Here is a 60948-nt window from a genome sequence, read left to right on the forward strand (position 1 = left end):
TGTTCGATATTGTTGTTGTATTTTATAGTTTATTGATTATTTCATGTACATGTATGTAATGGTATTGTAAAAGTGGCGATTGCCGTGGAAATAAATAAATGAAAATGAAATATAAAGAATCATCATCACTGTTTTGTAGAGTTATATATACAGTTTGAAAAAAAGTAAATAGATGGTAATAATGCAATAATTTACCGAGTGAATGTAGTATGTAAATGATGAATACATAGGGATGAGATATACAATAAGTTCAGTTTAACCACGGGAAGTGCCCTCAGCCGAAACCGCCAGTTCACCACAAGCCGGAAGGCTCTGGTAGTTTTTTCCCCACATCCGTGATAGGCGTGCTGCTCTAACCATATGAGAAATTATGTGTAGCATGCCTTTATCCATTTTTTGGGGTTTTAGATATATATATAAAACATTATCAAATTCATTAATCAACAGAGGATACCCTGCAAAATTAATTAACAGTGAAATAACTAAGCCTAAAAACACAAACCATGAAAATTATGACAATAAAGATTACACAAAATTATTACTAAGAAGATATGAACAAGCAAATATAATGGCTCTTCAATCAAAATCACCAGTTGGATTAAATTTGAGACACAGCTAATTTAAATTTATTATAAAAGTAACGAAATATTAAGCTTTTCAAGTTGAAGAAACATGTTTTGTTTTCTTTTATACCTATATATATATATATATATATATATATATATATATATATATATAATGCATGTCTTATATTATTTCTTATATCCTCCATGAAATTAGTTCAATGAAGAAAGCAAAGGAACATATGATCCTAAATTCTTTGGTTTCTGTCCAACTGTACGGGTATTATAGAAAAATAATGTTTACCTTGAACCACAGCTGTGAGGTTTAGTATATATATATACACACATATATATATACACACACACACACATATATATATATATATATATATATGTATATATATATATGTATATACACTATGTATATATATATAGTGACAGTCCTTACATCTACAAGTAAAAAATTAAAATTAATTTTTTTTAGTATCGTAATGGGAAAGGTTTTCTAATTTCGTAGAAATTTTTCTCTGAAACTGAAGTTTGTAACTGGTAAAATAAGTGCAATGTAATGAAAAAAACCAATCATATGTTTTCCAAACCTTTTATTGATTTAATGAGTTATTATCTGAATATAAACTGTCTTACTAATATATCTCAACATATAAATATGTATTTGAAAGTTTTTTAATGTTTTAATAATATCATGCAATGCTACTATCCTATAATATCACCAGCAAATTTGCTTTATGTTTTACGGCCAATTCCTTTCAAAATAAAGTTTTGTTGAAATATTATTGTATATCATTCTATTATTTTACAAGATAAAAATATTTACCTCTCACCAAGATATGAAGCTTATTCTTCTTTACTCCATCTTTTAGTTTTATTTTAAAATTCTGTGTTACTTTTGCACCGCTCTTTCTAATGACCTTTCTTTAAAGCTTCATAAATTCTTGTTATATCCTGAAGTTTGGGTTCCACATCATACTTCACACTATACTTAAAAAATGCATTTTTTCCTTTGACTTTCCTAATACACGAATTCCTAATAAACCATAAAAACCACTATTTTCTATAATTTTCAAACTTAAAAAGTCAAAAACATAAAAACTTAAAAATACAACAAAACGTAAATATTAGGTTATAAATTAATTTACAGTTAAAAAGCCATAAAATCATATTTGAGGTTATTAGTGCTGTGATGTTAACATCTTATACTGTTTGAGCGTAATTCTGTAGAAGATACTCTTGTAAAAGCCAGGAGCAACAAATAACTGGTAACTCTCACCTACGACATGTCTGGCGCTCTCGGTTTGTGCAAGCGTATCCTTAAAGTGGACGTGATCGCTTATGCCTTGACAGATTCCGTTGAAACTCGTACCGTTGGAATGGCAATATAATTCTGCAAATAGTTGCTCTCTAGCTTTTAAACATGAGGAACAACTCATGAGGTTATAATTACTGTAACATATAGGGTAGGCATATAGCCTTTAATTGGTAATAGCACTAATAGAATTATTTCTAACCTACTGGCGAGCATTTAGCTACTTTCGAAATTTGCTTCTATGGCATTTATCAAAAAGCTGAATTGTTTCAAAACGTGATGGTGGATGCGCGGAGGACTAAAAAAATCGTGCAGGACGTGGTTTATATCATTTGCGACGGTAGACTATTAAAACATACCCATTTAATTTAAACTTCAATTTTAATTAGTTTGTTGGATACCATAACCTCAAAGGGCGCAGTTTACCCAGAATTAAATGAATTAAAATTAAGATTCAATATTTGGCGATCAATATAGAAAACAAATATTGAATGCCTAGTTTCAATAATAATAAAACCTTATCCTTCTTCCCATACAAGGATAGCTTGTAGTACAACTACGAAATGTGATTGCCTCTTTGGCAAAGGCCCCTTGTTTTAGGGGGGAGGGGGCCTAAAGATAAAATCAAATCAAAATAGTGAGATATAAAAAGAGGAGTTAACATATAAATAGAGTATATTACAAATCGATAACAAGATTAGCGTACTGCTACACTATTAACTCTAATTTTAAATCTATCTGTTTAATGTTTAACATGAACTATGAAGTTAAAAACGTATCATTTTTATTTATTATTAAAAATATAGTAATATCGTCATAGTTTCGTCCATTTAATTTCTTTTATTATTCGCTTCAAAGGTAAAAAGGATCGGAGAGGTTTCAAAAACAAAAACTTCTTTCAGTATTATCTGATATATTCTTCAGCTTTACTCTGATTTATGAAAAAAATGTCGGGGATTCTTCATAGTTACTTTATATGTAATGTATCACAATGAACTAATTTATGTATGTAAGTGACTCTTTTGGACACAATTTAGATGATTATTTTTGTAAATATAGGTCTACGTACAACGATTGTTAACGTAATTGCATATTATTGAGACAATTATGAAGATTTACAAGGAGACTTAAGCCGTCAACAACTCGGAGTACGTAAACTAAGATTTACTGCAGCGCGGCGAGTGTTCTTGAATAGCAAGTTGAATCATTGAATATATTAATGAGTTACGAACTGGTTATAACCTTTGAAACAGCGAAAATTTAAATATGAGACAGATTCGACAGATTTTGATCGTGTATAGAATAATAACAAAATAGACACATACACGAGGTTGTATACTTTGTCTTTTGAAAATCATACTAGTATTACCGTTTGACGAGCTATATTAGGATTGTATCATTGCCAACTTACTATTCAATAAAGTTTCTATATAAATTTAAAAGGAATTCCAAGAGTTGGTAAATCACGCTGTATGTCTTGAATGAAAGTATTTAAAATATTTATTAAAAAACTATAGTGGTAATCGTAAGTAACCAATAACCAGCAAATATAAATATCGTAGTTTTCAGTTACATAAGTATGGAAATATTCAATCGAAAAAAAAAACCATAACGGTAATGGTTTTGAATCAATGTATATTCACTGTTTAATACTAATATGCCCAATTAATTTGATTCCTCGTTTAGGATATATGTACGAAATTATTTTAATAGAAGAATAAGTACATTTTATGTTGAGCAGTATGTAATAATGTGTATCGGTATATAAGTACCTACTGTAATATGCAGTTTTGTATGGCGGATATGAAACTTTTTGGTTTTGATACGAGCTGATATTTATACGTTTGATATTCCTTGTAATCTATATGTACTGTAGTTCAAGTTTAAGTGGTTAAAATTAATTATTTTTAATGTTTTAAGTCACGACTATTTAGTATTATTAAACTACGTCTAAGTGTGTTGTAAAAATAGCATTCTGATTATAATCTACAGTATTTCATAATAACCCATAATAGTGCGACAGTTTAACTGTCAATATTAGGCCTACTGAATTCAGAAGGTACTGGGCCCATTGGCAATAATTTATGAGGTATATGGATCTTTAAAGAATGTAACACAAAGATACTAAGACGCACTGTATTGAGCCGGGACGTTTAGGTAGTGGTACAGCCAGCTTTGAAGAAATCGGAGGAAGGTCTCTGTCCACGCTATATTATTCTGCAACTATTCACACTATCGAAGCCTAAGTCGGGAGAGAGTGATAAACCCCATTTCAGAAAAACTATAAAACGGAATACTTATTTGTTTCTACTTAGAAACAGGTCGAAACTACAGACAATGATCACAACAGACCAATAAACTAAAAGAAAAAAACAGTCGACTACTTCCGATCTTTCATTAGAATGGACTAATATTAAACAAATATTTATAACAATACAAATTTATTATCAACAAATATTATAACAAATTTATTTCACGAATCAACCACATTTTAAACTGTGGTTCTCCACTATAAAATACCAGTACACTGTGGAATACCAATACATAGGTGACATTTTACAATTATTATTTTTTACTACAGTAATCATTATACTCTCAATTACAGTTAACTTACACTACGACGTATTGTAATATTTTCGCTGTTTTAGTAGTTACTACCTGAATATATTCATTGTACAATTCCAATTCCAAATGTCCAATTTCAGGAATTTATAGAAGAGGTTTAGCTATAACCGATAATTGAGAGGATGGCAGCGTATCGTGACTCTGATCTAATGACATTCTCTGCCGTTATTGGATTCCGCTACGTCAGTGTCGGGCGCGGGCTATTGACTGTGATATATGGTCAACAACACCGGGACCCGTAACTAACACCAGAGGAAATATTGTCAGACCCCATAAACATGAAGGAGGTCCGAATTCCATGAAAATATTTTTTCCTACAATAAATCGTTAAAAAACCTATTTTTAATCTATTTTAACTAAATAACATGTATTTCAATAGTTTTTCAATGTATGTATCTCAATCGTAATTTATTTCCACCACACCGACGTGGTGTATAGTTGAGAACCATACACTTAAATAATTTTGCTACTGCCCACCCCTTCTTTCAATAGTTGCTAAATAGCTCTTCACTTAGAAATTAAGGAAGTCAACTCCAGTATTAATGAAAATAAACCCGACCACACAGCGACCATATGGTTGTATATAGCAAAATTGTATGGCCTTAGGGCCTACCATTGGAACCTTTAGTTTTAATTTTCTCAATGAAGATATAAAAATATATGTCTATTTGTCCTATGTGAAATACTACAATATTGCAGTAAAAACTTAGGGAAGTTCCTGAGAACGATTTTTTTGCATAGTATATCGAATTTACGAGTTATCGTCTGCACAAATTAGTTTTTATTTTCACTTCTTTAAAAACTTTTGTATTGATTGTAAATAATGACATTTACGAAGTGTATGATACAAATATAAATATTATAAGAAATTACGCTAACGATTATAGTAGTATCATTACAGCCTAATACAATACATAAATCGGCAATAATTAAATATAATTGAACGCATATATTTTTTAAGGAACCTAAACAATAACGCTTCAGTTAATGAGCAGTACAAATTATTGTCAACAGTAACAATTCATTCCGCGCGTGGAACGTGGAACCGTTTTTGTCATGATTTTTATCGATGGAAAGGGAATCATTCGAGAATGCAATGTTTTATACAGGTGGGCGGTACGCACTAATCTGAGGCTTACTGCTTTTTGTAATCGTTCCGTGATGCTGGTTATGGTGACAGTCTCCATCCAAGTAGACGAAAAATTATTATTATTATCATTATTACTAATTAAAAGTTGTGAACTTAAAATCTAAAAATGGACAAAATGATAGTAAATGATTGCTTTCTATATATTCAAAAGAGCTTATTCTAGAATCGACTTTACCATACAAAAACATTATCAACGTATGTTTTTACTAAGCATGTGCAAGTAAAAGTCATACAAGGTTCAAAATGACAGTTTCAGCAGTACAATTATTACCGATTTTCAAAGTAAAGGGCAAATTTTATAATTTGCATGGGCCACTCCTAACAATGCCCAATTCATATCACCCGTTGCTTAATATTTATTTCATGGGCGTTACTGATTAAAAGTTTGTTCAATAATCAAGAATAAAATTCTTCTTTAAAAATAATTGTTTTATGCTATTCACAAAGACATGAGAAGGCCAATGGGATAATTACTGCTTTTGTTATAACTATTCGTATAAATGTATTGTGAATTGTACGGATGCAATCAATCAAATTCGAAATATCGGTATTTTATCATTAATAAAGCGTCGAAAGCAAAAAAGAAGACCAATCTACTGTACTTAAAATAAAACAAACGTTAACCCATAAGAATATATTTTAGTTGTTGCTGATGGCAATTACAATGGAATGGAAAATATCTTCATACTGCCACGGAAATTCTCAGGATGTTTTACGTTCAAGCATACGGTCTGAAAATGTTAACATTACTTGCAATCCTAAGAAAAACTAAATTATAGAAACTCGGTTGTGTGGACAAAACAATTAATCGTTTTCGGATGGTGTACATGACATCATCGTGCATGTGCACACGCTAAACTAGGCTATACAATAATCTATTTCACCATATTTATACTTTTTATTACAAACCCAGACGAAATTTTAATTTATAATGACAAATAAAAATACTTTTATCAATACAGATATCTCACTATAAATGAAGTTGTAGCCTAAAGTGTTTCCTTGGTTTAATTTTTATTCATAAATCGCAGTGAAGTGCGAATAGTGAGCTTATTTATTTAGGGGATCGTTTGTCGAAAATATTTAAAGTAATGAAAACTATTAAAATTTATATTTACTAAACTTACTTCTAGATATACTTGAATATAGTAGGAACGAAAATCATTAATTTTAAAGTAAATAGAAGAAATATTGCCGCCAATTTATTAAAAGTAAAACAAAATTAAGAAATAAGAATCAAGAATCATTGCATGGAGTAGGACTGTGTTAAGTTAAATTTTTTAGAGAATAGCTACCAGTATAAATAAAAGAACTTATAGTTGCAAGGTAATATTTTCGTATTATAATAAAGAGGGGTTCGTTTCCTCTTGAAGGATGTGATTTCTGTCATTAAAATACACGATAAAATTTAATTTTTAAGATACGATTTTTAATTTTTCACTACTATTCTTATATATATTGTACACTAACTATTTATGAAACATTACACCATATGCAAAGGGTAATCCAATTTAAATGTCCTATATTAGCAACACTGACAATGAAAAAGCTGCAATTTGTTCCGTATTTGTAATACATAAAATGTCAGTTTAAGAGGACAACATTTATTAAATGTATAGTACTATACCGTAAATTCAGTAACAAAAATTAACTAAACTGTATAATCACCGTTTAAACCGTTCTACGTGTTAGAATCTAAAAGTTTTTCTTCGTAAATAGCAATTTTTTTCCAAAACATGTATACAAATATACAACAAGATTACGGTCGATTCCACAGTCCTACTGAGAAATTAATTGGTAAAATAACGTAGAAAAGTAAAGAAATTGACAGTTGAAAATTTGTGAATGCTGTCCTGCACGACTCTCTGGAATACAACTTTGCGATAATACGAATCGCTTATTTTACAATTTGAACAATAGTTATGCTGACAACAAACAATTGATTACAAATGAGTATTTTCAGTCCTTCAACATGAATTAAAACGGATATTATGTCAAGTTTTGTACTTATGAAAAGCAATTATTTGAAGTTGTAATAAATTAGTTATGCTGACAACAAACAGTTTATTACAAATAAGTATATTCTACCCCGTAATATGAAACAAACCTTTTCTATGTTACTTTTTATACTTGTGAAAAGCAATTCTTTGAAACAGTTATAAATTTGTTATTCCTACAACAAATAATCGATTACAAATGAGTATATGTAGCCCTGTAACACGGAGTAAACATACATTTTATCACCTTTAATACTTGTGACACGGCCATGTTAAACACTGCTGGAAACGCCAGCGGCAAGTTGTGCTCTCATATTCGGACTCCCATGAATCATTAATAGATCTGCATTCTGCACTTTACCCGTGCTGTTTGATATTTCGATAAAATGAACAAACTCTACGTCAGTATATATATTTTTTTAACTGTCCATAATTTTTAGAATATTTTGTAAAATATATTGTTGCTCGCATCCACACACACGCGCGCGCACACACGTACACACGAGCACAAACTCTCTCAAGCATATGTTTTACCATAGATATTTCAACAATATGAAGCTGAGTAAATAAATAAATTCCGTCTTGTCCTTTAAACAATATTGTTGGTAGCAATGTTACGAACACATGTCTTATTTTAAGTTCTGTTATAGTTAATTATATATTATATTAATGTAAAAGTTAAAAGTATGTCCTAGAGAAGTTTTAATTACTTTTTAATTTACTTGTTGATTAAGTAAAAATAATATCAACCTTAAGGTCATATATATATATATATATATATATATATATATATATATATATAATTTCATAATCACCCTTAAGTTGATTTGTTAGGAAAAATCCGTTTATAGGAACGCACTTTTAATATTTTTACTCTTGAAGCTGTCAGAAGCTAAATATCTTTACCAGAAAGATTCCCAAGCCTCAATTTAGCAGCGTGTCTGCAGACGAATTACGAGTTTATAGATGTGTATTTCAGGAATGTTCATTATATCTCTCAACCACCAAGCTAGTAATGAAATAATAAACATTCCTCCTTCTAAATGAATTCGTTGAGTGAGTATATGGCCATTTATAAATTAAAGTAAAAGTCAACAATTTCAATACACTTGACATTTTTAGTATATAATATGCAATTATTATTTTTCATATAATATTTCAAAAGCTCATAAGCTTAATAGCTTCTTTTCTATTATAGTTCATACAACTGGATGGCCGTGTTGGTTTATTGATAAATATCGAGTATATGGGTTTATTTACATAGTATTGTCCATATTTAAAGGTTTTTTTTTAAATACGAGAATGAAGCTGCCTAGCCTATACTTATATTTGAGAAACATTATTCATTTAGGAATATATATATATATATATATATATATATATATATAATATATATGCAAAATAAACAATATATAGGATATATAAACTGCGTCTAAAAAATAATCGCTACTCACAACAATAATCGCTACTCATAACCAAATGACATGAGCGAGATCAAACTTGTACTGAAAGTAAACCACTTGTACCTCACCGCCCCTCCAACCATCATCCAAGGCATTGTTGCCAAATAGAACGTGACGTTGGTAGTCTCATTAATTATTAATTTACAAACATCGTATATGTAAAAATATACAGTATGAGTTAAAAGTATGGATACACTGTGTTCATTTTTTTTATGGATAAGGATTGAGGGGAGAACTGGGGACACCTTTCCATGAAATCTCCAATTTGTACTGCATTAAGGTAGAAAGCTCTATTTTCCGCTGGTTTCATCTTTTATCAAGATATTTCAAATGAGGTATCACCTAATGAGTCTTCACACTTAAAAAGTTAGAGCCTCCACTATAAAGTACCATGGGGAATTGAGCATAGTTGTAACGGTAACTAAAACGTTACATGTATTTCCTAAAAAGTGTCCGAGTTCTATTCCTCCATCTTTATCCATCAACAATTAAACAGAGTGTATCAATGCTTTAAACTCGCGTTGTAAATAAACATAAAGAAGATTCCTACGAGGCAATTCCTTTAATATTTCAAAATTTGCCGTTATGAAAAATGATTTGTAATTACATTGTATATCAAGAAAATAACACAATATACATACACATATATACAGGTATATATATATATATATATATATATAAATGTACATAAATTATTTAACAGAAATTTGTTAACGTTTGATTGAAAGCTAAGAGAAATAACTATCATCTTTGTAGAAAGTAGATATATGTAACTTGGGAAAATTTAATAAATTATAAATAAAATCCACTCTCTTTTATGCAGGCTATCTATTTCGCATTGCACCCACAGTCACATAGGGTTGATATATCAGTTTCCTAAGTAGTATCTTAGGAAAATGGAATATCAACCTTAAAGTATTAATAGTTTAACAATTTTACCCAAATGTTTAAATTTACCTTGTATTTTTTAATTCGAAATCTTTAAAAATTAGATGTTCTTTTTAAACCCATATTACACAATGAATAAATAATTATTTTAATACATTATGCCATATACCTGAATTATAAATACAAATTATATGTATATAGTAAATAATTTTTATGGCTGATCTAGGATCTACCTTCATGGTTATTGGTAGTTAAAAAGGCAAATCATCTCTCAGCACAAGAGATTTTCGGGATTACAATAAAGTTATTTCTCAATTAAGGCATCCATTCTAATATGGCTTCATCAGGCTAAAGACTCTCAGGTGTTTGGAAAAGGACCTGCTGTCAGACTTAGTAACATTGCCTATGAGATATGATATTCCAAATTATTCCTAGCGTCTGAAATGAGCATTCAAAAATTCCACATCCATTCATTCTGCATCTACACGACGCGCAGAGACGTTGTCGAGCATGCTTTAACATATGATGAGATGTCCATTGGAATCGGAACGACTGTAAGTATTAACAGAATTACACGTAATTTAATAAAATTATTACTCTAGTGGACAGGCTGAGTCACTTCCATGGGTCTCCTAAATTTGAGTGGCCAAAGATCATTATTAATAATTGAAATACATATACATTTTTATAACCAACATAATCTAGCTGCGTCGGGTTGAAAAGTTTGTGGTCACTAAAAGTTTCGTAACATCTGACTTTAAGAGTTAATAAATTGTTGGTATTATAATTTTTATATTTACATAGATATGTTATCACTAAAGTCGATAAATTATTAACGCACAATATTTTACCTTTAAATCAAATTGCAACCTTCGTTCAGGGAAGCAAGAGTGTAAACATTATTTTCATCTTGTATATTTATTTTGTTGCGAAAAATATTGTAATTAAAAAAAAAAAGACTCCCAAGAAGATGTAAGACACTTTGAAATTAAACATATCTATGGAATTAAAGTAGGTGAGATAGTAGTTAATAATGATCATGAATGCAATAAATTACTTCTTTCATTTCATACATTTTATTGAGGAAATATGCAAAGCTCTTTTTGTTGTATGAATATGCAATTAAGATTAATTTGATTTCAGATAATAATTGATCGTTTATTTGGAATTAAAATTTAATCCTCTTTTTTATTTGTCGTTTTGCTCTCTTTTAATCTGGAATACAAAGCGAGGCTAGTTTACATACATATTTTTTTTCCAGATACCGCACGACTCCATTGTGCGGTAGAATTTATTTCTCTGGTCTTTTGTCCAGAGCACACGTAGGGATGCCAAATGCTGTCAGTAAATCTGTTCCTCCCTTTCTTTCCACTCAAACTAGCTAACAGACTTAATTGTTTACGCGGTATACTGTTTTAAAACCGCATATACTAGTAAATAAACCAATTTAAATGTACCTAGGTATGAAACAGTTTTTAATTTTGTTTCAAGTAGGTGCATAACAGCCTTGGACGACGAATATATTACTTTTTAAAGGATATCTTACACATTGATTAAGGTTTTTGTATGTCCCAACCCCGAATTTCCCCGAACTTACCTCTGATCAAAGATATTAAACCAAAATTAGTCTCAAAGAATAAACATTTACAAAAATCCTAAGTGTAGACACTAACTGCAATACTTGCAGCAACATTTTCAATCAAAACAATCTCATTATTATTATTAGTAACTTTTTTACTCACTCATTATTCCACGTCCATGCATGAATACATAAGCCGTTACATCCAGTATTTTATAAGTGTGGATGTCAGTCAATAAACTGTGATGATGAGAGGCCGACAAAATTAGAGCTACTGAAAATAGAATAATGTGTGTCGAAAAGCGGTGTTGTTGGTCAATTATAAAGAACACGAAGTATCTTATTCTTTGTACGAATTATATACTTTGTTTGTATAAACGATTAGAATGTGGTTTTTTGTATACTTTCAATTCCCTCTTATTGTTTGGATGTATATCATACAGGATACATCATGGACTAAGATTTCTAGTGTATATAAGGAGACTTTTGAATCTGCATTTAATATAAATTACTTGCGAAAAATTATAATTATCCACCAAACATGTCAAAGGAAAACTAAATATAGGGGATCTGTTTACAAGTTTAGGTAATGCAAAAAAATTTCACAATAAGTCAACACATATAATAATTGTATGAGAATGATATAGAATCTTTGTAATCAAAAGCATACACATAGAAAAAAACTATTTATCAAACTTTCCTAAAATAATAATTTAGTTCCATTTTGTTTACAATTTATTACATAGAATTCTAATCTTGGATTTGTACTTTGGTCTTGCACTACTTTTTAATCAGGTTTCTCCATATCATTTACCACAAAATATTTTAAAGCTTTGTTTGACTCATTAAATTGCCCAATCTATAGCTCAAATTTGGATTTGCAGCTTGGAAATAATTCTTTTTCATTGAATCTGAGAGATAATATTTTGGTTTATTAATTTATTTTGTATTGACACCAGATATTACCAAACCAGTATATGGGATACGAGTGTACATCATTGCGACTCCGTGGTCAACATATTAGTAAGCCCATTTTCGGTATTAACTGTCAACATAGCAGGTCAACAATGTTTTCAGAATTAACATGGAAGGAATACTAGTATAAATGGGTGCGACTCCGTGATCCACATATTATATATGGACACACATACACAAACACATTAATACATATATATATACACATACATCTAGTAAAGAATTACATTGGGATGGTTAACTGAGTTGTTTACACCTTTGGTGATAAGCGTATCATAGAAACGTTGTGCTTTTTGAGACAAAGTCGTCTTTAGATCCTAATGATAGTTAAGGGTGGCCTTGTAATTTCTTTACTAAACAAAAACAGATTTAGGATATAGATATACTTTCAGTTAAATGCATTTTTCCTTACAAGTACCTTACAAGAGTTTATCTTTTCTCAAATGAGTGAATATCATAACATTGTACTTATTTCAATAATATTCGAAAGTTAATATTAGCTAGGCTGGGTAAGGGTGATTTTATGATGTAATGCACTTACACAACGAATATAACAATCAGGTGGTATAAAACCAGGGTTGTGAGGGGATAGGTAGATTACAAGTTCAGGTCAGGCCCGCGTCTATGTAAGAAACGTATATGCCATGCGTTTATCATTTCCAACACGGAAACAAAAAGAAAAAAAGCAAGAGGTCAGCAGGTGGACGCCTGTCCTCATAACTAAGCGTTCCCTAAAACACGCGCTTCGGGCTCGAGTTGAGCTCGAAACTAAGGAAAAATGGTGCCAACGTACGTCAAACAATCCATGGACGTCGAAATGAAACGATGAATTAATTAAAATTACACGCGAACGCTAGTTCGTTCTAAATCACGCCTAGCTGGAGTTGAGCTCGAAACTAAGGAACGCTACTGCGTTCAATCGATCCAGTGGGCTCTAAAAAACGACAATTTAAATCAAATGTATTGCGATCACTAGTTCGCTTGAAACCACACATAGCATTAAACTAAGGAACGATAATTCAAACTCACGCCAAGTAAACCACCGGCCTCGAATAGAAACAATAAAGTAATTCAGAATAATATCAAACACTAAGTTCCTGATATTAACGAACGCTGGCGCCAACTTACCCAGCGGTCTCGAAAATTAATGATAAAAATAAATGAAAATTAAACGGAAACTCCTAGTAGGTGGTAAAAGGATGTAACCTTATGAATTAATTCAAATATATTATTTTTCACATGTAATATAATCCACCTAAAAGTGCTGTATGTGCTGTATATAAGTTATTAAACGTATCCTTAGTAACTTGGAAATTTGCTAAATACATTTCAAAAGACAAAAATACAGACTAGTAATAATATGAAATACAGCTAGGACCTACATGTACCTTATCGCGTCCTATTGCAGGGGTGTAGAGAGAGACCGTACTTATATGCCGTTGTACCATAGCCCTCCGCTGTACGGCTCTCGGCCTTTGAAGAGATCGCCAACGGACCAAAGCCAAAACCCGTGCCAATCGTTACCTGGTTGGACTAGAGTCCGCGAACTGACGTCTTCTGTGTTGAAGTTGTGCTGCTATAGGGTAGTTGTATGAGATGGAAATAAAGATAGCTTTTTTCAAAATAAAAAACAACAATTTCCTTATTAAGCTCCCAATAAACTTAACAAGGAGTGTTATCATTTAATACTTCTTTGTTTTATCTCTCAAATATTACTTTTTTAACGTACACAATTAGATACCGACTATAGAAATAGCAAAACTGAAAAATGTTATGTTTTGTTAATGGCATAATATAACAACTTGAGGAGTATAATAATCTGAGTAAAAAATATACCGACATTACTATTTTTACCAGTGATGACTCAGACAGTATCTGACAGGTCCGTGCCCACGCGGAAATCTCGTCGCTTCCCCCCGTTGAGTACTGCGAGGTTGGAACTCTCCTCCTCCACGCTGGCGTGCGAACCTATATAACAACATCCGAGTGGCAAGTCGAGGGAATAAACGCAAACGGTCTAGGTCGACTACTGCGCTCGCTGCTCGTGGGGTGACTGCGCTAGCTGCTGCTACGACTTTTTCTTCTATGGGGTGTCCTGTTGCCAAGCACACCTGTTGTAAGCCTCAAGAGACTTTTGCGCACCCCCGGAAGCACATCGTGAGGCCAATCAATATACGACTTCAGTAGTTTTACTGATCCTTAAAATTGATTATATGATAATAATAATTAGTTTAAAAGTTATATTTGTTTGGAAGTTTAGTGTGGTTAGCTTTCTAGAAGTTTAAAAGATATTTATTTTGGTGAATGTAATGGCAGTGAGGTAGTTACTGGCTTGCGGAATTGGGTATTAGTTCTTTGTTTAGTTTAAGCTTCCTCTAACCAAAGATTTGTGTGTGTAAATCGATAATTTAGATCCTCTAAAGAAAAACATCTTACATCATTTACAAATCTATTTCATTATTATGTTCAGTCACAATTAATTGTATTTGTTTATAAAGAACACTTTTACTTGTGCCATAGTAACCAATTCTCCTGTCAAATATCCATATATTAGCAATAATTATGTAATGGTTAATCCGAACTGACAAATCATACTTGAAGGATGCTTAGAATATTGTGCAGAAAGTTCATTATGCAACACGTAACCTTTATTCATGTTACAGACATATTCCTACACGATTAACCAGTAAAACCGTTTGCTGCAATTGGTTGTTACGCATCTAAAAAATGTTCTTGAAATTCTAATAAACGTAGTGAAGTTTCCAAAGTAGCCACATATGAGCTATATATAATAACAATTTGATTATACAAGAAGTTTTCAATGTTTAACATGTATCTTAATTAATGCTTTTATGAACTAACAAAAGTGACTAAACATAACTAAAGGTGTTGGTTTCAACAAAATAATTTTCATTCAAACCTAATCTTTTTAGAGTATTACTATTATAAATAACGCCTATATAAAATTGCCAACATTTATACACTATTTTATAATCAGTTTGAGGTTTCTGTATATATTTTTAAATATTTTTTGAGACAACTGTCATAACACTTTCGTATTATGTTGATACACTGTTTAAACTTTTATACAGCTGTGTAACAATTAAAACTTTGCCAAAAGATTGTATATTAATCAAAGATTTCATTTGGCATGTTGCAATTACCATTGTCATTTCCAATAAATGTTTTACAATCACATATTAACAAATCTTGATTTTGGCTAAAAATACCTTTTGTAGGAACCAATGTACTTAAAAATGTGTATTAAACTACAATAAATGTCAACAGTAGAAATCCATGAAATGTATGTTGTACCATTTTGTCACAGGTATAAATGTTTTTGGTAAACGCACTTGAGTTTTACGCTCAGCAAAAAGTCAAAGAGAATTTCAATTAAAACTCATTATTAGTTGTAATGAACTTCTGGTCTGGCCTGAGAACGACAAGGGACAGAGAACAATAAGCTGCTAGCACCAGACGGACTCTGCCACTGATAACATTGTGCAAGTCAAGCTTTGGTCCAACATCTTGAGATAATGATCTTTCAGTTCTTCCATAAAGACGTCATTGTTAGAAATGTAGTCCGGTCAGATTAATCATTTAAGGAAATCTCAAACACTCTTTTCATACATGTACTCATTTTTTAAATATTGATATGATCGTCAAGATGAAAAATTATCGTTCTGCAAATTTATACCACAATATTATGCAATTACGGAAATATAACATATAATATATAACTCCAGTGTTACTAAAAATTAAACCTATAGCATTATAGAATCAGTGACCTATTTAAAGTGAATATTAAAAACCATTACAGTTTGCTTATGAAACTATTAAAGTTGTTTTATATACATTGAAAGTTAATGAAATAATAAATATTTTTTTTTACACAAAGTAAACAAATTTACCCGATGCATACTTTAACAATAAACACAGTTGTTTCCGTGATTTGAGTTTGAACAAGTTACGAATTTCTTATCGTACTCCACAGTTATCAGGTAAAACCTGTTCCAGAAGGTTCCCGCCTTGTTATACAGTGTTGAATTAACAATCTCAACTGGCAGGTACTTACGGGCTCGTAGAAATAAACTCATTTTTGTCTGGAGAGCAAATTTGTCGTTACTTAATTACAGTGTTGCCCTTTTTGCTCAAAATTCAAAAGATATGTCACATGGAATCAGATGCAGTCTATAAAGATAAAGGAAAGAGGTATAATATTGTAATTTTGTTTAATTAGTACAATGTAATCATATTAACTTTCAAAAATAAAGTTTAAGTCCTGTAAGGTACTAACAAAAGATATATGCTTGTAACTGAAAGTAATGTCGGTCTTAGCTTTAATAAGGCAATTCCATTTTCAAAGGCAAAGTTTGAGTGTCTGCAAAATCTAAAGAAAGCCTTACCTTGAAAAGCACAACTTTGCTACGATACTATTATCCCCGATGGTGTGAAAAACTCAGATACGATGCAGAGGTAATTCTTTAGTATATGAAAATACTCTACTAAATTTCTAATTATACCTTTCAACAAAACATTTTACCTTATTAATTTTATACATATAATTATTTGGCATGTTCCTACATCACTAATAAGATCTAAACTAGAAACATTTATAAAACAACTTTTATGAAAAATTGTGTTTCAAAAGCAAGTAACTAAAAGAACACATCAGTTGACAGGCTATAAATTTTTCATTTCGTGTATCTATCAGGTAGCAATAATAGCAATGAGAAAATATAAATATCATAAATTTGTAAACAGATTTTAGAAAATAACAATTTTATTCGTGTAGATTATAATAATGTAGTGGAAAGTCAACGATATATATTGGTGACGCAGATAGATTTTTGCACATTGTTGTAAAAGCTCATTAAAAATTTTACTACTAGAACAAATATGTGAATGCATTCATATGGAAATATATCGCAAGAAGATTTAATTTGTTATATTAAGTTTTGCACAAAACTTCATTTTTACATAGGCAAGAATAAATTCTATGATGGAGAATGTCAAACCATGGAATTCAGCTGAGTTAAAGGCAATATCTCATTGTCTGCCAGGTGAAAGTTAGTATATTTATATCCTGTATAAATAACTGTACATCAATCCATTTGATTGCAGGTTATCTCAAGAATGAAATGAGCTATTTATTAGAAATTTCAAAAGCAATTTCAGCAAAGCCTGACCTTGTTATGCCTTTATAGATAATACTCAAATTGTATCTTAAATTAGTTCAAACCTTATTTTACCTCCTAAGTTAATACGACTTTTTCCTTTTCAAAATAATGAATTTGGTGTATTATACCTTCGGTGCAACCTGATTTTGTGTTTCACTGAACGATGGCAAATGTCCAGAAAAATAATGTTTCCTTTACAATCCTTCAATCGTCAAAAATAAACTTCAAACAAACTACTATCAGTGAGTTAAATATATACTACATTAAACATAAATGTAGTGGTAAAATATTAAATGAAATATTGCCAGCATATACCCTAGTTAAAGCCATGCGAAAGCACTTCAATTTAAACTTTATAATGGAATAAACTTGAGTAATCATAAATAAATTAAAACATTGTTCAGCTGCCATGTTGAGAGTTATGACCGAAAATGAGGCATCTAATATATAGACACTGGTATTTCTGCTACTAGTTCTCAAAACAATGTTTCAGCTGCAATGTTGAGAGTTATGACAGAAAATTACCCGTCTAATTTGTGGAACATGGTGTCAAAATAATTTAACTCGTATTCCTGCTTGCTAGTTCTCAAGGCAGAGTTCAGCTGTCATATTGAGAGCTATGACCAAAAATGGGCATCTAATATTTTGATAAAAGAGGCACATTCGTTTACATTCGTATTTCTGTTTGCTAGTTCTCACATCAATTTTTCAGCTGCAATGTTGAGAGTTATGACAGAAAATTGAGTCGTCTAGTCTGTGGATCACAGATTCGCACTCATTTACATTATATGAGCGATATTTTTAAATATACGTTATAAATAAAAAATAAATAAAGATGTATCTCTGGGCTTCAGTCGGAAAAAATTTATTTCATGTTATAAAATCATACATTAGATAAAATTGGGAAAGTTTATCCTAAGTTTGTAGTGAATGTGATGAAATCACTGATTAAAGAACAATACTGTAACCCCAAATTATATATTCAAGAAATAATTTAAAAAGGTTGTTGTAAACATCTATATAACTACAACCACCCTTTTAAAAAGTTTTCATATATATCTAGAATGATCTTGACTATTAAGCAGATGGTCAATGTTTAGTTTTAATTTGGTCTGTTTGATTGAAAATAATAATAGTTTGTTTTAAGTAATTTATCTTTCAAAGGAATGGACATTATTAAAATATAGCTGTACAGGTCCAATGATTTACAGTAATTATTATTATCATACAATTCAATCTTTATAGTTAGAATGATATACAATATGAAAAGTTAAAAGTATATAAACCATCTATATTCCAATTTTCGCACAAACAATGTGTTTAATGTCGCGTTCATTATTTTTAACCAACCACCCAGCTTTTTGACACACATAATTCTGATTATATTAGTTATAATGTTTTCAGGAGCCCATCATCACAGTTCATTCTCTGACATTAAAACTTTTGGAATATTAAATATCATGATTTACAGAAGATTTAATGCAAGTGGATCGGTAGTTATCTTCCTGAATCTTTAGTTAATTTCAACCGTAAAAAATGTCCAATTCCAATGAAATTCCAGTAAATGGACAAATTTTTGCTCTAACTGTAAACTTTATATAATGTAATTGGTAGCCCCTTCCTTATTTCTTAGGTTACCCATTGCTATTAACAGTTTACGCAAAACTATTGAATTTAAGAACTTGCTGTATTATTAGTCATGTTATTTTTAGACTCTTGAGAACAATGTAAAACGTCAAAAACTGCTAGATTATCGTTTTGACTGCAATAATATGAGAAATTTCTTTTTTTAAGTACGTAATATCCATCCACACAATTTTAAGATTTTTTAAAACATTTTTGGAGGATTTAAGAAAAGATTTCAACCCTCTATGAAGTTAATTCCACAGTTACGTAAAGAGCTATACACTTGAGAAGGCAAATGAAAACAAAGTTAGAATGTTTTTTAAACATAATTTTTTAACCACACTCTGTGACTACAATATGAATTATTTGAGATTTTACAGTATAGGTAACGTTTGTTGGAAAGTTTTAAAATATAGGTTAGTAGATTATTCAGCATCCCAAATTATGAACATCAAAAGTAAAAAATATCGAGCTCCAAGTAGCAAGTAGACGGAATGTTACGGAGCATCATCAGACATTATTAAGCATTAAATGAATGACTTCATTTTGAATGACTGAATTATTAATAAAAGTTGTAGCTTCTACAATCTGTATACACAGGTTGATTTATCACATTAAATTTTATTGTAATATTATTTTGTACTTTTAGTATTTTAAGTGGAATAATGTGTCTCCTACTTTATATATAATATTCTACTACTAGCTTATATAAAGTAGGAAGTAGTAGTATATAAAGTATGGATATATCCATATTTAAGCACATTCACCCGGCAAGTGAGAGATCCGGGTTCGACTCCCGACGGAGCAAGTACTTTTTGTGATTCAATGTTTATTAAAATTATATATATATATAAACTATGGATATATATATATATATATATCCATCGCTTTTATTTTTTAGTTTATCAGCGAAATAGCATAGACTTGAAAGTACTCATTGCAAAAATGTGTACATTTGTATAGTGTAATATGAAGAACAAATAATTCCATAATTATTAAACTAAGATTTTGAATAAATTACCATCAGATATGGCTTCAACATTTTCAGTGTAAGATAAAGACAGTTTTTAAGACTACACTTCATTTACACATGCTGATCTGCAACAATATATAATGTTTGAATGCATAACTCCTGACATAAAGAAGTTATAAATAATTACATTTACAAAACATAGTAAAGTGTTCCATGATAGAAACCTACTTTAGTCAAGACAAGAGTAAAATACTATTACCATAGTAAATTAACATTTTATTACTTTAATTTCTTTCAACATAGCTTCTTCCAAATTAAATAATAACCATAGTACTTTAAGTTATAATAGATGTGACTTAAAAAAGATATTATCACTATGCTATTCATGTGGTGCTGTATTTCATAGTTATTTAAAGTAGAATGGTTTAAACAATGAGTTACAATAAAATCTTCAGCAAAAATGACAGAGAAAAGGACGTTTCCACATTCCAGCAATGTCCTCTTGTAAATGTTTTAAAAGCATTGGGTAAGGAGACCTTGTCCTAGAAGAATTCATTATTGTTAAAAAGTTATTACAATTACATTATTAGTATGAATGATATATAGAATAGTTTTATAAAAACTGTTTTTTTTTATAAAACAGAAGAAATAAGAATTATTGGCAGACTGAAAAAACAGGCGAAAAGAAAATACCACCACCAGAGTGACATAACAATTTTTCGTTTACTGAGAAATATATATGTATATGTATCCTTTCTAAGAGACATCCTACCTGACACTTAGACTTCAATAACGCTCAGCCTATAAAAACATCTACTGAAACAAATAACTTTACTTTATCAAATAATAAAGAAGAAAAATAATCAACAAGTGTTCGGATTTAATTTGTAAAGGTACATCGAACATAGTGGTATTTTATAAGGTTACTGTTATTGAACGCTACAAATTTCGTTACTGGGCATCATTCTGAACGAGGTTTTATGAATAAATTGAGTTCTGAAATAATATTTTATTTCAATACAAATTCTTACACACAATTATCAATTGTGATGATAATTAGAATATTGTTAGTAAACACCACTGTATTATAATAATTAGCGGTATTAAAGTATTTAAAATTATCTATATTAAATAATATCTTTTCACTATTTTAAATCTTGAGAAAATATCAAATATACTACGACCTTAGGACCAACGAGAAAACGCAATGCATTTTACATAACACAAAGTATTAAGGCAATAAAGTATAAAATTTCTCTTTGACGTTACGCGTATCATACATTATGTGTGGTCAATATGAATAACGAACTTTGCCTAACTTTATACGCCTAGATATAACGAGCTTCATGTGATATGCAGACAAGATCAAGCTTATTATACGTGTGTAATTTCATGCATAAAGGTAAATAACATGCAAATATGTGAACTCCAAATCATAGATAAAAATCAAAAATACGCTTTGTGTTTTCTTGTTTGTTATAATGGCGTGGTATATTTTATATTTTCTAAAGATTCAAATCGTGAAAATAAATTATTTTCATTCTTCGCATTCATACTTTCTGTATGATTGTGCGAACTTCACAATTTTAAATATCGGTAAGTAATATAATACAGCTATCATATGTAGCTATAACTAAAAATTATCTACCATAGTCTGCAAGAATCAATCATGTTATGAAGTAGTATTTTACCTATTTATTGTCACTGCATAAGAAGTTACCAATTTAATTAGGTATTTTGAATGTACATGTATTAAGTATCACAGTAACTTAAATAAATGCCATAGAATTTGATTATTTAGATAACCATAGATATTAATCATTGAGAACTTTTAAACAAAAACAGGCAAACATATTACTGATAATATATGAGAATAAAATTATGGTTTTTTATATTTTTTTCAAATAATTAATATATAATTTATAAGAAATTTTAATAACATTTACTGTGAACAAGTTAAAACGATCTGGACACACTTAATGGCCAGATTTCCATCTATTTTGACCAATTTTCTACGGACTATTACAAGGTAAAATCATGCATAAGCATTTCAAGTCTACACTCATATAATTTATATATATATATATATATATATATATATATATATATATATATATATATATATATATATATATATATACAGGGTGTATATTATGTCTGGAAACACCCAAATATATCCTTTAATAATTTAAATATAAATTTGAAACCTCTTACAATCGTGATAGAGATTGGGCATCTACTATTTGGAACAATGTTTTGTTATGTCACACCAACGGGGGACGTCCTGCCATTAAGAATATTCACGATACCCTCGGCAGGACGTCCCCCGTTGGTGTGACATAACAAAACATTGTTCCAAAAAGTAGATGCCCAATCTCTATCACGATTGTAAGAGGTTTCAAATTTATATTTAAATTATTAAAGGATATATTTGGGTGTTTCCAGACATAATATACACCCTGTATATATATCCTGTGAATAGACAGACAGGGTAAAACCACACAGATAAGAAAAAAAATATTTATCAAAAAAAGGGAAATTTTTTCAGCCAACTGAGTTCATGGTTGGACATGCACCATCATAAAACACATTCTTTTCAATTTACAAAGTAGGTTTTATGTAAAACTATAAGCCTCTAGATGTAGTTATCCTAGGGACATCTTGTCGCACACTAAGTTCACATTTTTTCATGAAGTTAAGTTTCATAGCAGTGTTCAAATAATAAAATTTCCAGTGAGATAGGGAGGCCACTACAAGGCAAGAGTGTGGTAATATTGTAAGCTTGTATCCGAATTTTAACACTAACTTTCTGCTCTATTATTTTTTAACTATATAATAATATAATTAAACAAAAAACTTATCTTAAACACCAAGGTACCATGATATTTTATGTGTATGGTATGGTAGTTAGGCAAATTTTTATAATATACGACATAATAAAATTTAATATGATTACATTCTTGAAGCTCTTGCCTTATTGGAAATGATATATTAATTCAAACAAACTCTCCAATAACATAAAGTTTTTTATTTTTGTGAGGCCTTTCGTACTCAATGAGTACTTAATATGATTGTATTTAGTTTGTTCTCAATTTTTAATATGATTGTATTTAGTTTGTTCTCAATTTTCATTATCTTGCTATTTTATTTTTTATAGATAGAATACAGTAATAGATAATAGACGAATGAAAAATATCTGATAAAGGTCAACCAAATTCCACTGAGTGACATCTCTAATTACGAAATCAGCGTTGCCTGTATAGACATTAAGTTTTATGCAAAATTTCAAGATCACAATAGAGCTCTTGGTTTTTAAATATCGAGCAAACAGACAGATATACAGGCAAACAGACAGTAGGAAGATTTTCTAGGCTCTTGAGTGATGAGATTTGCTAACCCTCTCCGAATTACCTGTAATACGTGTAGTTCTTCCATAAAGTTCAACAAAAGGAAATGCGAAACGTAATAGTAATAACTTACTGCTTGGATTGATAGAGAACTACACTTATCAATGAATCTAAACTCATCTTTTACTTTAAGCCTATCTGTTTTTTTATTAGTTAGTTATGACACCGGGCCTCCCAAGGTGCACTACTTCTGGCCAGGTTGCGTCACAGGTAAGAAAACGATCACTTTGACAATTTTCCAACTCTATAATTAGTTTACTATATTTGGTATACAATTCATGTATGAGTTCATACATAGTCTACGATATACGTCCTTATTTTCGTTTTCGGATAATATTTGACTTATATTCATAATTAAATTTTGGAAAGTTATTGTAGCAGATATCATCCTTATCCAATTAGAATGTAAACATAACAAAAGAATCGTATCACTAATTATTGTTATTGATAATAATAATAAATTACAAATATGTTTAATAACCCAATCTTTACTATTTTTTGTCGCTCTACAAGAATTATGTCTTTGTCAAAATTGTAAACAAATAATTAATTTTAATTTCCAAAAAAAAGGCTTTACAATCTTTTTCTAATTGCTACTAAATAATTTCTCGTACTTTCTAAGGAATGATGTTGGACAGTGAAATACAAACCTACAATAAGCAACAAAGAATTTTCACAAATTTAAGAGAAAACATACATGATTTCATGAAACCAAATTGTGATCATAAAATAATCTTTTATATAGTTAGAATTGATCATTATTATTTCATTATTTAATTATAAAAAAGTATCAATTATAATTAAAAATTTAAAAGTATTCAACTTCTCATAGATGAGGCTGAAGGCCGATTTCATTATATAGACAAATAAACAAAAAAAGTGTTATCCCAGAAGATGCTATCGTTTCATGGGTCATAAGTCGAGTTCACTTTCTGATAACAGTTCATTATAAGGTTTCTTAGTTCATATACTCTACAAATGTGCTCGAAGTTAAATAATTTTAGGGCTATGGAGGCATCCAAGTATTTTATATTGCTTACAATGTGTGCTCCAATTCTAGGCCTACCACCAAGTAACAACAGCTCAGGTAAATTTAAAACTATATCAGAATAATTTAACAAGGTGAGAATGATAAATACATTAATAACTATAAGTTGTTAAGAGGAAATAGTTATAAATTGAACGTCTTATGTAAACCATAAGTGGTTTATTAAACAAAAAAAATATATATATTTGCTACAGGAAAAACCTCAAATTACATGTGAAAATAATATCTATCGACTATACATGTTTGGCCGTTATATTATGGAGGTATTTACTTAATTTTGTAATTGTAATACTTTTATTCTTTTAATACTTTCGCTTTTGAGTAGAACATAAAACTTAATTTACCACCTTAAATATTGTTTGTACTACTATCTTTTGTATAAAATCCGAAATATTTCTTTATTAAATATTAGTTCTATGATTGGACTATATTGTGCGTTGAATAAACAAATACGACCTATGCTATAGTTCGTTTCACGTAATATCATTTTTAATTGTTGAATAAAACATTCAATCACACACACACACATTTCCTTTTTTTGCAGTAGCACAACAAAAAGAAATTATCCGATCAGACAATAACTCCATTGCATATGGAATGAAGAATTTTGCAATAAAAGCAAAAGATTCAATGAAAATTATTAACAAGTATTAACAAAATTAAAAATCCACACATACTTAACATTTCTTTTGAAATAGCTTATCAGGGGGTCTTACAGGTACAAACTAAACATCTGGATGGCCTAAATTGAAGGTATGGATAGTTGTAGATATATAATTAAACTTTTTTAAATTTGAATTAGTTTTATTGTATGAAGCTACAAACAACTCACTGCAAATTGATTTTATAGATTAATATTTCTTGTATTATGAAAAATTATTTACTCATTGCACCTAATTAAAATTAGTTTTATTACTATACGATCTATCTTTCGTTGATTATTTTTTGTTAATATGTCTACATCTTTATATCTCTTGAAAATGTAATATTTTAGACGAAATATAGAGAATATTTCTGTTAAAGCTTTCATTCAAGATATATATATATATATATATATATATATATATATACTAGCAGACCCGACAGACGTTGTCCTGTACACACGTCTTTAATTCAAAAATTTTAAACTTTGATTAATCTGTAACAATCTGGGCTGTTTTGATAAAAATGTCTATAAAAAAGTTATTACAATATATAACTTCATCACATGTACATTTAATCACACTTCGACCAACCGATAGTGTATGAGTATAACATGAGTGATGTGAAATGTAGAGGATGTTTCAAATGACCCGACAGACGTTGTCCTGTACACACGTCTTTAATTCAAAAATTTTAAACTTTGATTAATCTGTAACAATCTGGGCTGTTTTGATACAAATGTCTATAAAAAAGTTATTACAATATATAACTTTATCACATGTACATTTAATCACACTTCGACCAACCGATAGTGTGTGAGTATAACATGAGTGATGTGAAATGTAGAGGATGTTTTAAATGAAAACTTACTTAATCTGAAGGTAAAAAAGTTGAAACAAACTATTTTATAACAGGTATATTTTTTCAATTTACAACTTAATTTATCGTAATGCCATTGAATGTACAGTATTTTTGTTAACCCTTCAGGAGTATACACAAACAAATTAGATGATTTTCCGATAAGGCTAAAGTATAATAAGTGACCTCCATCACAATCGAATTATTGATATTTCTGAATAGCCTATATAACTACTATCCGACTTAGATTATAGTTATGTAAAGGCTGAAGTATAATAAGCGGCCACCATCACAATCGAATTATTGATATTTCTAATTAGCCTATCTAAACTACCGAATTTCATTACCTTTATATTTATATTTCTTGTGTGCGTGTGTGTATGGAGCTGAACTCCTCCTAAATGGGTGGACCATCTTGGAATGTTTTACAACTTCCAAAATATTACTTAAAATATTATTTACACGTACGTTCTTTTAAAATATTATAGAACATACAGAGGAATATTTAGAAAAGTTGTTAACAATGCTAAACGAATGTTTAATGACGAACTAATTTCCAACTCAAGAAATAAATCTAAGGCTGTCTGGTCAGTCGTTAAATCTGAATGGGATTCGGTCAAAAGGAAAAAAGTCTTGGACAATTAATTATTGACAATGATACAATATCTGATCCAAATAGAATTGTTCAAGAATTCAATGAACATTTTGCTTTAGCTGCAGAGAAACTTAAACAAACTTCCAAAAGTATACCCTATAACAAGGATATGATTTTTCATAATATGAAAAACAATCGCCTCATGAATTCAAATTTTTTAACTGTAAAAAACAAAGATGTATCAAAAGCCATAATGAAATTAAAAAATACAAATTTCACAGGATGGGATGATGTTCCTACCTTCCTTATAAAAAAAGTGAATCCCTACATCTGCACCCAACTATGTATATTAATTAATTTCTCTTTTATGAAGAGCGAATTTTCCTGACAGACTGAAATATTCGGTGATAACACCTATATTTAAAAAAGAAACAGAGCTCACATTGAAAACTATCGCCCAATTTCAGTTCCCATAGTTTTTTTCAAAAATTTTTGAAAGTGTTGTAAATTCTCAGTTGACTGGATATTTGGAACAATATGACTTATTTCATAAAAATCAATTTGGCTTTAGGAGAGGTCATGGCACTGAAGGGGCCCTTGCTCATTTGGTAAATGAGGTTTCTCAAGCCTTGGATGAGTCGCGGGCCACTGCTGGTGTGTTCTGCGATTTATCTAGCGCTTTTGATTGCGTTATACATAACAATCTTATTAAAAAATTGGAATTTTATGGTGTGAGAGAATTAACTGGTTTAGGTCTTATTTCCAATCTAGGAAACAAAAAACTTTGATTAAAATTGGAAGCAATAAATATGAATCTGAATGGAAGTCTGTAAGTAAGGGGGTGCCTCAGGGATCCATTTTAGGCCCAACATTATTTTTAATTTATATAAATGACCTACAGGAAGTAACAGATGAAGGTTTAAATATTGTATGCTGACGATACAACAGCAATAGTAAAAGACCTAAACACTGTAAGTTTGCATTGTAAAATCTCATCACTTATCTTAAAATTAAATAATTGGTTCAATCTAAATGGTTTATTTTAAACAGCAAAAAATCAGAAATTGTTCATTTTAAAAACACACCAAAATAAATCTATTCTTCAGACCGTGAATTTCAATGATGAATCGGTAGGTGTTTCTAATACAGTAAAGTTTTTTAGGATTATACATTGACAAAAACATTAATTGGAAACATCATATTGAAAAATTGGAAAATAAGCTGAGCTCATGCGTGTTTTTGCCTTAAAAGTTTTACAAAATATTGTGAGTTTTCAAGTGATGATGACAGTGTATTATGGTTATTTTTTTTCCTCACATGAAATACGGTATATTGGCATGGGTTTCTTCCCCCAAAGCAATTTCTATTTTTATATTGCAAAAAAGAGCATTTGAGAATCATAACAAAATTAAATTTTAGATCATCTTGTAGGTCTATATTTAAACAGTTAAATTTATTGACCATTCCATCACTTTATATATATGAGGTCTTAATGTATACCCATAAAAACTTACTTAATAATTATCACCACAAAAGATCATGAATTATAATACAAGACAGAGAGACAGACTTACATACCCAATCCATAGAACTAAATTATTTGAAATGTCCCCTTATTACAAAGGACTAAAATTTTACAATAAAATTCCAATATCTCTATCCTCTTTGCCTCCAGAAAAGTTCTCTGTAAAATTAAAACATATTTTAATAGAGAAAGAATATTATTCCGAAGCTGATTTTCTAAATGATGCAACCTTCATTAATTAAATTACCCCCCAACCGTATCAAAACATTTTGATGTATATATATTAATTCCACTGTATTTTATTTTATCACTAATTATTTTTAAATGTGTTTTTAATGTTTTGTAAATTATTTTATTTTTAGTGTAATAATAGCTACATCTATCTTTATTTAATTTTAATATGAATTATAATCTGTACCTGTATCATTAGAGTTTACTGTTTTATATACTGGATCACTGTTTGTGCGATTAATATTGATTATTTATCAATGAATTGTTAATTATGTTTATAACTTTTTTTTAATTAGGTTTAGTATATTTTAAACTATATTGACGAGTCACCTGTTCATTGTAGATTTTATCTACTACATTTATGTAACGTTATGTGACAATAAATTTCTGATTCTGATTCTGATTCTGACACTGTATCTAGCAGAATGCGCTACGATCACAGTTTCAAATGTTTTCTATTTTAATTACAGGTTTTCCTGACAGTTTGTGCTGCTATCAAATATGTGTGTTGTTTTGTAACATCGTGTAATTATTGTGTGAGTGCTAATTATAATATTACATTAATAGAGATTGAAGATGTTTAAAGTACATAAAAAACTATAGATAATTATTGAAGTTATTGAACTAATTTTGAAAATTTATTGAACGAAGTGAGTATATTGGTTGCATAACCTAAGTACCATACAAATCAAAAGGTTGTGTTTCTATGTGTGAATAACTATTGTTAACAGTTTGGTCACATAAGTTCAAATTAAGTAGCATATAAATCACATGATTGAATAACTATTCGTCCTCTTCCACGAAGACGTGGCATTTTTCTGTAAAAATAAAATTCTGTATAATAGTACACAATGAATATGAGTAACTTATTGAATATGTAATTTTAATTAAGTAACTTCTAGATAAAAATGTATAACAACGTAGACTACGGTATCTAAAATACTAAATAAGTACTCCCTATACGTCTGAAGTACAATAAGTGGCCACCATCACAATTGAATTATTGATATATCTGAATAGCCTATCTAAACTACTAAAATGACGATCTGAAATTAGATTATAGTTATTTAAAGGCTGAAGTATAATAAGCGGCCACCATCACAATCAACTTATTGATATTTCTCATTAGTCTACCTAAACTACTGAATTACATTATAGTTTTTTTAAAATTACAGTATAGTATCGAAACTGGCCAACAGAATTTAATTTATCTAATATACTAAATAAGTATTCTCTATAGGTCTGAAGTACAATAAGTGGCCACCATCACAATCAAATTATTGATATATCTGAATAGCCTATCTAAACTACTAAAATGACGATCCAAATTATAGTTATTTAAAGGCTGAAGTATAACTATAACTATAAAGCAGCCACCATCTCAATCGAATTATTGATATTTCTGATTAGCCTATCTAAACTACTGAATTTCATTATAGTTATTTAAAATTACAGTATAGTATCAGAACTGGCCAACAGAATTTAATTTAAAACCAATTCCTACATTATTAACAATAGTTATTGACACATGTGATTCTCTATTAATTTAATATTACAATTAGCACTCACACAATAATTACACGATGATACAAAACAACACACAAATTTGATAGCAGCACAAACTGTCGGGAAAACCTGGAATTAAAATAGAAAAACATTTGAAACTGCGATCGTAGCGCATTCTGCTGGATCCAATTTAAAACATACCATGATAAAAAACAATTTATTTTAAACAAAAAATTAACTGATCAATTGCTGCACACTTAATATTTAGGAATTTCAGTTAAAAGTGTATTTTACTAAAACTGCCAATTTTATATCTGGATAACCTCTATTGATATTCCTGATTAGCCTATCTAAACTACTGAATTTCATTATAGTTATTTAAAATTACAGTAGGCCTATAGTATCAGAACTGGCCAACAGAATTTAATTTAAAACCAATTCATACACTATTAACAATAATTATTCACACATGTGATTTGTATGCTACTTAATTTGAACTTATCTGACCAATTTTGACTGCATATTAAAAATGTAAATTACAACAAATTATTTTAAATCCATTAGTTTTAAAACTTGATTATCTAAAATGTTAACAATAGTTATTAACACATAGAAACACAACCTTTTGATTTGTATGCTACTTAGGTTATTTGAGGTAATGCGACCAATAATCTCTATTCATGTACTATTACAATTTTAGCACTCACACAATAATTACACGATATTTTTTTTCTTCTTTTTGCATGTTGGCTTTTATAAACTTATAACGCGGCCACGTAGTACACGTTTTATAACTTCATTCTATTATATTTTAATGTTATTTGCCGTATTTACTTTTGAAACATGAACCTTACAAAACAACACACACACATTGATAGCAGCACAAACTGTCAATTTCAGTTAAAAGCTAAAACTTCCAATTTTATATCTGGATAATCTCTATCCTCCAAAGTGAGTACAGAATATATTGAAATAAGAAGTGGTGTTATTTTTATATGTTTATGCTTTCAAGACTATTATTGATTAAACGTATGGCTGTGTTGTAATATTATAATGTTTACATAGAACAATTGGTGAAAATTTAACTTTGCAATCTGCATTAGACTACTGATCAAGCACTTTATAATAATGTAATCTAAATGTAAACAAATGTTTCTGCCTCTTTGGTGAACTTCAGCTGAAAATATTCACAGCTGTTAAGTATCAGTTCACTTTGTATTACGTGTCGTAGCGCAGTCTGTCGGATCCAATATAAAACACTCCAACATCAACAACAATTAATAATTAAAAATTTAATTAAATTTGACCGAATAAATAACTATAATGAAATTCAGTAGTTTGGATAGGCTATTCAGAAATATCAATAATTCGATTGTGATGGTGGCTGCTTATTATACTTCAGCCTTTAAATAACTATAATCCAATTTGGATAGTAGTTTGGATAGGCTATTCAGAAATATCAATAATTCGATTGTGATGGAGGCCACTTATTATACTCCAGCCCTATCGGAAAACCATCTAATTTGTTTATGTACACTCCTGAAGGATTAACAAAAAATATTGTACATTCAATAGCATTACGATAAATTAAGTTGTAAATTAAAAAAATATACTTGTTATAAAATTAGTAATTTAAAATTACAGTATAATATCGGAACTGGCCAACAGAATTTAATTTAAAACCAATTCCTACACTATTAACAATAAGTAGTTATTCACACATGTGATTTGTATGCTACTTAATTTGAACTTAGTGACCATTTCTGACTGCAGATTAAAACATGTAAATTACAACAAATTATTTTAAATCCAATTTTAAAACGATTACCTAAACTGTTAACAATATTCACACATAGAAACACAACCTTTTGATTTGTATGCTACTTAGGTTATTTGAGGTATGCGACCAATATACTCACTTCAATAAATTTGCAAAATGAGTTCAATAACTTTAATGGTAATTATCATATTAACGGCCGGGGCGGAAAAATACGAGTTTTGCGTTCTTAACTTATTGGAATCGTCCAATATAACAAAAAAGTATAAGGTTTGATGGGGTGGAAATGAGAAATAACGAAGTTCTAGAAAATAAAAAATTTAATAATTTTTCCAGTAATATCTCCATGTTCTACATCTACGTCTAGCGTCACGTGACCTTTTGTGGCCAATGATTGAACCTCGTGATGACGTCATCGGTTGCGCCGCCATCTTTGCAAACGTAAATGAGAAATTACAGAAATGAGCAGAATTTTGATCAAAATTAATAATGCTTTTCTTAATTTCGAGAAAAAAATTAATTACGAGTGCCTCCGGCCGAAAGTGCTGCCGAAGCCCGCGCTGATGTCAATAAAAGAAAAACATCCCTCGAGATAGTACCTATCAGTAAAATATAAAATTCTAGAGGGGCTGATCAAAAATATAAATTGAAATGTAATGCAAAGGCAATTATGTAAAGTTAAAAACTAAATAAATCATGAAAAACTCAAATATATAGATGGATATTAACAGAGAACACTTACCATTAGTGTGTTGGCGGATATAGCTGAGCAGCAGCAACAAAAAAGTGGTGGAGCCTGGTATGTGGGTGGGGGTATTTTGCCTTAAAAAGGAATTCTGCCAGGTACCCAACAAAATGGTCAGTCCGGACACCATACCGAGGGATGTTGGCCCTGACTTCCCTCCAGTGTCTCTCAATTGTGTTCGTGTGGGCGCCGGTGTTAGGGTCGACAAAGTTTATTGAGTGATTTACCGTTAAGTGCCTAAATCCCTCGTCACCGAGACAATTGTAGGCCCGCCAACAGTCGCTAACAATTGTGGTACCTGGCAGAACCCATTGTTTAATTATGTCGAGCAGAGTGTCCCTATCGCGTTGATCTACAGGAACAAGGAAGGACTCTATGCTCTGCCTTTCTATTCCCCCAAAAACCCACTGTCCCTGAATATTTCTGCCGCGATTGTACTTTCTCTTTCCAAATTTTGCCTCGTCAATTTCAACGACTGTCAAAGGTCCGCCAATTTTCTTCGACGTCGTTGAAATGTGATGAAAGTACACTTCGCGGCAGAAAGAATACCAGTCCACCACACAATTTGAAGAAAACGCCAAACTCCAAGGAAATGTATCGTTGTCTCGGAGGCTTGAGGTAAAGGAACGTGGTCACCAAACCAAAATAGGTCTCTAAATCTAGTCGCGTTCTTTCGAAAAATGAATCTGCCCGAGCAGATTTTTTAAAATTGCAACATTTAAAACTTTTTTTTTACTACTTTTCCTAATTTGTCTATCACAACGAAACAACAAAGTCTCCCGGTTTAAAAACACCACTCGACCGCACGACGAACAAATACACTCATTTTTAAAAATGCCATGTTCTATTAAAAAAGAGATAATTTCGTTTCGGTTAAAACGTAAGCTCTTTACGTGCCCTACGAAACACTCCGACACACACAATTCACTAGGGTTGGTTGAACTAGTGGATGGTTGATTCATCATTGTAAACTTACTCACTCAATCCGACCTACTGAACACGATATCTTGTGTAGAACTGACCTATGCCCCGGACAACTCAGATAACAGGTATGCTATCAGGCTGCTATCATTCCCCGGCCGCAGATAATATTCAAGTAAACAGATTATCCAGACACAGCACACAAACTGAACATTAAAACATTAGAAACTTTACCACTTATCAATATACCCCCTAAAATCATGTTATTTGTCATTTGCACCCCCTAGTACTATATATATTTTTTGTTCAGGAGGGTGAGCAGAATACGTTGGTAACGTCAAATTCGTAATCTTACTGGTACCACTTTAATAAATAACTATAGTTTTTTATGCACTTCAAACATCTTCAATCTCTATTAATGTATTATAACAATTAGCACTCACACAATAATTACAGAATGTTACAAAACAACGCACAAATTTGATAGCAGCACAAACTGTCGGGAAAACCTGGAATTAAAATAGAAAAACATTATTATAATGTTTACGTAGAACAATTGGTGAAACTTCATCTTTGCAATCTGCATTACACTACTGATCAAGCACTTTACAAATTTAAAATATGAACTTTCTAAATTTTAAATGTGAACAAATGTTTCTGCCTCTTTGATGAACTTCAGCTGAAAATATTCACAGTTGTTAAGTAACAGTTCACTTTGTATTACGTGTCGTGGCGCAGTCTGGCGGATCCAATGTAAAACACTCCACCATCAACAACAATTTATTATTAAAAAATCAATTAAAATAAACTATTAAAATTGGACCGAATTATGAATCTAAACCATTCTCGGATCCAACTGAAGACACACAAAAAGTTTCATTAAAATCGGTCCACCCGTTTAGGAGGAGTTCAGTACCATACGCACACAAGAAATATATATAAAGATATTATTTTATTCTGTGTATGTTTTACAAGTGAATTGTTTTACAACGAAATATTTTACATTAAAACATTGTAGTTTTCTTTTGAAACTGCTCTAAGAGACTATACATATTTTTTGAATATTTATTTTTATTATTATTATATATATATAAAATACAAATAAATAATAAGCATCATTAACTGGCCAACTCATTTTGCTAAATATTCTTGGTGGTACAGGATAACATTTTTGATAAATTTGTTATTTACCAAAATAAGATATCCGAAAAACTTTGACATCGCTGTAGTATCCTCTGGTATTGCTTCTGCAATGTTTAAACACTTCTACAGACAGCTTATTCTGATTTCAAGTTGCCTCTTATCCTGGACCACTCAGAAACACCTGCATGGAAGACTACAGGCCTATCAGCATCTTGCCTGCTTTATCTAAAGGTCTTGAACGAATAGTGAGTGCATTGTCAGATTACTTAATTTCTACAATCGCAAAATATTCCTAATAATTCCTAATATTCCTATGAGTCTGGATTTCGACAGTATCACAGTACTGAAACTGCGTTATTGAGAATTACAGATGACATCCGGTTTGCCATGCATGAATCAAAGGCAGTGCACTGTATTAGTACAGTTTGACTATTCTAAAGCTTTCGATACTGTTAATCACACTTTATTAGTATACAAATTGAGACATATAGGATTTTCTACCGAGGTTCTTACATGGATGGGATCTTATCTAGGTGGAAGACAGCAGTGTGTTATGATTGATGACATTAGATCTGACTGGAAGCCTGTTACGTGTGGTGGTCACTATATGTTAACATAAGCAAGGTACTGACACATACGAAGTTTCACTCTTATGCCGATGAGTTACAGATATATGCTCACTGCAGTGTTAGTAGCATTAACCAAACTACTGAAAACATTAACTTGGACATTCAACAGATTGTACTTTGGACTGAAAAGCACGGACTGAAACTCAACTCGGTCAAAACTAAGCCCATAATAATTGGGCATTTTAGTCTTTTGAATACATTTGACTTTAACAATTTATGTGAAATATTGGTAAACGGGGAGGCTGTAGCACACTGTAGTAGTGTCAGAAGTTTGGGATTGACAATTACGAAAACGCTGGACTGGACTGACAACGTTGTAGGTACCTGTAAAAAGTTATTTGTAGCAGTTCATACGCTGAAAAGAATGCAACGATTTCTACCACACCATATAAAGCTTTTACTAATTAAATCACTCGTATTTCCCCACTTCCTGTACTGTTCTGCCGTGGTTAATGACATGACTGTGGTTTTGAATAATAGATTGCAGAAAATCCAAAAGTATTGCTTACGATTTTTTATTAACTTAAAGCGAGATGAGCAAATCTCACCTTATTATGTACTAATGCCAACGTTAAAATTGCAAGATCTAAGAAATTTCCGAATCCTAATTTTATATTTTTCTCTCCTTAAAACCGGGTTTCCAAAATACTTTACACACGATTTTGAGTTCATTGCTATTGAAGAAGGCGTAAGGAACACCCGCACTGGCTCGTCGACGTTGCAAACCCCCCCCCCCACAGAAAGGCTGTCTATAATAAATAACTTGTAGTGTCTGCTTGCCGTTTGTGGAATTATCTTACAGATCCTTTAAAATCTTTGGAGAGCCGGGATCGGTTTGCTTCAGCTGTTAAGTTGTATTTTTTGCAGCGGATGTCCGCGGCCGTGTTGCCCGAGGATCGCTAGTCATGGTTTGTGGCAGACAGAATGAATGAATGTGTGAGTGTAAGTAAATAACTTTAATAAAAATAGGATGTTTTAATTGTAATATTATATATTTTGACTAAGTTTTTGTTTAAAATGTATCATCAATATTATTTTATAACCAAATATTAATTTTATACACAGTAAAAAGTTAGGAGTGCAATTTTGTTTTTGTTAAGTGATTTGTTGTTAGTTTTTGAATACATAACAAATATTCATTTTATTTTTTAAACGCTGTTTGTTTGATTTTTATTTTGAAGATTACAAATAGCTTGTACTTACATATCCTAATATTCAGGTTAAGTGAAAGAAAGGACTAGGTAGTCCTAACTTCGCCTGGAAAATAAAGAGAATTTTCATTTACTTTTCATTTCATTTCATGCAAAACATAAAGAACAGCAATATTGGCCAGGTACTCATTGAAAGAGTATTCATTGTTTGTGAAGAGCGTGGTATGGCCCAAAAAACGAGGTATACAATTTCTAGACAGGACACTCCAAGATATCAGGAATTGCAAACGTCTAATGGGCGGAGTGACAGTTTTGCTTGCTGGAGAATTCAGGTAAACTTTCCGCATGTTACCTCGAGAAACACACGCTGATTAGGTGACAACATGCCAAATTCATCTTTCTTATGAACATAAATGAACATCCTGTCCTTGACAGTCGACATGAGAGTTCACTAGAATGGTGATTTGAAAGCGTAAGAGTCTTCTACATTAGCGTTATAAGTAGGTGATAATAAACTGAAAGAATATAAAGGGACAAAAGTGCAACATGGTTGACGGGGGGAGAAATTCTTTCATGAACTAACGGGTCTGCAAATATAATGGACCTTTCAGTATTTTGTATTTAAAATTTAGCATTTTTTGTTGATGGTTTTGACCTTGAGTCAAATTGTTCCAGTTCTGGCATATGGCGTCCTTGAAAAACTGCGTGTTGTTTTTATTTGTTTCTCGGTATTATATTGTACAATTTATGGAGTCTATAAAACAGGTTTTTTAGTCAACAGTCGTGTGGAAGAAGAAGGAACAGCTTGGCAGTCCCTGGTGGCAAACTTTCGAGAGTTGGCTGTGTGGCTTCAATCTTCCTCAAATGTGCTATACATTCAGCAGCAGCAGCTTTCCATAAGTCTCGCCAGCTTCCACTTGCCGCTTTTTATATTTTATATAGTTTAGATTAGACATTTTTTTTATTTTAATTTTTTATGTAATGTAAACAGTTAGTTGTAAATCTTCTTGTAATATTCTCTAAGGTAAGTGCAGACTACTAAATTTATCAGATTTCATTCACACTTTGTTTATCTATCCTTTACTATCGGTCCGAGAAAATCGCACTGCACAGGCGTGTCTGTGTGTTGGTATTTCAATAAGGAGTTCTCCGGTAATGTCAGCGTAGTTTGAAACGGTGACGGTGAAGACTCGCTCCGAACGGTAGAGTCCACTGCCATAGCTCGGTCGGACTGAAAGGCAGTGTACCGGCACAGCAATCTACTGTACAGTTCAAGGCAAGAGATTATCTGTCGCGGAAGCGCAGGTGGTCTGGCTAACGCGGGATGTATTCACTTGAAATATTTGGTCCGTGACCTCAAGCAAGTGTGTCCGATTCTATAGCAGTTTTAGCTATTCACGCGGCTCTCAATCTGTTTTCTGAATCAGGAAATCTCCACTAGCGGATCTTCAGGTATCATGCAGGCGATGCTGCGGTCACAGTCTGAGGTTTCAGCATCGGTGATAAAAGGGTACGCATCGGAACAGGATTTCCGCCTCTATGTTTTTGACTAAAGGCAATAATTAGTGTCATACCCATTCCAGTTTTTATCGACAGGCCATAACCCTTGCGTAGACTCCACCAAGAAATTTCCCTATATTTTAAAATTCGTTATTCCCTAAATTTTACGTCTATCCAGTCTTTGGTTTTTCAACACTAAAAATAATGAAATATAGAAAACAGTAAAAATAAAATAAGATAGCTAAAATGCATACAAATATTAATAAAGACATCGAACACAAACTATTTCTATATAATAAATAACAAGAGTTATTTCAAAATATATTTCATTTATAGGAAATAGAACTATAATAAAATTGATATGTAATATAAAAAAACTTTATAAAATTAAAACTATTTACTTTTTAGAAAAATTAAAAGGAATACAATGTAAAAGAAGATACAATCTTAGACAACAACTTTAGTAAAGTTGTGAGACATTAATCGTTGAACTTCCATGTACGAGTCTGTGACACTACCAAAATTTAGTAGTTTTCAATACTAATGCTATTGCTTCTTAGCACAGGTAATGTGCTCTTTCTTTTAGTAATAAATAAAATTAAAAAGTAAAGTTTCCCACATAGTGCAGTATGAGAGTGAGATGTGAGCTGAAAACTACGAATACATCTTAATATCGTACAAATATCCATTTGTCTTACAGATGAGCGATATTACTGTAGATTAATTATGTATAACAACTAATGAAATGTGTCTTTTTTGCTCCAGAGATTAACTGTGAGAACAGTGGCGACTGTAGTTCGGGCAAAGTATGTGTAAACTTTAAGTGTGGAGATCCGTGCCATGGAGGATGCGGCCCTAACACCATTTGTCTTACAGTCGACAAAGTCTCTATGTGTGCGTGTAAACCTGGTTTTACTGGCTACCCTTTCAATGGCTGCTATCCTGAAGGTGACATACTTTTGCAAAAAATAATATTCACTGTTTTAAATCAAATTAAGTACTCAATATCAAACTATATGCATATTAAATTCTAATATATTATGATTAATATACGTTTTAACAGTTGTGCAATAATGCGAATGTTAGGTTGATTCCTTGTTTCAAATTAGTTTTTGAAGATGGCAAGATTGTGAAGGAAAGAGGATTTTCCGGAAATTTTCCATCGTTCAGTGATACAAAATATCAGTAACACAACACACTAACACGTTAGGTTGATTGCCTTATTTATTTTCATAACATTATGTCATTTATTTTATTTACGCCGTACTAATCTCAAACAGAAAGCGTATGCTGTGGTTCAAATATTTTTCTATAATATTTTTCATTTGGATACATTGTGCGGTATTTGAGAAGTATTAATTTAAAATGAAAATCCCAGTTATCATATAAAGCGTACTGAAGAATTCCACTTTGAAATAGAATAGTTAGACTGGTTTATTGGGGTCCTTTGATAAACCGAAATTAATATGTAAAATTCCAATGTTAAGAGTATGAAATGTAATCACGTTCTGATGCTTATACTAAATGGCACACTCTAATGCGGAATACTACTCACAGTCTTAAACTGACAACGGTAATATTTTTACTAATGATAAACTACTTACTCATATTATATGTTATATATCAAGCTATATTACCCTTTAATGTTTGAAATAATACCACTTATAAATATAGATCAATTAATTCAAATTTTACAGAATGCAGGATGGACTCTGATTGTCCCGAGGAAAGAGAATGTAGGAACAAACGTTGTGAGGATGTCTGTAAAAATGCTTGTGGACTGAATACTCATTGCAAAGGCATAAATCATTATCCTGTATGCTCCTGCAGTCCAGAACATGTTTGGAATCCGTTCTTAGGATGTCAAGTTCAAAGTAAGTCAATCATCATCAGCATCCATTCAGTTAGTGTTTTAATGAAGTGTTAAAGCGTTTTAAATTTAGTAGCCTGTTTATTTATTATCTAGAGAATGGTGTGCAGGAAGGAACATCTGTGTGCTAGATTTAACCACATTATTTGTTTGAATACATTGATAAGTGCAATTACCAACTTGGAATACATGTATGAACAGAAGTATACTACAGTATCTCCATTCACTTGACCTTTGAAAAATGTTTTTAATACAGAGTTCAATTTCCAGCATCACTGGTTATTTACCCCACATATCCATAGTGGATTCCTAAATGTCAAACTGAATGTAGAGTGATAATACGAAGAACATTTATCACCTTTCATATGTATAAAAAGAAATCTGGAAGAAAACTGCTATTTTGAACGATATATAAAAAACTCAAGATATAGTTTAAATGAATTTATCATTTAAAAACATTTCTGGATACAGTAACTGTAAGAATGTGTAATACATAATTTAATCTTTTATATATTTGTGTAGCGTAATTACATCAAAATTGTTTTACATGATGTTTCACCAAAGTGTTCTGCATATATATGTTTAGGTGAGGTTGTCAAAACAACCCCTTGACACCATTAACCTAAAAAACGAATAAATTATATAATAAACCATATTTCACGGAATGGAGAGCCATGGAGCAAAGATAAATTCAAAATGAAGTTTTAGTATGAGAAATACCGAACACTAAATGAAAGTAACTAGTGGATATATTTCTTAATAAGTGTTCCTAAGACTGGAACACTATATCATGTTTTATATAGACTGGAATTATTGCACAATACATTAGAAATTTCTATAACTATTATTTGAGGTATTGAACCATCTTATCTCAAAATATGTAAAGAATACAAATAATAATGATATAAATTACATTACAACGGTTACAATTTTAAAGCCCAAAAATATTAAGAAATACCCGTATAATGAGTGATAGCAAGTATAAAATAATATCTTAAGCAGACTTATAATCGCAGTTATATACAAAGTTCATAGGTATAGAGTGGGACGTAGTTTACTGTCTTTTTCATAAGCTGATTTCTCCTTATATTTCCCGCTGAATAAGTGGGACATTATAGTCAGCACTATGCACGTGATGGAACATTTCTTGGTCGAGTAATTCCTATTCCCGTCGCGTATATCTTAAAATCTCTATTTTTTGCTCAGTCTCGAAATGATATATAGTTTTAATCTTATCAGAACATATGTCTCATAAGTGAAAAACTGACTGCACTCTCAATCGTTTACTCCAATAAAAATCTTGCGCGTGGCTTTATGATTCCATTTCCAAAGGTCAAGGATTCACTGCGCAATATTTAACTATTTTGTAGGAATTAAACGTTTAGAAAATTATTAAAAAACTGTTTTTAATGTATAATTGTCATAAAAGAGATGTCATTATTTATCAAGATTTATAAAAAATCTTGTTTACATACAGTGTACGGAGGAATTATAATAATATATAGTGAATATACGGTTTTTAATAATCCTCCTGTAAATAGGTTTGAATAATGAAAAATAACTGTTCTAATATAATCACGGTTAGGGAAACTTTAAAGCGAGATTTAACAGCTGTTTACTTAAGGTGGTATAATTGATTTTGAGTTTGGAAAACATTTTGTATGTTAAACTCGTAGAAATTTAAAATAACTGGACTGAATAGAGAAAAAGTTAAAGGAATTTTTATAACTCGATTATAAATTACAGACAATTAAATTAAATAACATTCACTGTTTCTAAATTTAAATATAAGTAAACTCAGGTGAAAAATAAATGTTTGTCACTATTAACGTGAAAATTAGCGCTACATCTTAAATAGATTTAACGCAAATCAAGTATTTTACAAGCCTAAGATTGATTTCCGTGAAACATGCGTGACATATATTAAATACATTAAACACAAACCAGTTTTTTACAATCCTAAGATTGATTTCACCACCTTAAACGACATGGTATTATTTCAGAATGTTTAATGTAATATTTATGGCATTTATAGAGGCTAAAGACTGTACTGAAGACTCGGACTGCCTCTCAAACCGCACTTGCATCAATTACGAGTGTGTGGACCCTTGTGACAGTGTCTGCGGTAACAACACAATCTGCACTGTCGAGAATCATCATACTGCTTGTGCCTGCAGACCAGGCTTCATCGGTAACCCTTTTCAGAATTGTGTAGACCAAGGTAGGTAAATGAATCAAAACAATGCTTAAAAAATTCTTTGTTCAATTTTAATATATCTTTTTTTTTGTGAAATAACACTCCGAGTACGCTCATTATTCGCATAATAAGTTTGAAAACGAGTTTTCAACAACAATTAATTACAATCTTATCTGACCTAGTTGAATGCGTTAAAGGTAATTTAAGTAGGCAAAAATTTATTTCAAAATTAGTAATACACACAATAGTATTTTATACAATTGTACTTCTTATAGCTAAATCAATTGTTACGCATTTCTGCACAGCCACTATGCTATTCTTGAGATACAATTAGATTTGTTGTACTATATTTTATTCTAAGAGTATTTATTTATTTCCAAAAGTTAAAAAGATTTTGTTTGGAATGAATTGGTTTAAATAACTATAAAGTTTGGTTTATCAGCATTGAATATACTATTAACTGAGATTATAAATTATATAAAAAATAAGAAACCAAGATTGTTAAATATTTATGAAACAATAAAATATTATCAAAAGTCCAATAAAGTAACACGTACGAATACTAATTCGTTAGCTTTCTGGGTGTAAAAACAAAACAACTTTTATACATTTACGAACTCATATTGTCAATATCTAAAAATCATTTAGGTATTTCTAGGCTTTAAAATATTTACAGAAAATATTTTTATTAGTGAACACAATTTGAGTTCTAAAAATCTGTTGGCTAAAAATGAAAAATTTGTCCTAACTCCTAATCACGACTCTATAAAGAACATCGACGAGCTTTTATTGGAGAATCTCCGCATTGAGGTTAGGAGGTACCATTCCGGTAATTCAGTAGTAGAACCAAAAGACGCAAGCATTTTCATTTTAAATCTGCTTTGGTATTCTAGTATCTCTGATAGTTTTTGACGGAAAACCATCCCTCCTAAATAATGCAGTGGCACAGACTGTAAGTTAAAACCTTGCATTACAACATCGTAGGTATATTTACTAGTAATGGGATGGATGAAACCGTACTCAAATATGTTTTTATAAGATAAGGAAGAAATGTCAAGGGCAAGTGTTAGAAATGGCAGAAGTGTAGATTAGAAGCCCCTACATTCTCATAAGGACAGCTGTATATGGCCTGCTCTCGAGTAATATGTTTTGTTAATCTGTTTATTCTGCAACGAGAGGATCGCATTAGAAATTGTGTGTTCTTGGAAGTTTTAACAGGATAAATTTACAAATAATGTTGACATTTACTATGGTACCTTGTATACAGTTGTACCAAGTTTAATAATTGTAATATTTCGTAATATTATAACAAAATTGTAGAGCCTACATTTTTAGAGCCTTGACTAATAGGTTTTGCTTAAGCTCAGCCAATAAATACAATATTCAAACAAGCAATGACAGTACAACAAATTAAAATATACCTAAGTCAGACCATTGATTCGTAAGAATTATCTCTAAGAATAAGAATGTATCTCTGAATATAACGGCAACATTTTATTTTATAGCTTAGTGCAGTTTTTAAAGGTTCCGCGTAAAGACATACGTTTAGACTGAAAAGAAAGTTTTACAGTTTCCATGCAGACAGAAGAGATACTTAAACTAGCCTACTAAATGATATTATTCAATGGCGATCAGTCAAATCCATTGGATAAATGTGCATCACCGAATTATTTTTATCTACGTAGAAAGTAAATTTCATACAAAATATACAGTCCTAAGGTTTAATCGTTCAGTATATACCCTGCAGATAGTTAGACTGCGTAAACGCTTGACCAAATTACTTTACAAAACATGAAGTTGCCGACGCATAATATAAATAACATGAAAAACTACATAGTAAGTGTATAGATCTCCAGGTTTACAAAAACAAATCATACCAAAGCGTTGTGGCACGTCTAAGTCAGGAATCACAACCACCATGTTGTGTGTCAACTTCACTAACTCTAAAACATGCATTTAATAAATAACTTTACGCAACACTAATTTTTTAAAACTGAACTACAGAATACAGGTCACAACACGTCTGCATTTGTCTATCAACCACCAGTACGTACCAACCAGTGGTTGCGATTCCTGACAGGCGTGCCACAACGCTTTGGTATGATTTGTTTATTTTAACCTAGTTTGTAATTATGTATTAGGTTAGTTATTGACCTGAAGAAGGATCAGTTTGCAGACCTCGAAACGTAGTGTTACTGATTTTTTGTTTCACTGAACGATGGCAAATTTCCGGAAAAAATCATGTTTCCTTCATTTAGCATGAATACATAGTAATATTTTCACACACGTAGTTTATTAAACATATAGGAGAATAATGGGTTCATGTTTAAAAAATATTATTGGTTACTTTTTTGACTTAATATGAATCCTTATTTTTCAAAGTTAGTATTTTTAATTTCAAATCAAATAATAAATCATTTAAAATATGCTACACCAAAATGTCCATAAATGGTTATTAGTGTTGTAAATTTATTCGCTAAACTTGAAATGGGTTGAAAGTGGGTTAATGAAAAAAATGATCATATAGGCTTATAGTTTTATATACAAAAAGTAGTGAAGATAGTGATAATGTTTACCATTTACGTCCACGAGTAGAATATTCTATTACCCAGGATGTGTGAGTATTCTATGGAAGTTATATTACTACTAATGTAAAACTGGGTACTCTGACTGGGAGAACATAAATGATACGTACGTATCCAAACCTCAGAGTGTGGTTACAACTAAATGAAGACCCACACACGATTCTGCAGGTTATAGTTATGTTATGTGGACAGGTTTTAGATTACAAGATTCTACATAACCATCATTGAAACACTTAACTAACCGGATGCTTTAACTGATCATGACTTTGACTTACTCTGTATTTGACATCCTAAGAACGGATCCCAAACATGTCCTGGACTGCAGGAGCAGACTGGATGATGTCTGATGCCTTTGCAATGACTGTTTAGTCCACAAGCGTTTTTACAGACATCCCTACAGTGTTTGTTCTTGCATTCCATTTCCTCGGGGCAATCCGAGTTCATTGTACATTCTGTAAAAATTTGTCCACATTTATAACTAGGTAACTACAAAAGGTAAAAGTGCTTGAGATATAAAATATAATACGAGTAAGTAGTGGATATTTAGTAAAACAGTTTACTGTTAGCAATTTAAGACTGAAAATGATATTCTGATCTATAGTTATCCATTTAGTATTGGTGTCAGAACGTGATAACATTTCAGACTTAACAGGCAGTTTGTTTTATAATATTGGTTTGCACAAGGATTCAAATAGTGCAATAGAGCAATCAAAAAATTCTATTTCCAAGTAAAACGTACACAATTTAATATTATTACATCTTTCTTGAGCTGAGATTCTCATTTTGGAGTAATACCTCACTGTAATAAGATTCACAATATATCCAAAATATTTACAGACGAAACAACATTTATTTTGTATCATTATTATTATGTTTATAAGATTATTTCAAATAAAATAAAAATAAAATAAAACAAATTAAATAGTTGTATGAAAAGTAATAGAAATGTTATCTAAAAGTATGTGACCTTCGGGATAGCAGCCATCGAAAGGGTAGCCTATATAACCTGGTTTACAGGCACACATATAAACGTTGTTGACTGTGTGGCAGACGGTGTTAAAGCCACATACGCCAAGGCAAGGGTCTTCACATTTAAAGTCCAAGCACACTTTGTCCGAGCTACAGTCGTCACTGGTCTCACAGTTAATGTCTGAAACAACACACATTACATTAGTTGGTATACATACTTAATCACTTTAGAGTAGAATCGCTCACTTGTAAGGTAAAATAATAAACGTAAACTTTTCCCTCGCACCTCACTCTCATACATTACTTTTCGATTTCATTATTGAAGATTTTTTATTTTGGTATTCCTGATAAATTTAGAACCGCACATTTAGTATTGGGTTTATAAATGCAGGTTTTATATTATTAGTTTTACCTGGACCATATATTAAATTGTGCGGGTGAATGATCAGGAATACGTTATCATTTTTAAATTCAAGGAGACTTTGAAAAGTTGGAAACAAACAAAGTTTGCACTAATGATGCGACATCATAAGTTCAGTTTCCAGTATCTCTGATTATTTACCTCACCCATCAATTTTGAATTCCCAAAGAACAAACTAGGAAGTCGTGCTGTGGTCAAACGAAGAATATTTATTACCTTTTACATATTACACAAAATAGCTAGTAAGTACTCTGCAAAACATTTTTAATGATCATGTACTTTAAACTGAAAAAAACTGCAATAATATACAATCTTAATAAATTTAAGATAATTAAATAAAAAAGGGCTTGGTTATATTTATAGATACAATAAAACAAAATATTGTAATTGAAAAATCTTATCTTTTGTATGTTTGTGTATTGGAGACCCCTTAAGTTGTTTCGCATGAACGTTATCAGCTTTTTGGGAAGTGTTCTTCACACAAGGTAATAGGATAATGTTATAATGTTGAAGCTCAAATATAAATCGAAAAACGAAATAATTAGTGACATCAAATAAATAGAAATTAAATTTCTTTTGGAAACTCCAAATGCTATAAGTAGTTAAAAACAGTGTGACACGTATGTTTTCTTCTACGACGTTTACAAGAATGTTTAAGAAGAACACGTAAAGATTTTTATTCTTTACAGTTTATGTATATTTTTATTCTTCATAGCTTGTGATTATTTAAATTTCGATAATTATAGGAAAGGTCTATATAAGAAAATAAAAAGTCCTTTTTTATTTATAACATACGAGTGAGTTGTAACAAAATAAATCATTGCTCAGTCTTCAGAGTGAGGTGTTAGTCCAGCAATTTAAGAAGGGTTAGTTAATTTTGGGTTTGGAAAATTTGTTCTATATTACATTTTATACAATATCAACAAAATTACTGCCTCAAATACAGGAAAGTTTAACTAATTTTTTAACACTCCACTGGAAAATACAAGCATTTAAATTAGGCAATTTAGGTCTATTACGAATCAGAACCAAATATAAACAGCCTTTGATAAAAATTATATGAATTATGTAAAAAATATCTTAAAGACCTATAAAATTAAGCTTAAACCATATTTTTCAGACCTATAACCGATTGCACAACCTGTAACTATATATTAGTAAATTCATAATCTTTTAATGTAATATTTATGCCATTTCTAGAGATTAAAGAGTGTACAGAACATTCGGACTGTCTCTCAAATCGCACTTGCAGCAATTTCAAGTGTGTCGACCCTTGTGACAGTGTATGCGGCAACAACACAATCTGCACTGTCGAGAATCATACGATAGCTTGTGCCTGCAAACCAGGATTCGTCGGCAACCCTTTTCAGAACTGTGTAAGTCAAGGTAAGTCAGTAAATATATTTTATATATATATATATATATATATATATAATAAATAATTGTTACATTTTAACGTTTAGGACGTTTAGGATTGAATTTAAGCGATGATTGCACTGAATTTTAAAAACGCATACTGGGCTCTATTACAAATTACGAGATACGTTGACCTTTTTCTGGAAGGCAATGAACGCCGGAAACTATAGGGAGCGGGGCAGCCAGCTTTGAAGAAGGTAACTAAGTCTCAGTCCAAGAAGGGAATTGACGTCTTCACCCGAAGACTGTTGAGGGAGATGAGAGCTAAAAACTTCTTGCTAATCAACCCAAAGCATTATGTGATCATCAGTAAACAAAACAGTTGATCTTTCAACAAGATTAACAACCTAGCCAAAGCACAGTAACAAAATCAGCAGTGGCCGAGGACAGAAAAAAGATTGGCTAAGATACCGGCCCGACTACTGACCAACAAAATAAAAGTGGCAGACGCTGCAAAATAATATTATGCCTTATTGTAGTAAAATAAGACGCTTATTCTTTGCGTAAGAAGTTATTGAAAAGCTAAGAAAAGATAATTACATCCTTATTCACCAAATCGTATGGCCTTAAAATAGTTTGATTATACTAACATTTTGTAAAAATTTCATAATACATACAACTTTTCTTTTTGTATTAAAAACATTCATAACATTCATTGTCTGCACATCCATTACATACTATTTGAGAAATATTTAAATCTGTTATGTATACTATGTTATTGTAAGTTAATTTATTTATTTACTAAAGTAAAACATTAAACAATCTTTCATTACCAGAAACAATTTGGCCAAATTTTTGTTATACAATATATATATTGTATAAATGCCAATAGCCTTGTTTAATTTTTCAATAAACAGTGAATCACAAAAAGTACTTGCTCCGCCGGGACTCGAAACCGGATCTCTCACTTGCCGGGCGATTGTGCTACTATTACACTACAGAGGCCTTACTTTTTATGACCCAATTACATTGTATTTGGTATTATCTGTCATATCTGCGTTTAAATAACTAAACTAAGATATGATTGGAAGACCAAATACCTTTCAAATTAATTTTGTTTACATTAGTCAAATTTGTATAAATTGCAATATAAAGAATAAAAACGCAAGCTTTTCAATATATATACAGTAAGTTTTAGAAAATAAACGTTTCAACTTTAGACCAACATATATCCATTGATTTAAAGGTAGACCGTATTTGTATAATACCCTTTATTTTATTCTCAATAAAATCATATAAAACCACTTCATGTTTTGCATTGTAACTTATTTTGATATTAGTTTCCATTTTAAAATTTGCGCAAGGAGTTAAAAAGCTATGCTATCTAAGGCTAAATATCATGGAAATCATTTATTGTGGTAGCTACCCCACTGAGGTTATGAGGTTCCAGTTTTTCAGTTTAGTATTATAATCAAAAGATGGTTGCATTTAGCCACATAATCTGTTTTTATACCTAGATCTCTAATAATGTTGCTTAAGAACTTCATCCCTCCTAAACCATGCAGTAGCATAGGCTGGAGGTTAAGCCTTGCATCTTATTATCAAAGAGGCATACTGAGTAGCTGTGGGAAATTTAAAACAATCTTCATACATGTTTTACTGAGACATTGAATAAAGCTCAAGGGAAATTGTTATAAACAGAAACCTCGTTAATAAGACTTGAAGCTGGTAGGACGGCTACTCCTACTTTGGACCGACTGTTGCAATGTCCTCCCTGGGCGTCTCAAAATGTTGCCACAAGCGTAGTTTAAGGGACCTTTTTATAAATTAAAATAATAATAGTACTTGCCTTTGGATTTTCCCGCAATTTTTCTATTACAGCTCATGTATTATATTAAATAGCTCACATTATTTCAGTAACACGAGCTTTCTACACCAATTTTGGAGTAACCTTGAAATTGAAATCCGTAGCTTTCTTAGTAGTGTAAAACAGTGGGGCCCTGTGATACTTTATGAATGAAAGTAGTCATATATAGTTTATAAGGTAAACTTTTGTTGTTGTTCATAGAACAAAAAATTAGAGATTAATCAAAATTTTCAGAATCATTTTGACGTTGATTGAGTTATTAAATTACATTTATTAAACTCTTATCTAATCAAGTTATTGATATTATAAAAAATGTTAATCGTTCAAAATATTATAGACATACAATTTTTATGTTTATAATGGAAACATGTAAATATTATTACATTTAAAGTCTTATTACAATATCAAACTGTTAGTGCTTGCAAAGTTTTTTAAATATAAAGCTCGTATAGCAATTTGGACAATAACATCCATATTTTATTTCATAAAGAAACAAGAATTATTTAAGCATTAGTGTATCCTATACATGACGTGTTATCAGAAACTAACTGTATATTTGCAAAAAGTTACTCTATTAATTTGAGGTAAATAAGTAAACATGTGGATACTACTTATATTATATATAAACCTATTTGTGTAATTCTATATTTTTGTATTTCCAGTGATGAATAAAGAGTGTACAATGGACGAGGACTGCCCCTCAAATCACACATGTAATAATGGCGTGTGTGCTGAAACTTGCAATGCAGTCTGTGGCTTAAACACTATCTGCATTATCAAAAACAATCATGCTGCTTGCTCCTGCAAGCCCGGATTCGTTGGCAACCCTTTCCTGGAGTGTGAAGTTCAAAGTAAGTCAATTAGTCAAAATATAGTATTTTATATTTCAAAGTTGTATTAAAATTCATAATTCAATGATAAGCTATTAAACGAGGCATGAATAACCTGGACTATTGTACGTGTGTCATTAACGTTCAAAAGAATAACATGTAGATATCAAGAAAGTCAATCCTGAGTAGAAGTGTGAAGTCAGTCAAATGTAGATTAGTTTGCTCTCATGTAGATGGATAATGTAATGTAGATTAAGATATCATGAGGATACACAGTATAATAGAAGTAGGCCTAAGCGTTTCCAGCCCTCCGTTTGATAGATTTCGCTAATGCTAAAGCAATTCATCCCAATATATGGGGAAATTGTGATACAATATAATCTAATAAAGCAAATTACTCTATGTTTTATGCCAAAAAATATATAAATTATATATGAAATATGTAAAATATTATAATTCGAAAAACTTGTAAAACTGTTAATATTTAGATTCTAATTTGAAACATTTCATTTAAAACTGTAAGAAGTACTTAATTTAGAAATACCATTCTAATCAACATTTATACAAAGTTAAGGCTTTAAAACTCACATAATATTCTAGGTTAAGAATTACGAAAAAAAAACTAATATAATAAAATAATTATTTACGCATATGTTACAGGTACCATAGAATTACAGAAGAAGTACTATATTGGAAAAGAACAGGTATATTTACGTGACTGTATTGTAAATCCTACCAGTCAAGTTCTATCTACTAACGAGTATTCGGATTGTTGTATCCAAAAATATAGTCATATAGTGTTTTAGATTACTATTCCTAACGATAAAAAAAACTATTGTGAGTAATATTTTGTATTTTAAGTTTTGATGAGACTTTAAAATTTTAATTAAAATATTTTTAACTTATTCATCTTTGCAATATATAGTAAGAACAGATTAGCTGGTCCTTTAAAATTTAACACTTCCATATTAGGCTCTTTGACTTTTTCTAACTTGTTAGATTAAGCCCTGAAACCTGATTTCAAAACGGTAATTTAATCGCAGACTAACCAGCTGGCACACAACAAAAGGGAAGAAAGTTTTGGGTCAGTGTTGCCAAAATACCTATCGAAAATTATCGTATTGGGTATCAAAATACTCGTGCATTTACGGCTTTTCCAACGATATATTGACCAGGCCTATCAGACACGGCCAGCTCATTCAGGAGTTTTTCTTTTCCACACGTGTTTAATTCGCCGGAATTCCGGCGCGGGACGCTTGGAGGGTTAAGGCCTGAAACCTGATTTCAAAACGGTAATTTAATCGCATTCAGTCATTATTTCATAGCAATTAAAGTCCTATTGCATTTTTCAAGCATACTTAGACATAGATCTGGTATATATCATTTCAGTGTTTAAGCTTAAGGTTGTCAGAGCTTAAACTTGATCTTTTATAAAGTTTTGTACGTAAATGAGCACTTCTGGTTTCAATTAATTATATTTCCAAAGCTACAGAAAAGTTTGTTTTGTTGCCTCGATCAAAAGTGCAAATAGGTAGGTCTTGGAAATATATATAATTGGATAGGATAAAAATATTCTTGGAATTTACTACTACTATCCTTCTTATGCATTTTCGATCTGGTTCTGATGCAAAGTACAGTTTACCTGGCTGTCCCGACGAAGAAAGCATATATATATGCAGGATAGTGAAGCCTACTCGGTTAAAAGGTGTCTACTTCCGACTGTGTAATATCACATATGGTTCGTCAGTTGCGTTGAAATTATTGCAATGCTTAAAAAACTATATTAGTTAATAGCTGTCTGAAATCTACTACGGTCAGAAAGCGACTACTTCCCGCTCTTTTAACCTACTTCCGATCTAAGTTATTTCTATTGCAATAGTTGAATTCGCCTTATTGTGCCAATAAGAAAATACGTTTACAAACACCTGTAGAATATTTAAGAAATTGTTTTGGTCTAGCGAGAAATTCTACTACTTCCTACTACTTCCTATCTCGTATATAGACAGGAATTTAATGAACGTTACAGGAAGGAAATACTTATAAAGTTCATAAACCTTTTTAAAATTATAGTTTGTAAGATTTAGTATTTTGAACTATTATTTCCGACTTGTTTGGGAAACTCTGTTTTACCTTAAGCCACTGTTAACATGCCCTATCACAATGTCAAAGAAGCTCGCCAATTTGAGAACAACATGTGAAAACTATCACAGTTTTCACATTAGATTAGATGTTTTAAAATGGTCACTGGTGAAATCTAGAGTGAAAATGAGGTGTTAACTTTGTATTTGCTATCTACATTACGCTAATTATAAAACGATATACAGTACAATATTTATATTTCTATATATAATATATGTATTTCTCTGAACTTCATATAAAACAGTAACATCTGTTTTCTGTCCGTAAAATTTTGATAATAAAACATAACTATAATTTTTTTTCTAAATTGAAGAATATTCCAGCTATACTTTTAAGATATTTCTCTCAAATAACACTTCCTTGGATTTCTACAAATAATTTAAAAAAGAATTAGACGAATTAATTTAGTGGTTCTCAATATTAGGGATTACCAACACTTCTGTGATTCTTTTTTACTTATGAGACTAATGGAAATATTTACTAACATTTACTAGGTAGTATTCTTTTTGATATAAAATTTGTTATTTACGCATGAAAGGGAACTCTTTTTTACAAATTATATTTTGCGTATCATTACAATCCGTTTAATTTACGACTACATTTTAAAAATATATTTCTAGTTTTATATTTATTTTTATAATAGTTATATGATATTAATCATTTATATAATTTTTTCAATTCTGTAAAAATACATGCTTGGTCAAACACTAAACCTGAAACATTAAAAGTAAAATTAATTTCTTATTTTACAAGTTTTAAAACATTCTAGGACTTTTGGAAACATCCCATTTTTTCTAAACATTAAATATGCTCTTTTATTGTTTTTACTCTTATTTTCTCTGTTCTACATAATAAAATATCGTAGTTTGGCCGTAGCAATGTAATTTCAGTTTGTTGCAATTATACTACCTCCTCCACAATTTTTGTATCCTTCTGTGGAGTCAGGACATTATTTACATTGTTTGATCTTTAAAAGATTTATATATTTCTTAAAACTTTCGTATTTTTCGTTCTGATACATGGAATTTGAAATAATAGATAATCTATAAGTTCTATATTTACCTGAATTTAGACTTTATAAACATTGGTTCCTGGCACTGGTTCGGATTCAGTTAGTTAAATGAAATGCTCAGATTATGTTCATTAACTTGTTGACAGTGGGAAAAATATTTACATTTTGGCATCTGTGAAAATAGTATATCTAGTAATATACTATTCTCAGTAATGTTATTTACAGCCTGTAAATTATGTCATTCTTTAATCCACGAATTTAAAACTAAATATTAAACTAAATTCGGATTACGATAGTAAAAATATTAAAACTTTAAAGGAATGCTAATATTTTGTTTGTTGTGAATCACAATTTCATTGACACAACTTTTGCATTTTCAGAGACAGCCAGGATATTTGAGATAGTAATCATTATCGCCTCAAGGTGGGTTAGTCATCCCGAGATCTCTAACAGGTTCATGACTAAACACACATAATAGCTGGCATATATATGATTTATGATTTTACTTTATAGAACCCAGGGAAATGATGTATATTACATTTTAACAAATTATTAACATTATACGTGACAAATATTCAGTACAAAATATAAAATACTTTACTTTCAAACCCAACCCACTATTCTCCGATGATCTGTGAACATGTCCCAAAAATCTACTTAAACAGTAATACTATATTTATGGCCCAGGTCACCGTCGACTCTTAAGAGACTAAGTGGACATAAGACACAAACCGCTTAACTTTATGATAGTTTTCTATTTCAATTTCATTATTTAGATAATAAAAAATAAACACTAAGACAAAATACGTTCATCAATTTGGAAATATATCTAACTTCTTAAAGTTCGCGCCCAGACAGAGCCATCTTTTGAGGGTCGGTTGAGCTACTAGATAGGTATGGAAAGAATGTTATTGCCAGATTATAACTCATTAAGCAAACCCTCAGCACTCAAACAACACACATATCAGTCGAATAACAATTGATCTTAGTATATATTTGTTTATAGGTGACATGGACAACTGCTAATGAACGATGCCGCAGTAAGGACATGTATTTTGCTTCCATTACAAGCCCGTCAGAACAGGACGATATAAAGAGAGCATGCAAAGAATCAGGTCAGAGGTTATGTTAATAAAAGTTCACCACGTTAAATTGGTTTTGTTTGAATACTGAAAAATCTGTAATAACTTTAAATTAATTAATAAAGTCAGTTCAACGAAAACGTTAAACATATCTGGATAATGCAAACTTGTCTATTGGTATGTACTGTTACACTTACATATTTATATATATTAGGATAAAAAGTGTATGGTACATCTTAAAAATATAAGTAATAACCATTTCATATTCGTAGATCTTTTGAGAATTTTAAGTAAAAAAATATAACTGTTAAGGTATTAATAGAAAATGTTTCCTATACAATTTTTAATAAAACGCAAATAAATAAAATTGGAATTAATTTAAAGTTAATATTAGAAATATTTTACGCTATATTTCGCAATCACATAATAAATATATGTTAAGGACACCCTTTACAGGTAGAACATTTCTCATAAAACTTTTAAATAATCAAAGTTATTTATGTGAGATTTCTAAGTTGTATTAAGTGCTAGTCCACTTAAAAGTTCGTAATATATATCTTCCAACAAAATAAATGTAATTTTTCTAACAATGTTTAACAATCCTCTCTATTTCATTTATTTTCAAGAGAGGCGAACTTTTTATTTTATGTATATTTTAAACTTACACACCTAAGGATGGAGATATTTCTCCTTGTTTATTTGCGTATTGACGTTGTGATATCATACATATTTTCCAGGAATAGCAGGGTTAGTGTGGGTATCTGGATCTGACCTGGGCTCAACAGGTGAGTATGTGTGGAGCTCTACAGGGAAAGGTCTTACGTATACCAACTGGAAATCTGGAGAGCCAGAGGAAGAGTATCGATGCGTAGCGTTCCATACCTTTGATTACAAATGGGAAACGAGAGCATGCGGCATTGAACGCTACTATGCATGTGAATATTTTAGAAGTTAATTCATGAGAAAGCCACACTAAATATTCTATTCAACATATGATATGAAAAATCCAATGTTATATCAAAGAATGTTTTACAAAGTAGGATGTTCTTGTATATACCTTCTTACTTTATTATACAGTGTGTAAATTGGTTATTCTTAAACCGTTATTGTTCTGATTGTTTGGAGTTCTATACCTTTCTTAATATATATATTAATATATACCTTTATATATATATATATATATATAATATATATATATATATAATATATATATATATATATATATATATATTAAGAACACATATATATATATATATATGTGTGTATGTATGTATACTTTTAGATTTTTCATTTATACCCATGCTTTTTCTGCATTCTACTATCTGTACATTTGGATATTTTTTATGATTTAATTCCAATGTTTGGTCCTTAATAAATAATTTTCTAAGCTCAGCCGGTATTAATTACCCGTTGTATTTATCAGACCAGTTTTATATAAAGTTTCAACCCTATATAGCCTTTATTTTGCCTGAACTTGATGATTTCTCACAGAATTTACTTAAATGACGAAAACTTTCGAGGTACTACAAAGTGATCAATAAGCTTGGGAAGCCTTATATGCAAAATAACGCTTGCTGTTTCATAGGTCCATTAATAAAGAAGTTGGGATTTTTTAAAACTTGAACGCCCACCATGTTGGAACGGAATGGAGTGACAATATGGTTAAGGAAATTAGTTACCACATTTATAAGATTCATTTTATGTCTTAACATTTAAAAACATTTAAAAATTTGTTTAAAAACAGTTTAACTTATTAAACTGTTTTTAAATGTTCAATTTTCAGCTGTTGTGTTTTTCCTCTATAAGTCACGTTTGGTGAAGTTTCATAAAACTTTTCTACAGGTTCTATCATGAGGATAAAACCTGTGTGTAAATGTATTCAAGATGCAGTTAAAATAATATTAAAACTTATAACATTAAATTTTGCATTGATGTTACCTATTTAGTATAAAAATGTATTTATATAACGTCAAAATGTATGCTTGTTTAAAAAAATATTACTCACATTACTTATACTTTTAAACTGTTAAGACAGGCTTTATAAAATACAGATAAGGTATTTCTTTTCATTCATATCCTCAATTTCTTGTACTCATAAACTATAAAAAGACACGTGCTCTTCTTGCGCTTTCTGGAATTCTCTGAACCTACTTAACATTGTAATAATAAACTTTCCAGTGTCGCTGTATATAAAAATTTAACACCTTAATATTAAGTTTAAGAAACTTTTGTATTCCAACTTGATCTATTTAATTGTGTAATTTGGTTATTCATAAACCGTTATTGTTAAAACTATTTGGAATTCTATACCTTTCTCAATATATATATATGTGTGTATGTATGTATACTTTTAGATTTTTCATTTATACCCATGCTTTTTCTGCATTCTACTGTCTGTACATTTGGATATTTTTTATGATTTAATTCCAATGTTTGGTCCTTAATAAATAATTTTCTAAGCTCAGCCGGTATTAATTACCCGTTATATTTATCAGACCAGTTTTATATAAAGTTTCAACCCTATTTAGCCTTTATTTTGCCTGAACTTGATGATTTCTCACAGAATTTACTTAAATGACGAAAACTTTCGAGGTACTACAAAGTGATCAATAAGCTTGGGAAGCCTTATATGCAAAATAACGCTTGCTGTTTCATAGGTCCATTAATAAAGAAGTTGGGATTTTTTAAAACTTGAACGCCCACCATGTTGGAACGGAATGGAGTGACAATATGGTTAAGGAAATTAGTTACCACATTTATATGATTCATTTTATGTCTTAACATTTAAAAACATTTAAAAATTTGTTTAAAAACAGTTTAACTTATTAAACTGTTTTTTAAATGTTCAATTTTCAGCTGTTGTGTTTTTCCTCTATAAGTCACGTTTGGTGAAGTTTCATAAAACTTTTCTACAGGTTCTATCATGAGGATAAAACCTGTGTGTAAATGTATTCAAGATGCAGTTAAAATAATATTAAAACTTATCTCTTAAATTTTGCATTGATGTTACCTATTTAGTATAAAAATGTATTTATATAACGTCAAAATGTATGCTTGTTTAAAAAAATATTACTCACATTACTTATACTTTTAAACTGTTAAGACAGGCTTTATAAAATACAGATAAGGTATTTCTTTTTCATTCATATCCTCAATTTCTTGTACTCATAAACTATAAAAAGACACGTGCTCTTCTTGCGCTTTCTGGAATTCTCTGAACCTACTTAACATTGTAATAATAAACTTTCCAGTGTCGCTGTATATAAAAATTTAACACCTTAATATTAAGTTTAAGAAACTTTGTATTCCAACTTGATCTATTTAATTGTGTAATTTTGGTTATTCATAAACCGTTATTGTTAAAACTATTTGGAATTCTATACCTTTCTCAATATATATATATATATATATATATATATATATATATATATATATATATATATATATATATATATATAATATATATATATATATATATATGTATATATATGCCTAAGAATTTTCATTTATACCCATGCATTTTTTGCATTCCACTGTCTGTACATAATATGAAATTTGGATTTTTTTTTATGCTTTAATTTCAATGTTTGGTCCTTAATAAATAATTTTCTAAGCTCAGCCGGTAATTATTACCCGTGATATTTATCAGACCAGCTTTATATAAAGTTACAACCTTATTTACCTTTATTTTGCCTGTACTTAATGATATCTTACAGAATTTACTTGAATGACGAAAACTTTCGAAATACTACAAAGTGATCAATAAGGTTGGGAAGCGTTACATGCATTCCAAAACACCGTTTACTGTTCCATAGGTCCTATTAACGAAGTTGAGATTTTTAAAAAATTGAACTCCCGCCATACTGGATCGAAAAGGAAATTACTTATCACATTTGTAACATTCATTTTATGTTGTGTTAAACTAATTTGAAAGGTTCACTTTTCAACTGTTGTGTTTTTTCCTCTATACGTCACGTTTGGTGAAGTTACATAGAACCATTCCACAGGTTATATTATGAGGATACAATCAATGTGTGTAAATGTATCCAAGATATATTTAAAATCATACTAAAACCTATTTTAACATTTGCATTGATGTTACCTATTTAGTATAAAAATGTATTTATCTAATGTCAAAATATATTCTCGTTTAAAAAATATTACTCACATTACTTAGATTTTTAAAATATTAAGACAGGCTTTATAAAATACAGATAAGGTATTTCTTTTCATTCATATCCTCACTTTCTTGTACTCATAAAATATACAAGGACACGTGCCCTTCTTGGGCTTTCTGGAATTCTCTGGACCTACTTAACATTGCAACAATGAACTTTCCAGTGTCGCTGTATATAAATAGTAACACCTTAATATCAAGTTTAAGAAACTTTGTATTCCAACTATTTAATTGTGTAATTATTAGACTTTTCATAACTACCTATAGAAACATCTTATCGTCGAACCATATTGACGAGATGTTAGTTCTAGTGGTATAGGCTGGGTTTAAGAAGGTTTTAAAAGATGCTGGATGATGAAAAAAACATTCACTCGACATTCTCATATGTATGACATTCTAAGCTAAAGGAAGGACAAAAATGGGTAGTAATCATCTTCAAATTATATAGGTTCAATAAATAATATTTTAGTATTGCAATAATTAGTGAATGACTTTATATTCAGTTTAAACTTACAGAGATAATTACTATTCGAAATCGAAATTATTAGGTAAGTAAATTATTGTTTTCCATAACTTATATATTTATCTAAACTACTTATAATTTAAGGTATTTTAAAGAACCCTATCATGGCCATGTTAAAATCAGTAGCGTTAGGAATATAACTTAGAAACCGAATCACTTACGACTTTGATATTGTATCACTGTTTATTACATATATTTACATAAAACAGACGAGAATCTTCCTGAAACCTACCAGAACTATAAAAATATAAAACATTTCAAAAGACAAAATGTACTAAATTGTTTTTATTTTTAACATATTTTCTTAAGAAATAATTAAATTAATCTATTCTATTTTTTACATTATGTATACATGTAACTTTAGTAAAAACTTTTAAAGCAATATGTCAATTATTTCCTCAGTAAAATTGTACCTAAACCTAAACAAGTGAAACAGCCGAAAGCAAAACATTTAGATGATTCTAAAGAAATATTTGTCTTAAAATCCTCCTGGGTCGTATTGGGAGTCATATAATTCATCTACTTCTAGTCTTTTTATTCTTCTGGCAATCCTGCCTCCTTTAGTTCCTTCTTGTGATGTTCGACGAACTTTATGAAGGCGAGTTTCACGAGTTTTTTTAGTGCTTCAATAGTGTTTATGCCACATTCTACATTTACAAATTCTTTCAAAACTGGCAATCACCCTAAATTACCAAAATAAAATGTAAAAATGGCATCACAACACACCTATTTCTACAGCTTTTAGGAATCCTACTCCAAACTGTAATATTGAAGACTCATTCACATTGTGAGTGTTGCAATGGAGGTACTTTTCAGAAAACATGTCAACCAACATGCATGAAATGTGTGCTACCAACAATGATTTTTTTAAATTTTTACTTATAATGCAGTACAGTACAACATGCATGGATATACTTTGCTATTTTAAACAACACACAGCTAATCTGACCGTGATAAAGACGCGCAGACTAATTTTTGAAAGTAATAAAACAAATGCTTAGAAACAATTTTATTAAATATGTTTCGTCTCAAACTGTGTAAAAACAAGTGGAAACAATATTTTAGTAAGAACAAAATGTTTTTACTATAGACCCTTTAACTCTCCTTAATATACAGGGTGCTTTTTGAGGGGTTGAAACTTGATAAAATGATGGTGAACACTTATTTCCATTTATATAATTTTTTTTCTATAGCAACAAAATTATTTTATTTATTACAGGTATAATATTAATCTAAATCCAAGTGTATATGTTTTTCATTATTGGATGTGGCAACACAGTTATTTGTAATCTTAATATTTTAGTCTATCCACGAACAGTTTGTTTATATACAAAACACGTATGAAAGACAGGCAGACGGTAAAGAAGTGAGATAGGACATATGCCTATGAGAAATTTTGGCTAACGTTTTAGTAACCGTAGATAAATAGCTTATATAACGATCTAATTATTTGCATAGAGGATCAAAAATGTGCTATAACGGCTAACGAATGATGGGTTTATGATAATATTGCTAATTCATTTCTTCTTTCTAAAGTAGTTTAAATTATGTTTAAATATAAAGTTTAGTAGTTAAAATTAATAACAAATTATAAAAGATTTACATTGAAGATTGTAGATTTTCTCATCATTGTTTTTATTAATCAACATTAACGAGTTGTTTTGTCGTAAAGAATCCAGTAGTTTAATTAATTAATTAAATGTAATACAATGTTCCATGATCTTCCAGAATGTTCGCCACCAATTTCTAACATAACACAACCGTATAGTAGTACACTACTTACGTCTAAATTTAAAGTTTCCACCGGAGTGCGAACGATAAGATCTATTAATCCGCACCACTTCGGAGACATAGTAACGAATACAGTTATAAAACTGGTGAAAAAACCTTGAATAATCG

General features: G+C 30.4%; 2 protein-coding genes across 3 annotated transcripts; one reads left to right on the forward strand and one right to left on the reverse strand.

Moving 5' to 3' along the window:
- The first annotated feature begins 24692 nt into the window (after positions 1–24692).
- LOC124354678 (neurogenic locus notch homolog protein 2-like) lies at positions 24693–55460 on the forward strand. 2 transcript variants are annotated; one of them, XM_046805310.1, is made up of 9 exons: positions 24693–24837; positions 38787–38969; positions 39719–39895; positions 41927–42112; positions 47264–47449; positions 49949–50137; positions 50777–50820; positions 54274–54382; positions 55087–55460. In XM_046805310.1, the coding sequence occupies exons 1-9, from the start codon at positions 24729–24731 to the stop codon at positions 55302–55304; spliced, it is 1401 nt and encodes a 466-aa protein (XP_046661266.1). In that variant the 5' UTR covers positions 24693–24728; the 3' UTR covers positions 55305–55460. The 2 variants fall into 2 exon arrangements, with proteins under 2 accessions (XP_046661266.1, XP_046661267.1); XM_046805311.1 differs by lacking the exon at positions 49949–50137.
- Positions 44901–45841, reverse strand: LOC124354684 (adhesive plaque matrix protein 2-like). Its single transcript, XM_046805321.1, has 2 exons — positions 45641–45841; positions 44901–45125 (listed from the first exon to the last, which is right to left on the reverse strand). Exons 1-2 carry the CDS (start codon positions 45837–45839, stop codon positions 44932–44934), a joined length of 393 nt encoding a protein of 130 aa, XP_046661277.1. The 5' UTR covers positions 45840–45841; the 3' UTR covers positions 44901–44931.
- Positions 55461–60948: the final 5488 nt, after the last annotated feature.

The sequence above is a fragment of the Homalodisca vitripennis genome, chromosome 2, assembly GCF_021130785.1.
Source record: "Homalodisca vitripennis isolate AUS2020 chromosome 2, UT_GWSS_2.1, whole genome shotgun sequence".
NCBI lineage: Eukaryota > Metazoa > Arthropoda > Insecta > Hemiptera > Cicadellidae > Homalodisca > Homalodisca vitripennis.

Coding starts and splice junctions, on each gene's coding strand:
- LOC124354678 (XM_046805310.1), top strand. CDS start 24,729: ATGTGCTCGAAGTTAAATAATTTTAGGGCTATGGAGGCATCCAAGTAT. Junction 38,970..39,718: donor CAATGGCTGCTATCCTGAAG/GTGACATACTTT, acceptor CAAATTTTACAG/AATGCAGGATGGACTCTGAT. Junction 54,383..55,086: donor GAGAGCATGCAAAGAATCAG/GTCAGAGGTTAT, acceptor CATATTTTCCAG/GAATAGCAGGGTTAGTGTGG.
- LOC124354684 (XM_046805321.1), bottom strand. CDS start 45,839: ATGTGTGTTGTTTCAGACATTAACTGTGAGACCAGTGACGACTGTAGC. Junction 45,126..45,640: donor CGATGGCTGCTATCCCGAAG/GTCACATACTTT, acceptor AAATTTTTACAG/AATGTACAATGAACTCGGAT.